Genomic DNA, 72089 nt, shown 5'->3' on the forward strand with positions numbered 1-72089 from the left:
TTGTGTGTGATATCATGTGCGGTACAAGTAGTCCTACAGCATGTTTCCTTGTGTCTGACATCATGTGCGATACAAGCAATCCTGCAGCGTGCTTTCTCGTGTGTGATATCATGTGCGATACAAGCATTCCTTCAGTGTGTTTACGCGTGTGTGATTAGATGTGCGATACAAGCAGTCCTGCAGCGTGTTTACTCGTGTGTGATATCATGTGCGATACAAGCAGTCCTGCAGCGTGTTCCTCACCTCCAGCAAGGTCGGTGCCCAAGCAAGGATTTGTCATGTAAAATTGATCCAGGTGATTCGAGGATACCAGCAACCAGCAGTGGGCGCCATTAAAACTATACTGCATTTTTCCAGCTGAAGTGTCAAAGTGAAAGTGAAAGCTTCTGAGCGCTGTAGTGAGCATGCAGCTGTGAGGAGGAAATGGCGGCCATTTTGCAAAGCAAGCAACAAAGATGTTTGTAGTCGTTGTCCTCATCCTCCTTCCTCGCTGTACCCTGACTTTTAACTTCTCTTATTGTTGTAGCAGCTGACATGGAGGGTTTAAAGAAACACACACATATACATACATATATACATACTGTACATACATATATATACATATACATACATATACACACATATATATACATATATAAACACACTCACACACCTTTTAGTGTGTATATTTTCAAATGAACCGCAATTTAAAAAAAATATTTTCTACATTGATATACACATACATATATATAAATATACATACATACATATATATTATATATATATATATATATATACACACAAACATAAAAATATACACATATATACATATACACACATATATACATATATAAACACACGTTTGTGTGTATATTTTCAAATGAACCGCAATTTAAAAAAATTATTTTTTACATATATATATATATATACACATACATATAAATATACATACATATATATATATATATACATACATACACACAAACATAAAAATATACACAAATATACATATACACACATATATACATCTATAAACACACGTTTGTGTGTATATTTTCAAATGAACCGCAATTTAAAAAATATATTTTTTACATATATACACATACATATATATAAATATACATACACAAATATACATACATACATATGTATATATACATATTCATATATATATACACACACATTTACATATATATACACACATTTACATATATATATACATACACATATATATACATACATATATATATATATAAACACATATACGTACACATATATATACATACAAACATGTAACCACGTACACATTTATATGCATACATATTCATATATTTACACATATATACATAAATACACACATGTACATACACATATATATACATACAAACATGTAACCATGTACACATTTATATACATACATATTCATATATTTACACATATATACATAAATACACACACATATCTATATATATATATATATATATATATATATACATATATATATATATATATTGCTTATGGTTGTCCATCGATTTGATGATGACCATCTTCTTTTATTTGTGAGTCTGCTGATGTTTGAACAGTCCGATCCTGGATCCACAGATGCGGTTACAGACCGGGCATGTGAAGGGGGAGCAGGGGTGGCTCTGCGAGCTTGCCTCTTCGCACGCTTTGCTGCACGGTGTTGTGTGCGCTGTTCCTCTATATAATCCACTCCCTGTGAGGAGTGGGAGCGCCAGAGGTCTCGGCAGGAAGCAAGTTCCTCCAGTGAAGAGGGGTTGATCTGGCATCTCTTCAGTGTGGTCTTCATTTGGTCTTTGAACCGCTTCTTCTGCCCACCAGCACTGCGTTGGCCTAGGTGCAACTGACCATAGAGGATTTTGCGTGGGAGTCTATGGCTGGGCATTCGGATGACATGCCCAAACCACCTGAGTTGATGTCGGGTCATGATGGACTCCACACTGCAGCTGCCTGCCCTCTCCAGCACTTCTGTGTGCGGCACTCTGTCCTTCCATGTGATGCCAAGGATCTTCTGCAGACATCTTACATGGAAAGTCTCCAGGCTTCTCAGATGGCGGCTGTAGATAGTCCATGCCTCACATCCGTACAGTAATGCAGTGACGCATACTGCTCTGTAGACCAGCACTTTGGTCTGGAGTTTGAGGTTGCTGTTCTGAAAAACCCTTCGCCTTAGACGACCAAAAAATGCTGATGCTTGCTTGAGGCAGTTCTGGATCTCGTCATCCATTGAGCAGGTGTCAGACATTATGCTCCCCAGGTATTTAAAGGTGGGCCCCGTGAGCAGCTGTTGCCCTGCTGCTGTGAGGGTTATTGTGGGGTTTTGTGGGAGGTCAGCACTAGACTGACAGAGTACCTCTGTCTTCTGGGTGTTGATCGTCAGTCCCATTCTGGAATATGCATTTACAACTGCCGAGAGGATGTTTTGCAGAGCCTGTGGTGTATGGGCAACCAGGGCACAGTCATCGGCGTATTGCAGCTCAATGATGGTCTCTGAGGTCAGCTTGGTAGTTGCCTGTAGCCTCCTGATGTTAAACAGGTTACCATCAAGCCTGAAGTCTATGGTAACTCCAGCCTGCTCCTCCATCCCCCTACGTAGCAGTGTTGTGACACAGACGAGGAAAATATTGAAGAGAACTGGAGCCAGCACACAGCCCTGCCTCACTCCAGTTTTCACACCAAAAGGATCTGAGCTGTGTCTTCCCACTACCACTCGGGCCATCATCCCAAAATGGAACTGTGCAAGGATGGTGAGAAACTTGGGTTGACACCCAAATCTCTTCAGGACTTGCCACAGTAGGTCCCTGTTTACTGTGTCAAATGCCTTTGAAAGGTCGACAAAGGCAATGAACAAGTCCTTGTGCTGCTCCCGGCATTTCTCTTGGAGCTGACGTGTCACAAAGATCATGTCAACTGTCCCCCTGTCCTTCCGAAAACCACACTGCGACTCTGGGGTGACCCGTTCTGATATTGCGGGGATGAGTCTGCGGAGCATGACCTTGGCAAGGACCTTTCCAGCAATGGCCAAGAGAGAGATACCCCTACTATTGGAGCAGATGGATTTGTCTCCTTTGTTCTTGTAGATGGTCACAATGTTGGCATCTTTCCACTGTTGCGGGACACACTCTCGTCTCTACACCTCTGAAATGTAGAGATCCAGTGTCCGGGTACAGAGGTAGCCTCCTTCCTTGAGAAGTTCAGCCGGGATGCTGTCAGGTCCAGGGGATTTATTGTTTTTCAGGGTTTTGACTGCATGCAGGATTTCTTTGAAGGTTGGGGGGAGGTCGAGATCTGGCTAGCTAGGATGTTTAGAGAGCTCTGCAAGGACAGTTGGGTCCACTGGGGTGGGCTGGTTGAGCACGGTGTTAAAATGCTCAGCTCACCGCTCCACTATCATAGCCTGATCCTTGATTAAAGATGTTCCATCAGCAGATCTAACAGGTGCCAGAGAGCAGTTTCTGGGGCTGTAGATGGTTTTCACTGCATCATAGAAACTGTGCATATCATTTCTATCAGAGTGAGACTGGATTTCATTGGCCTTTGAGATCCACCAATCATCTTTCAGTTTTCTGAGAGTTGTTTGGGCCTCAGAACGAAGGGCTTGCCATTGCTTTTTATGGAATTGGGATTGTGGGTTGTTCAGGGTGGCTCTGTGTGCCTTGTGCATTCTGTACAGGAGGGTGGAGATCTCTCCAGCATTCTGGTCAAACCAGTTCTGGTGTTTCTTAGTTTTGACACCAATGACTTGGGCTGCAGTGTCAAAGAGGATGGTGGATAGGGAGGTCCACTTCTCATCCATCCCAGACTCTGAGGTGATCAGTGGCTCAATGTCTGCCAGCTTCTCAGCTAGGGAGCGACGGACGTTGTCACGGGTGTCGCTGCTGGAGTGTCTGGCACAGTTGAGTGTTTTCTTCTTAGGTACACCGTGACGTGTTAGGGGCCGAACATGCATTCTGACCTTTGTCAGAATCATGCGGTGGTCGGTCCAGCAGTCTGCCCCTCGCATAGCTCTTGTAATGAGCACGTCCTTGAGGTCAGCCTCTACACGATCGCAAAGTCGATCAGGTGCCAGTGTTTGGACCTGGGATGCATCCAGGATGCCTTATATTTGTTCTTTTGTTGGAAGATGGTGTTTGTGATGGTAAGTTTGTGTTCCGCACAGAGACTAAGGAGTCTCATGCCATTGGGGTTGACTTTTCCAATGCCGTGGGCGCCTATCACACCATTCCAGTTTTGCGTGTTCTTTCCGACTCTTGCATTGAAATCACCAAGCAGCATGATTTTCTCACTCCTCGGGATGTGACTGAGGATGTCATCGAGTGCCTGGTAGAAGCAATCCTTCTCTTCATCATTGGATGGCAGAGTTGGTGCATAGGCACTTACCAAAGTGACATGTCTTCATTTTGCAAGGGGGATGCGAAGAGTCATGAGCCTTTCACTGACACCCACTGGTGATTCTGTGAGCTTGAGCAGAAGGCTGTTCTTGATTGCAAAACAAACTCTGTGAAGGTGTGGTCCGCCCATGGGGTATCCTTTCCAAAATAATGTGTAACCCTCTCCTACTTCATTGAGTGAGCCTTCCTCGAGGAATCGGGTCTCACTGAGTGCTGCCACATCCACATTGTAGCGCTTTAGCTCGCTGGCAACAAGTGCTGTTCTGCGCTGTGGTCTGTCCGGACTGGCATCCAGGAGGGTCCTTATGTTCCATGCTGCAATTCTAAATGGTATAATCTTTGTATTTCGACCGCGTAATGGAATGTCCCGACAGGTGCGGTTTCCTGCCCGGGTACTGTGTTGAGTGGGCAATCTTTAGGCCACCTTTTCTAGGCCTTTCCCCAATTGGGGTGAGCAGTGCTGTCCCTAAATAGGGGCTGCTCAGACGCACAGGAGTCTGCCGGAAACAGCTGCCACTCAATCCCAGCTGCTAACGACCGTTGTCCTGTGCCGCTGACGTGCAGAGTTCCAGCTAAGAGCTTCCAGCTCATTCAAACCTGCCTCCGTTACTGGACGCTCCATCGCCGTCAGACTTTTGATGTCGGAGACTCAGGTAAAGAAGATACCTGCGCAATGATGGTTTTTAGAGTGGCATGAGGGGTGCGCTTTTCCCAACGCCACTACCTTGATTGTAAGAAGATCGTTCCAGTGGCAAGGGAGACCCTAGACGACCGGCATCTTCTTATAGCTGCAGGAAGCTGCCGGAATCCAGGTTTTTGGGAAACCGCCTCAAAGCTTGCCGCCACCAGCTTGCTTTTCTGTCAGGGTTTGCTCCCTTAGCCTTCATCCACTTTTACAGCCATTGTGGTGCTTCTCACTTCTACCATCTTCTGCCTGCTCCACCGTTGAGGTCTTCGGGATCACTCTTAGTCTGGCCTCTACCCTTCGACCTGTTCGGCTTGGGTAACCCTGCCAGGAGTACAAGACTCCAGCCGACATAGCTCTAGGGGTCATGGAGACACGCAAAGTGCCCCACCACGATAAGGTGGTGATCCCGTCGGGACATATATATATATATATATATATACACACACATATGTATATATATATATATATATATATATATATATATATATATATATATATATATGAAGAGTTCATACGCAAAAACCGATAAACGCCATTTTGATAAAGTTTAGCCCAGCCTCGGTAATATATAGTCCGCCACTTCTATTGTGGTATACCAAAATCAATTTGTTTGCAAATGCGGACAAATGCAGCTTTTAACGTCATTTAGTTCAGCGATTTATTGCAAAGGCCGATAAGCGCCATGGATCATCTACCACAAAAGCCGATATATCCGTTTGCCCAACCAGCGCTGCAGTACGGGATCACGTGACAAAAAAATGGCGGCGCGCACGGACTCACTCAGTGTTGTTATCCACGCATGAATAATTTGGAAGCTTCTCCTCTGAACACTGTTAAGCCAGCGAAAAAAACTGACGTGTTGAAGTTATTATTTGATGTTGGAGCTAGCACGCGTGTCCGTGAGTTTTACACCGCCGCGTTAAACGATGTTGTCGAGCATGGAGCTAATGTCGATAGCGATGATGAGTGAGCTGTTATCTGCACAGGAGTGTTTTTGATAGGCAAACCAGGTTGAGCATTTGTGGTTGTTTTATTAATAAAACATTGTCTTCATTGCAACACTGTTTTTTCATTTTGTGCTGAAAAGCACAAGGTAAATATGTGAGGTCACAGTTCCAAAAAAGCATGTCCGGTTAGCAAGTACGAAAAAACAATGTTCGCAGGGACAGCTAGATTTATACGTACCAAGGGATCGAAACTGTTAAATAATGAAGTAAATAAATGTGAACAGTTGTTACGTTGAAATGTGGCTTTCGATAAATTTAACGTTCTTTTTTTCTCTCTATCTTTATCTTGAATATTATGCGAAATAACGACCGCAAAGAAAACGATTTTGGAGATATCTGTTTTTGCGACATATCATAATTTGGATATATCTGCTTTTGACGTAAAACCACATCAAACACTCTTACTTGAAAGCCATTCATTACATCAGCATTTCTTAAAAGTTTAGGCTTTCATGACTTGCTTATGTTGATATTAAATAAACCATTGTATGCTTGTGCATGTACCGGCAACACCAGCAGGCAGAAAATCGTTAATATACAGAATCGGTCAAAATGGATTTATCTGCTTTTGCATATGAACTCTTCATATATATATGACCACGGTCATACTCCCTCCCTCCCTCGGTCTAGGGCCGTGTGCTAGATCTCACCTCCAACTACACGGTGGGACCTGGTCAACGACCTGAAGGGAGCCGGGACCCACCCCTCTTTCAATGTATGCCTTTTAAGAGCTGTGATTGGATATACTCCCACCTTGTCCCACCCATCCGCAACACAAAATTAAACATGATTGGGTTTCATTTCTGCCAACTTTTTCATCTCGTTTTTTTTTTTAATACGCGGAGTAACATGTCACTTAATTGTGTTAACGTTTTACTCAACCTCCCTTTTGTTTTGATGATTTTGACCTGCTACCATGTCAAAAAAAAAAAACCTAAACCCGAATAAAGGGCGGGTAGAGATCAATCAGTGGAAGTGCAAAAGAAGGAAAAGTTGACACTCTCACCTGTAAGGTGATCTCACCTCCTGGCTGGAAACATGAAGACTTCCTCCTCGGCCTTCTGCACACCTGCACGCTAACACTGCTGTTGTCACGGCAACCAGGCAGAAAAAAACGTTTAGTCAAGTTATTGTTGACCTCCCTCCCGGCCATGTATGATCACGACAGGTTTGCATGGGCTACTGACTGGTCGCCATAACAACTTTACCATGGCAACCGTTGTGCATCATCCCTATTTTATTTTGGCCATGGTGAGCTCAAGTGTAAAACAAGGACAAGTATGCATCAGAACGTCATCTAATGGCGTTTTTGGATGACATTTTCCGCAGTAAATACGCATAAAAGGAAATTGTTGCTTCGTTATTTGTGGAAAATGATTTCTGTGTTCCTGTGTTAGGAAATCAAGCGCCATCAGATACTTTAGGGAGCGTCAACAAAAACACAGACCCAATCAAAGAGCGAGGTCAGGGGTCATCAGAAAAAGACTCATGCAGAAATAATTACTGCTAAAGACAATAATCCTAAATGCATCCTAATGTAGGGAGCACCAATCAGCAGGCGGCTCAATGATTAGCTCCGCCCCCTTCAGCAGGGTGCAAAAAATGATCCGCTATAAAAAAAAAAAGGTGCAGGAAATATATTGCAAGTCGTGATAAATTACATCATTTTGAGACGCTAAAGATATTGTTGAATGAATCACAGAAAGTTAGTGCTCAGATTTAAAAAAAATCTTAAAATACGTTTTTTTAATTAAAAAAAGATTACAAGAAAAGAAATTGGATTTTACCGGGAATTATTTTCGCCCAAAGTTCATTTTTTTTCAAAGAAGAAAATATAATACAAGAACAAAACTTTTTGTGGGGGAAAAAGTAAGCAAACAAAACAAAAGCAGATTTTTAAGTAATTTTTTTTAATTAAATCATAATATTATGAAACACAAGCTGCAGTATCAAAAAACAACAACAACTTAATGTGATGTAAGCAGACAAAATAATTATGTTCGTCAAAATATTTCACCTCTTGCTTGAAAAAGGTTACATTAATTCCTTTCCAACCGTGTGTTGCCATGGTGACCAGACGACAGTACCAAACATATTAATAGGATTAATTTAAGTCTTCCAAAAAGATGTAAGATACATACTGCTGGCCAGAGGGACTCTGCTGAAACAACAGCCTCACTTGTGTGACCAATGATGTCCTGAAAGTGAAACATTATTAATAATAATAATAGTGACATTAATAGCAATATTCATAGTGACTAACATTATAGTAGTAATAAAAATGTAAATAGTAACATTGACAGTAGTAGTAATAGAATAGTAATAGTAATGATATGTTTCATGATAGCAGTAATAATATAAATCATAATACTAGGGATAGTGATAATACTAATAGTGATCGAAGTAAAAATTATAGTAGTAAAAATAGTAATAATAATGTAATATCAGTGATAATAGTGATAGTGACAGTAGTAATAATAGTGACAGTAGTAATAAAGATAGAAATAATGATAGTAATAATAGTGATCGTAGTAATAATGATAGTAATAATAATGATAATAGTGATAATTGTACTAAGAGTAGTAATAATGATAGTAATAATAATAACAATGATAATACTGATCATTGTACTAAGAGTAGTAATAATGATAGTTATAATAATAAGAATGATAATAATGGTGATAATAATTGTAATAATAAGAGTAATAAAAATGATAGTAATAATAATAATGATAATAGTGATAGTAATAACAGTGATAATAATTATAATCATAAGAGTGATAGTAGTGGTGATAGTGATAGCGATGCAAACTTTTGTGATAATTATGATAATGGTGATAATTGTAAAAGCAATAGTCATATACTAGTGATAGTAGTAATGATGATAATAGTAATGATAATATTAACAGTGATAGTGAAAATTGTGATGATAGTTAAAACAATAGTAATAGTGAGAGTCACAATAATGAAACATAGTAATGATAATAATAACATTGATAGTGATAATTATGATAATAGTGATAGTAATAACAATAGTAGTAATAATGATAATAGTAATTATAATAACAGTGATAGTAATAATAATAATGATAATGTGATAGTTATAATAGCAATAGTAATATAATAGTGTTGTAGTAATAATAATAATGATAAAAACAGTGATAGTGATAATTATGATAATAGTTATATTAATTGCAATAGTCATTTACTAGTGTTAGTAGTGATGATGATAATAGTGATGATAATATTAACAGTGATAGTGATAATCATGATGATAATGGTGATAGTTATCACAATTGTAATAGTCATAATAATGAAAAATAGTAATGATAATAACAGTGATAGTGATAATCATGGTAATCACAGTGATAGTAATAACAATAGTAATAGTGAGAGTAACAATAATGAAACATAGTAATGATAATAATAACAGTGATAGTGATAATTATAATAATAGTGATAGTAATAACAATAGCAATAGTAATAGTAGTAATAATGATAATAGTAATGATAATAACAGTGATAGTAATAATAATGATAATGGTGATAGTTATAATAATAGCAATAGTAATTTAATAGTGCTGTAGTAATAATAGTAATGATAACAACAGTGATATTGATAATTATGATAATAATGGTGATAGTTATATTAATTGTAATAGTCATTTACTAGTGATAGTAGAAATGTTGATAATAGTAATGATAATAACAGTGATAGTGATAATCATGATGATAATGGTGATAGTTATCACAATAGTAATAGTAGTAATAATGAAAAAAAGTAATGATAATAACAGTGATAGTGATAATCGTGGTAATCACAGTGATAGTAATAACAATAGTAATAGTGATAGTAGTAATAATAATAGTAATGATAATAACATTGATAGTGATAATTATGATAATGGTGATAGTTATAATAATAGCAATAGTAATATAATAGTGTTGTAGTAATAATGATAATAGTAATGATAATAACAGTGATAGTGACAATTATGATAATAATGGTGATAGTTATAACAATACTCATATAATAGTGATAGTAGTAATGATATAACCGTGATAGTGATAATTATGATAGTAATGGTGATAGTTATAACAATAGCAATAGTAATAGTGATGTAGTAACCAAAAATAATAGTAATGGTAATAATAACAGTGATAGTGATAATAATGATAATAATGGTGATAGTTATAATAATAGCAATAGTCTTATAATAGTGATAGTAGTAATATTGATAACAGTAATAATAATAACAGTGGTAGTGATAATTATGATAATAATGGTGATAGTTACAATAATAGCAATAGTCATAATAGTGATAGTAATGATATTGATAACAGTAATGATAATAATAACAACAGTGACAGTGATAATTATGATAATGGTGATAGTTATAACAATAGCAATAGTGATGTAGTAATAATAATAATAATAGTAATGCTAATAATAACAGTAATAGGGATAATTATGATAATAGAGGTGATAGTTATAATAGCAATAGTAATATAATAGGGATAGTAGTAATAACGATAATAGTAAAACCAATTGAATGGTCGTGAATAAATGATGGAATGGATTAAGCAAAGAAATGAAAGAAAGCAGCAATATGATTCAGGTTAAGAGACTGTTCAAACTAAAGTGTTCACAAAGTACGCGGAACAATAATTATGACTAACATCTTGAACCCTTTTTTTATGGATTATTTATGTATTTAATATTAGTTTACTTAGTATGAAGTATTATTTATGTATTCACTGTTGTGTTACAGAAAACAAGGACATGGGATACAATTGCAATGGTATGAAAAAGGGGTAGGATTAAATAAGCTCAGCTTCTTTTCGGACGTGCTGTAATCAAACAAGTGGAAATATGTGATGTGCTACATTGTATCGTATGCATGTTCCAAATGAACTGAAGTATAATGCTCATAATGTGATACTACAGTAATAATAAGCATAGTGATAATCATGACAATAATGGTGACAGCACATAATAATAACAGTGATAGTCATAATAATGGTAGTGATATAGTAGTAATAATAACAGTGGTAATATTGATTGTAATAATGACAGTGGTATTAGTAGTAGTGATAGTAATAACAATTGTGATAGTAGTGATATCAATGGTGATATAGTAGTAAAAATGACAGTAACACAATAGTAGAAGTAATATAATAGTGATAGTAGTAATAATGAATATTGTAATAATAACAATAACACTGAAAGTGATAATTATAATGATAATGGTGATAGCTATATTAATAGTGATAGAAATACTGTATAATAGTGATAGTAGTCATAATGATAAAAACGGTTATAGTAATAACTACAATAACAGTGATAATTATAATGATGATAATGGTGATAGTTATAGTAATAACAGTGATAGTAATAATTATAATGATAATGGTGATAGTTATAGTAATAATAGTGTTAGAAATACTGTATAAGGGTGATGGTATTAATAATGATAATGACAGTGATAGTAATAATAACAATAACAGTGATAATTATAATGATGATAATGTGATAGTTATAGTAATAACAGTGATAGTGATAATTATAACGATAATGATGATAGTTATACAATAGTGATAGAAGTACTGTATAATAGTGATAGCAGTAATAATGATAACAGTGATAATAACAATAATAGTGATAATTATAATGATATTGGTGATATTTATAGTAATAACATTGATAGTGATCATTATAATGACAATGGTTATAGTTATATTAATAATAGTGATAGAAATACTGTATAATAGTGATAGTAGTAACAATGATAATAATGTTGATAATAACAATAACAGTGATAATTATAATGATGATAATGGGGTTAGTTATAATAATAACAGCGATAGTTATAATTAATGATAATGGTGATAGTTATAGTAATAATAGTGATAGAAAGACTGTATAATAGTTATAGTAATAATGATAATAAAGGTGATAGTAATAATAACAACAGTTATAATTATGATGATGATAATGGTGAGAGTTATAGTAATAACAGTGATAGTGATAATTATAATGATAATGGTGATAGTTATAGTAATAACAGTGATAGTGATGACTGTAATGATAATGGTGATAGTTATAGCAAAAATAGTGAGAGAAATACTGTATAATGGTGATAGTAATAATAATAATAATAACGGTGATAGTAATAATAACAGTGATAATTATAATGATGATAATGGGGATAGTTTTAGTAATAGTGATAATTATAATGATACTAATGGTGATAGTACAGTAATAGTAATAATAGTAATAATGACAACAGTGATAATAATTGTTGGGCTGTGTTCAAATAGTCGAAGATTTTACAATTTGATTGGGAAGGCCAATTAATACCTGCTGCGGACATCAGGTGTGTCGAGGATAATTGATTGTGTCTGAAATATTAGCAAAAGATTCTTGTGTGCTGACAAATAGTTTGTAGAGAAAAACAAAAAGATCGTAGTTTGAATTGTCACATCTTGGTGTGACATCACAGATCTTAAAAAGACCAGATGGTCCACTATGGCCACAATCCAACCCATCACATTGGACAGCCCACATGCATAACAGTGTTGATGATAGTAATAATAATAATAGTGATGTGTACAAGCATTCATCAAGTCACTGGGCAAAATAATTAAATAATTTATTCCAAATGATTGCCAGGGCTTGGCTTTACAACAACGACACGACTTCAGCGAGACAGTCAGGAGTGTTGGCCTTTTTCATGCAACTTACACGGTGTGAGTCCGTGTTGGCGCTCAGCTGCCGCAGCACTTCCTCCCTTCCTCCTGGCCATCGCTGCTGGGACCGCTGGGCGGCGTCAGGGTGACGGCGCTGATGGAGCCCCGGGTCACCTCTCTGCTCGCCACCTTGCGGTGGATCGCTGCCACACAAGAAGCGTCAGACCGCTGAGCCCGGGGAAAGATTTGAAAGGCACGTACCGGTGAGGACGTCCGTGAAGGCCGCTTCCACGTTGGTGGAATCCAACGCAGACGTCTCCATGTACATCAGACCCTTCTTCTCTGATCACGGGGAGCACAGTACAAATACAAGTAGTCAGAAATACACTACAAGAAGAACCATGCAGTTCAAAGACTAATGACAGGAGCGTTCTGCTGCTCTTAAGGACGTACTACAAAAAGACTAGTCAAAGATCTTATGTATGACAGGAGCGCTTTGCTGTTCTTAAGGACATATTACAAAAAGACTAGTCAAAGATCCTTTATATGACAGGAGAGCTCTGCTGTTCTTAAGGACATACTACAAAAAAAACTAGTCAAAGATCCTTTATATGACAGGAGCACTCTGCTGTTCTTAAGGACATACTACAAAAAGACTAGTCAAAGATCCTTTATATGACAGGAGCGCTCTGCTGTTCTTAAGGACATATTACAAAAAGACTAGTCAAAGATCTTATGTATGACAGGAGCACTATGCTGTTCTTAAGGACATATTACAAAAAGACTAGTCAAAGATCCTTTATATGACAGGGGCGCTCTGCTGTTCTTAAGGACATATTACAAAAAGACTAGTCAAAGATCTTATGTATGACAGGAGCACTCTGCTGTTCTTAAGGACATACTACAAAAAGACTAGTCAAAGATCCTTTATATGACAGGGGCGCTCTGCTGTTCTTAAGGACACACTACAAAAAGACTAGTCAAAGATCCTTTATATGACAGGAGCGCTCTGCTGTTCTTAAGGACATACTACAAAAAGACTAGTCAAAGATCCTTTAAATGACAGGAGCGCTCTGCTGTTCTTAAGGACCTACTACAAAAAGACTAGTCAAAGATCCCATACATGACAGGAGCGCTCAGCTGTTCTTAAGGACTTATTACAAAAAAACACTCATCGAAGATCCTAAAAATGACAGGAGAATTGTGCTGTTTTCAAGAGCCTACTACAAAAACACCAGTCAAAGATCCTATATATGACAGGAGAGCTCTACTGTTCTCAAGGACATGCAAGAAAAACACTAGTCAAAGATCCTGTATATGACAGGAGCACTCTAATGTTCTTAAGGACCCACTACAAAAAGACTAGTCAAAGATCCTATATAAGACAGGAGCGCTCTGCTGTTCTTAAGGACATACTACAAAAAGACTAGTCAAAGATCCTTTAAATGACAGGAGCGCTCTGCTGTTCTTAAGGACGTACTACAAAAAGACTAGTCAAAGATCTTATGTATGACAGGAGCGCTTTGCTGTTCTTAAGGACGTATTACAAAAAGACTAGTCAAAGATCCTTTATATGACAGGAGAGCTCTGCTGTTCTTAAGGACATACTACAAAAAAAACTAGTCAAAGATCCTTTATATGACAGGAGCACTCTGCTGTTCTTAAGGACATACTACAAAAAGACTAGTCAAAGATCCTTTATATGACAGGAGCGCTCTGCTGTTCTTAAGGACATATTACAAAAAGACTAGTCAAAGATCTTATGTATGACAGGAGCACTCTGCTGTTCTTAAGGACATATTACAAAAAGACTAGTCAAAGATCCTTTATATGACAGGGGCGCTCTGCTGTTCTTAAGGACATATTACAAAAAGACTAGTCAAAGATCTTATGTATGACAGGAGCACTCTGCTGTTCTTAAGGACATACTACAAAAAGACTAGTCAAAGATCCTTTATATGACAGGGGCGCTCTGCTGTTCTTAAGGACACACTACAAAAAGACTAGTCAAAGATCCTTTATATGACAGGAGCGCTCTGCGGTTCTTAAGGACATACTACAAAAAGACTAGTCAAAGATCCTTTAAATGACAGGAGCGCTCTGCTGTTCTTAAGGACCTACTACAAAAAGACTAGTCAAAGATCCAATACATGACAGGAGCGCTCAGCTGTTCTTAAGGACTTATTACAAAAAAACACTCATCGAAGATCCTAAAAATGACAGGAGAATTGTGCTGTTTTCAAGAGCCTACTACAAAAACACCAGTCAAAGATCCTATATATGACAGGAGAGCTCTACTGTTCTCAAGGACATGCAAGAAAAACACTAGTCAAAGATCCTATATATGACAGGAGCACTCTAATGTTCTTAAGGACCCACTACAAAAAGACTAGTCAAAGATCCTATATAAGACAGGAGCGCTCTGCTGTTCTTAAGGACATACTACAAAAAGACTAGTCAAAGATCCTTTAAACGACAGGAGCGCTCTGCTGTTCTTAAGGACATACTACAAAAAGACTAGTCAAAGATCCTTTAAATGACAGGAGCGCTCTGCTGTTCTTAAGGACATACTACAAAAAGACTAGTCAAAGATCCTTTATATGACAGGAGCGCTCTGCTGTTCTTAAGGACATACTACAAAAAGACTAGTCAAAGATCTTATGTATGACAGGAGCACTCCGCTGTTCTTAAGGTCATACTACAAAAAGACTAGTCAAAGATCCTTTAAATGACAGGAGCGCTCTGCTGTTCTTAAGGACATACTACAAAAAGACTAGTCAAAGATCCTTTAAATGACAGGAGCGCTCTGCTGTTCTTAAGGACATACTACAAAAAGACTAGTCAACGATCCTTTATATGACAGGAGCGCTCTGCTGTTCTTAAGGACACACTACAAAAAGACTAGTCAGAGATCCTTTATATGACAAGAGCGCTCTGCTGTTCTTAAGGACACACTACAAAAAGACTAGTCAAAGATTCTATATATGACAGGAGCGCTCTGTTGTTCTAAAGGACATACTACAAAAACACTAGTCAAAGATCCCATACATGACAGGAGCGCTCAGCTGTTCTTAAGGACCTATTACAAAAAACACTCATCGAAGATCCTAAAAATGACAGGAGAATTGTGCTGTTTTCAAGAGCCTACTACAAAAACATCAGTCAAAGATCCTATATATGACAGGAGAGCTCTACTGTTCTCAAGGACATGCTAGAAAAACACTAGTCAAAGATCCTATATATGACAGGAGCACTCAAATGTTCTTAAGGACCCACTACAGAAAGACTAGTCAAAGATCCTATATAAGACAGGAGCGCTCTGCTGTTCTTAAGGACCTACTACAAAAAAGACTTGTCAAAGATCCTATGTATGACAGGAGAATTGTGCTGTTTTCAAGAGCCTAGTACTAAAACACTACTCAAAGATCCTATAAATGACAGTAGAGCTCTACCGCTCTTAAGGACATACTAGAAAAAACAATCTTCAAAGATCCTATATATGACAAGAGAATTGTGCTGTTTTCAAGAGCCTACTGAAGAAAATACTAGTCAAAGATCCTACACATGATAGGAGCGCTCTGCTGTTTTTAAGGACCTACTACAAAAACACTAGTCAAAGATCCTATATACAACGACAGGAGCGCTCTGCTGTTCTTAAGGACCTACTACAAAAACACTGGTCAAAGATCCTATGTATGACAGGACAATTGTGCTGTTTCAAAAGCCTACTGAAGAAAACACTGGTCAAAGATCCTATTCAATCCTTTTTTATTTTTCCTTTGTCATGAAAAAGGGACGTTTTTGTCATGAAAAAGGGACGTTTTTGTGGTTGGTGCACTAATTGTATATGTATATTGTGTTTTTTTATGTTGATTTAATTAAAAAAATAAAAAAATAAATAAAATAACAATTATTTTTTTTTGTTTTAAATAAAAATGAATTAAAAAATTATTCTGCGGCCCGGTACCAATCGGGCCATGGCCCGGTGGTTGGGGACCACTGATCTATAGGACAGAAGACTTTGCTGTTTTTGCGAACAAAGTGTAAAAGTGCCAGTCTAAGATACAGTAGTATGCCGTTTTTGAGGACCAAGTATAGAAGTGCCAGTCAAAGATCATCTATAGCAGTGGTCCCCAACCTTTTTGTATCTGCGGACCGGTCAACGCTTGATAATTTGTCCCGCGGCCCGGGGGAGGGGGGGAATCCTTTTTTTTTTTCATGAAAAAGGGACATTTTTGTCATGAAAAGGGAGGTTTTTGTGGTTGGTGCACTAATTGTAAGTGTATATTGTGTTTTTTATGTTGATTTTTAAATAAAAATGGATAAAAAATTATTCTGTGGCCCGGTGGTTGGGGACCACTGATCTATAGTACATGAGAATTTACTGTTTTGCGAACCAAGTGTCAAAGTACCAGTCAAAGATCCTGGTGTCTCACCTGCAAAGGCCCTGGCCTCCTCAGCAGGCACGGTCCTCAGGTGCTCCAGGTCGCTCTTGTTGCCCACCAGCATGACCACCATGTGAGGGTCTGCGTGGTCGTACAGTTCTTTCAGCCAGCGCTCGGCGCTCTCATAGGTCAGGTGCTTGGTGATGTCGAACACCAGCAGGGCGCCCACGGCCCCTCTGTAATACCTGCCGACACGTTCCCATAGCGCGTCATCAAACCAATACAGGAAAAGACAAGAAATGATCGCAAACTAGAGGCCTGGCATGCACATTACAGCTGATGTGTGTGTGTGTGTGTGTGTGCACCCACGCTGAGGTGATGGCGCGGTAGCGCTCCAGTCCGGCCGTGTCCCACACTTGCATCTTGATGGTGCAGTTGTCCAGCTGGACGGTGCGGGTGCTGAACTCCACGCCGATGGTGGTGCGGCTGTCGTGGTTGAACTCGTTCTTGGTGAAGCGGGTCAGCAGGTTGCTCTTGCCGACACCGGACTCTCCGATTAGAACCACTAGGAGGGGGAAAAAAGCTGGTATAAACACATTGAAACTAAAACATTTACTACCTGGAGTTCCAAGCTTGAGCCGCACGGGGGCGCTGCCAGTTCTTACAGCAGGGGTCACCAACACGGTTCCCGCGGGCACCAGGTCGCCCGTAAGGACCAGATGAGTCGCCCGCTGGCCTGTTCTAAAAATAGCTCAAATAGCAGCACTTACCAGTGAGCTGCCTCTATTTTTTAAATTGTATTAATTTTCTAGCAAGCTGGTCTCGCTTTGCTTGACATTTTTAATTCTAAGAGAGACAAAACTCAAATAGACTTTGAAAATCCAAGAAAATATTTGGTCTTCACTTGTTTAAATAAATTCCTTTATTTTTTTAATTTGCTTCTTATAACTTTCAGAAAGAGAATTTTAGAGAAAAAAATACAACCTTAAAAATGATTTGATGATTTTAAACACATATACCTTTTTACCTTTTAAATATTTTTTTTTTATTGTAAAGAATAATAAATACAATTTAATTCTTCATTTTAGCTTCTGTTTTTCCGACGAAGAAAATTTGATAACTATCTCTTCAAACTTATGATTAAAATAAAAAAAAAATATTCTGGCAAAACTAGAAAATCTGTAGAATCAAATTGAAATCTTATTTCAAAGTCTTTTGAATTTCTTTAAAAAATTTTGTTCTGGAAAATCTAGAAGAAATAATGATTTGTCTTTGTTAGAAATATAGTTTGGTCCAATTTGTTATATATTCTAACAAAGTGCAGATTGGATTTCAACCTATTTAAAACATGTCATCAAAATTCTAAAATTAATCTTAAATCAGGAAAAATTACTAATGATGTTCCATAAATTCTTTTTTTAATTTTTTCAAAAAGATTCGAATTAACTAGTTTTACTCTTCATTTTTTTGGTAGAATTTTGAATTTTAATGAGTCAAAATTGAAGATAAACTATGTGTCAAAATTTTATTTTCATTTTGTTTGTGTTTTCTCCTCTTTTAAACCGCTCAGTTAAGTGTTTTTTTAATCATGTATTCTCTACAAAAGGAAAAAAATTACAGACAGAAATAGCCATTTGTGAATATGTATAGATTTATTTATTAAAACTAAATTGAGCAAATTGGTTATTTCTGGCAATTTATTTAAGTGTGTATCAAACTGGTAGCCCTTCACATTAATCAGTACCCAAGAAGTAGCTCTTGGTTTCAAAAAGGTTGGTGACCCCTGTCTTACAGTGTGTTAGCTGCACATTTTGGTTGACTCTTTTGGCTCTCACCATTGCGTTTGAGTGTAAATATGGTAGTTTGCGACCAAAATGAGCTTCAAATAAGTGCAATGACGATAAAGTTGCGTTTAAAAGTACACAAAAAAGGGATAAATATTGTTTTTATTTAAATAAATAGCTAAATTTTAGGAATAAAAATTGGAAAAAGGAGCAAAACTTCAAAGTTGTTTTATGCCATTTATAGCAATTTTTCTTTACGGTCCACAGCCTAATCATTAGCATTCTTATATTAGCATTCTAGCTTCTATGCTACTTTTGCAACTAAATACCTCGGCGTCAAATATTTTTATTATTATCTTTACATAGTACTGGTTTCAAAAGGGGAAAACTAGCACTTTGATTTGTCAATCTGTGGCCTTCAATAGGAGTTTTTTTTACTTGACAAATGATACCCATTAGCATTGTTAGAATAATTGTTTCTAAATTATCACAAAAAACTTTGTATTACATTGTGTTCTGGACAAAAAGACAAAAGGCTGAAACCTTCCCAGAAGAATGCTCGTAAAACTCCACTCGGACTTCCAAGTGGACAGATGGTACGATCTGCCCAATTTCCAGAAGAACCCCTTTTGAAGTATTTTTACGAACTTTCAACAATTTTATGGAACTCTCTTTGAACTGTTCGGGAACTGAAGGCAACACTGTTTACGACCTACTTCCCCAAGGAAGCAGCTGTGAGAAGAAGGGGTGTGTGTGTTTGGGGGGGGGGTCAAATAAAGAAGGAGCTGCTACCTTACCGTGGTAGAGGAGTTTGCGTGTCCCAATGATCCTAGGAGCTATGTTGTCTGGGGGCTTTCATGCCCCCTGGTAGGGTCTCCCAAGACAAACAGGTCCTAGGTGAGTGATCAGACAAAGAGCAGCTCAAAGACTTCTATGGAATTACAACAAAATGAACTCAGATTTCCCCTCGCCCGGACGCGGGTCACCGGGGCCCCGCCCTGGAGCCAGGCCCGGAGTTGGGGCACGATGGCGAGCGCCTGGTGGCCGGGCCTGTCCCCATGGTGCCCGGCCGGGCACAGCCCGAAGAGGCAACGTGGGTCATCCCTCCAATGGGCTCACCACTCATAGGAGGGGCCATAGAGGCCGGGTGCATTGTGAGCTGGGCGGCAGCCGAAGGCAGGGCACTTGGCGGTCCGATCCTCGGCTACAGAAGCTAGCTCTTGGGACGTGGAACATCACCTCACTGGGGGTGAAGGAGCCTGAGCTAGTCCGCGAGGTAGAAAAGTTCCGGCTGGATATAGTCGGACTCACCTCGACGCACAGCAAGGGCTCTGGAACCAGTTCTCTCGAGAGGGACTGGACCCTCTTCCACTCTGGCGTTGCCGGCAGTGAGAGGCGACGGGCTGGGGTGGCAATTCTCGTTGCCCCGCGGCTCAAAGCCTGCACGTTTGAGTTCAACTCAGTGGATGAGAGGGTAGCTTCCCTTCGCCTTCGGGTGGGGGGACGGGTCCTGACTGTTTGTGCTTACGCACCAAACAGCAGTTCAGAATACCCACCCTTTTTGGGTACAATCGAGGGAGTACTGGAAAGTGCTCCCCCGGGTGATTCCCTTGTCCTACTGGGGGACTTCAACGCTCATGTTGGCAACGACAGTGAAACCTGGAGAGGCGTGATTGGGAAGAATGGTCGCCCGGATCTAAACCCGAGTGGTGTTTTGTTATTGGACTTTTGTGCTCGTCACGGATTGTCCATAACAAACACCATGTTCAAACATAAGGGTGTCCATATGTGCACTTGGCACCAGGACACCCTAGGCCGCAGTTCCATGATCGACTTTGTAGTTGTGTCATCGGATTTGCGGCCTCATGTTCTGGACACTCGGGTGAAGAGAGGGGCGGAGCTTTCTACCGATCACCACCTGGTGGTGAGTTGGCTGCGACGGTGGGGGAGGATGCCGGACAGACCTGGCAGGCCCAAGCGCGTTGTGAGGGTCTGCTGGGAACGTCTGGCAGAGTCTCCTGTCAGAGAGAGTTTCAATTCACACCTCCGGGAGAACTTTGAACATGTCACGAGGGAGGTGCGGGACATTGAGTCCAAGTGGACCATGTTCCGAACCTCTATTGTCGAGGCGGCTGATTGGAGCTGTGGCCGCAAGGTTGTTGGTGCCTGTCGTGGCGGTAATCCCAGAACCCGTTGGTGGACACCAGCAGTGAGGGATGCCGTCAAGCTGAAGAAGGAGTCCTATCAGGTTCTTTTGGCTCATAGGACTCCGGAGGCAGTGGACGAGTACCGACGGGCCAAGCGGTGTGCAGCTTTAGCGGTCGCGGAGGCAAAAACTCGGACATGGGAAGAGTTCGGGGAAGCCATGGAAAACGACTTCCGGACGGCTTCGAAGCGGTTCTGGACCACCATACGCCGCCTCAGGAAGGGGAAGCAGTGCACTATCAACACCGTGTATGGTGCGGATGGTGTTCTGCTGACCTCGACTGCGGATGTTGTGGATCGGTGGAGGGAATACTTCGAAGACCTCCTCAATCCCACCAACACGTCTTCCTTTGAGGAAGCGGTGCCTGGGGAATCTGTGGTGGACTCTCCTATTTCTGGGGCTGAGGTCGCTGAAGTAGTTAAAAAGCTCCTCGGCGGCAAGGCCCCGGGGGTGGACGAGATCCGCTCGGAGTTCCTTAAGGCTCTGGATGATGTGGGGCTGTCTTGGTTGACAAGACTCTGCAGCATCGCGTGGACATCGGGGGCGGTACCTCTGGATTGGCAGACCGGGGTGGTGGTTCCTCTCTTTAAGAAGGGGGACCAGAGGGTGTGTTCCAACTATCGTGGGATCACACTCCTCAGCCTTCCCGGTAAGGTTTATTCAGGTGTACTGGAGAGGAGGCTTCGCCGGATAGTCGAACCTTGGATTCAGGAGGAACAGTGTGGTTTTCGTCCTGGTCGTGGAACTGTGGACCAGCTCTATACTCTCGGCAGGGTTCTTGAGGGTGCATGGGAGTTTGCCCAACCAGCCTACATGTGCTTTGTGGACTTGGAGAAGGCATTCGACCGTGTCCCTCGGGAAGTCCTGTGGGGAGTGCTCAGAGAGTATGGGGTACCGGACTGTCTTATTGTGGCAGTCCGCTCCCTGTATGATCAGTGTCAGAGCTTGGTCCGCATTGCTGGCAGTAAGTCGGACACGTTTCCAGTGAGGGTTGGACTCCGCCAAGGCTGTCCTTTGTCACCGATTCTGTTCATAACTTTTATGGACATAATTTCTAGGCGCAGCCAAGGCGTTGAGGGGATCCGGTTTGGTGGCCACGGGATTAGGTCTCTGTTTTTTGCAGATGATGTAGTCCTGATGGCTTCATCTGGCCGGGATCTTCAGCTCTCACTGGATCGGTTCGCAGCCGAGTGTGAAGCGACCGGAATGAGAATCAGCACCTCCAAGTCCGAGTCCATGGTTCTCGCCCGGAAAAGGGTGGAGTGCCATCTCCGGGTTGGGGAGGAAACCCTGCCCCAAGTGGAGGAGTTCAAGTACCTAGGAGTTTTGTTCACGAGTGGGGGAAGAGTGGATCGTGAGATCGACAGGCGGATCGGTGCGGCGTCTTCAGTAATGCGGACGTTGTATCGATCCGTTGTGGTGAAGAAGGAGCTGAGCCGGAAGGCAAAGCTCTCAATTTACCGGTCGATATACGTTCCCATCCTCACCTATGGTCATGAGCTTTGGGTCATGACCGAAAGGATAAGATCACGGGTACAAGCGGCCGAAATGAGTTTCCTCTGCCGGGTGGCGGGGCTCTCCCTTAGAGATAGGGTGAGAAGCTCTACCATCCGGGAGGAGCTCAACGTAAAGCCGCTGCTCCTCCACATCGAGAGGAGCCAGATGAGGTGGTTCGGGCATCTGGTCAGGATGCCACCCGAACGCCTCCCTAGGCAGGTGTTTAGGGCACGTCCAGCTGGTAGGAGGCCACGGGGAAGACCCAGGACACGTTGGGAAGACTATGTCTCCCGGCTGGCCTGGGAACGCCTCGGGATCCCCCGGGAAGAGCTAGACGAAGTGGCTGGAGAGAGGGAAGTCTGGGCTTCCCTGCTTAGGCTGCTGCCCCCGCGACCCGACCTCGGATAAGCGGAAGATGATGGATGGATGGATGGATGGAGTACGATCTTGGGGCAGAGCGTGGTGCAGGACTGTACAAAGTGTACAGTGGCCATGTCTCTCCTCAGATCTGAGTTCAAATATAATTCTGTCTCTGTTTGAGTCCCTGCCTTTTGTCTTGTTTAATAAATGTCCTGACAAGCATGTAGTTTTTTGTTTTTTTTGGTACAAATTTTATAAGTATACACCTCAGTTAGATATTTTAATTAGAAATATATACCTGATGAGATTGTGAGCAACATAACGTGACTTTGTTGGGAATCGAGTGTTTCCATGGGCACAAAATGCTGGTAGCGCACACCAAGTCTTATATATATATATTGGTAATTGACGCATGTTACAGATAGCGTTTTGGCATGCTAGCTTTATCACATGCCATCTTTATACCAACCTTAGTGTCATATTTTGGTATTTCACAAATGCTAACTTTTAGCATGCTAGATTTTTTTCTAACGTATAGGTATACACCTCAATCATATTTTGAAAAATGCAGTCCTGGGTTCAAATCCAGACTCGGGATCTTTCTGTGTGGAGTTTGCATGTTCTCCCCGTGAATGCGTGGGTTCCCTCCGGGTACTCCGGCTTCCTCCCACTTCCAAAGACATGCACCTGGGGATAGGTTGATTGGCAACACTAAATTGGCCCTAGTGTGTGAATGTTGTCTGTCTATCTGTGTTGGCCCTGCGATGAAGTGGCGACTTGTCCGGGGTGTACCCTGCCTTCCGCCCGATTGTAGCTGAGATAGGCGCCAGCGCCCCCGCGACCCCGAAAGGGAATAAGCGGTAGAAAATGGATGGATGGATGGGCATGGTTAGCATGGTAACATTTTAAACAAATTATTCAGGCTCAAACAGAGTAATACCTTTTGGTTCTTAATGGATGTTACAAATAGCATTTATGCATGCTAACATTAACATGCAAGCTTTTTTACAGGTACTTTTAAAATGATAAATGGGTTGTACTTGTATAGCGCTTTTCTACTGTCAAGGTACTCAAAGCGCTTTGACACTTACCCATTCACACACTGATGGAGGGAGCTGCCATGCAAGGCGCCAACCAGCACCCATCAGGAGCAAGGGTGAAGTGTCTTGCTCAGGACACAACGGACGTGACGAGGTTGGTACTAGGTGGGAATTGAACCAGGGACCATCGGGTTGCGCACGGCGACTCTCCCACTATTAGCTAGCATGATATTTTTTTAGATATTTTTTCTCATATTTTTGTTGTTACCTGACGCTATCAAGCCAGCATGCTAACTGTTAGCATTTCAGTTCGGCTTTGGCTCTCCTGTATTCACACAATTTTTTTGGAAGCAAAATTTTCTTTTCTTGTTCTTTGAAAATAATCTGTTGAGTACTGGTTTTGAAAGTGAAAACTAGCAAAATGGACCCCGCATCCTTTGATTTCTCAGTCTGTGGCTTTTAGTGGAATAAATTGGATACTTGACGAATGATAATATGCTAATTGTTTTTTGTGGTAATTGTATCGGTCTACACCTTAGTCATATTTTGGTAAATGAACCATGCTAGCATTTTAAATGAATTATTCAGGTACTCACCTCAGAGTAATATATTTTGGTTCTTGATGCATGTTACAAATAGCATTTTGGCATGCTAACATTAGCATGCTAGCTTCTTTTTTTTTTAGCAGTTATACATCTCAGTGTCATGGATTTTGGTATTTCTCATATTTATATTTTTTTGTTATTTGACACTATCAGGCCAGCGTTCTGTTAGCATTTCAGTTTGGATTTGCCTCTTCAGCATTCACACACCATTTTTACAAAAATAGTATTTTCTAGTTTTGCCAAATGGCCCCCTCAACCTTTGACTTGTCAGTCTGTGGCCCTCAGTGGGCATCCCCTGATGTACAAAAAATAAGCAATGCAGCATGTACAGCAAAGTAAAGGCAAGTTCAATCACAGCCAGTCAGCGAGCGGTACTCACCCTTGAAGACAAAATTGTACGTCTCGTCCCCCATGTTGCGTTCACGTGCCTCCTGGATCCAATGTGAAGCCGCTCTACGAAAACCCCACCCCTCTAAACGCTGGGAAAATACATCCAGACCCCGATGGACTCTCTCCGGCTTGGAGAATGCTGAGGTGGAAGAGAGAACCGGTTGGACAGCCTTCATCCACTTCCTTCTTTACTCTGCGCACAGGTAGAGGCGACGAGGGGGGGTGGAGGGACAAGGGGGGGGCCCATCCCTCGTCAGCTGACAGGTTAGGGAGGAGGGAGGGGGAGCAGGTGCAACAGGTAGAACCACTCCCAGGTATTGGCCGAGCCCTGTGAGGACAAAAAAGAAGCTTGCCTGACAGGTGAGTGTACCTGTCAGGCCAAAGAGACTTTGACCGATAAAGATCATGCATTAAACTGATGACTTAACTGCAGAGAATACCTGGGAATGCATTTTTCCATACACAAAAACAGCACCAAATTTTCAACACTTGTTTCGTGTTAAGTTTCCTTTTCTTCCCAGTGCACTACAAAGACTTTTTTTCTTTATTTCACAAATAATTTTTGGTGTAACTACGCCGTTGTCATAAAGCAGAGCAGAGACAGTTTTGACCACCTTTTATTTTCATTTTTTTTTAGTACAGTACTGTTAAAAGTTAGTTCCAACATGTTCAATTGAGAGATGGATTTCCGTTTTGTTTTGACAGCCGAGATCAACCAAGCTGCAGAAGCGGTTGCCGTGGTAACCGCGACTTCAATGCTGAGAATTTTCCAAAAGAAAACAAAAAGGTTATCAGGACGAGCTAGCGCTAGATTCGCAGAACTGTTCGTAAAGCCTTTTATTTTCATCGTTGAACTGATTTTCATTGTTTTAATTTAAACGCGACAACTCCAGAGAGAGAGAGAGAGAGGAAAAAAAAAGAACAAAAGAAATAAATCATCAGAAAATAATGAAAGGAACGCTTGTTTGCTTCATTGGTATTTGTGAGGAGGTCACTTGTGTCTTAATTACATAACTTTTATGGAACTGAATTCATGTAACTGAGTTTTTGTGATCTGAATTGACTTACACGGACAATTTCATTGAGAAAAAATAAGTGGGTAAATTGTGTGTTTCAAAACTCAGTTTGTTAAGTCAGTGTTTTAAAAGACTGTGCAAAATATGCAATGTTTGAAAATCAGCGCAGAAATATTTGTTGTTCAAAACTCATCTCTTTGGCGGCTTCTGAGAAAGGATCTATTGCTTCAGTCTTAATTTACCACAGGTGACTCTTGGGTATTGAAGCAACAAATATTTTAGCAAGAAATTTATTGACCTCGTAATTTTAGTACACTAAATTTTTAAACACTTTTTTTTTTGCACTGGATTTTTACACACTGATGTTTATTTTGCTTTTTTTTTTTCAACAGTGAATATTTTTGACTAGGTTTTTACGCAGACTTTTTGTTATACCCTGAATTTTCCTACATTGAATTTTGAGTTTTTGAACACTGAATTTTTCTGCACTGAATTTTCAAACCACTGATTCTTTGGACTGAATTTTTACACAGATTATTTTTTGCACGGAAATTTTTGAACTAAATTTTTAAACATTTTTTTGCACTGGATTTTTACACACTTGATGTTTATTTTGCATTGAATTTTTTTTCCCCAACAGTGAATATTTTTGAACTAGGTTTTTACACAGATTTTGTATTTACCCTGAATTTTCCTACACTGAATTTTTTTTTTATTTTTTAGAGTTTTTGCACACTGAATTTTTCTGCACTGAATTTTCAAACCACTGATTCTTTGGACTGAATTTTGACACCGATTTTTTTTGCACTGAAATTTTTGGACTGATTTTTTACACAGTTTTTTTTTTTTTTTACACTGAGTTTTTAAACGGTTGATTCTTTTTCACAGAATTTTTACAAAGATTTTTTTTTACTGTGAATTTTAATACATTGACATTTTTAGATCATTTTTATACACTGAATTTAAAAAAAAACATTTTTTCTGTATATTCTGTACATAAATAAATGCATGCATTTATTTATGTACAAAATTTTAAAACATTGAATTTTTTTGGACTGATTTTCTTTTGCACTGAATTTTCCAACACCTAATTTTTCTAGACTGAAATTTTGTATGCACTTAATTTTTTTTTAACACATTTCTTTAGTGACTAGCATTGATGTAAACAATTCAGTTCACAAAATAGAAACCCCCAAAAATTGCTTACATAAATTTGGTGTAACAAAAAGTTTTCCTAACAAAGACACAAATGAACCTCTACAATGGTGCCCTCTGCGTCTCAACGGTTTTGATTAAAGTCGAAAGTCCGGCGTGCGGATGCGTGGGTGGAACTCACAAACCCTCGTCTTCCCTCACACACACAAACACACACACGGAGGTCTCGCATTAAACCGTCTTGACTTTGTGGTACCAGGATGGGTGAGTGGTCGGGGAGGGGGGGACACAAGGCACAGCAGCGGTGCCTCAGACACACAAAGACACTGCACACCCACGAGCGGGCACTTTCACCTGGAATGACTAACACGTGTGGAGGGCGTCATTGCTAAAGCACTTAACTAGCATTTAGAGGCGCTGAAAGGGACTGTTTTGGGGAGGAGGGGGTGATGTCGGATTAATGTTAGCCATCGTCCTCCGCCAATCACGTCGTACTTTGCAAAGAAGAAGACGACAAAAGGAGAAAGGGTTTGAATGCGTCCGGACCGCCCGTCAAGATGAAGAGTGGTTGAGGGGATGACGCCAAAGAAAGGGGAGAGGGGGGGTTAAGCTAATGAACAAAAGCAGAAAGGAGGTGTGTCAGATCTTGCCCAAGTGTCTTTGTAAAGTTACTTTTGCGGCATCGTGTTTGTGTATATGAGTGTGTGCTGTTTCTGTGTGTGTGTGTGTACGTGAGTGTGTGTGTGTCTTTACGAGGGCTGAGAGCCCAACAGTCTCTCGATGGCGGCGTTGATGTCTCCTCCGGTGGCGATGAGGGCCTGCAGGTTGGCCTCGCGGTTGATGAAGCCCATGGCGTTCAGCTGGTCCAGCTGGGACTGGAAGCGCACCTCTGGGGTCTGGTTCTGCAGGAGGAGACACAACCGTCAGGGTTTTTTTTTAAAAGAGTGAAGGTGGGGGAAAAAGACATCTTTTGTTTGCTGAAGTCGTACCGCTACGCCGCTTCCTCCTCCCCCTGCCCCTGCAAACATTTGGAGCATCTGTTGCATCAGCTGCTGCTGAGCGGCGTTTGGCTGCGTTGCGGTGCTGCTGGGTGGGGACGCAGGGTTCTCAGGGGGCACGCTGCCCCCGGTGGGGACGCCGGGAATTCCCCCGGTGGGGACGCCGGGAATGCCGCCGGTGGGGACGCCGGGAATGCCGCCGGTGGGGATGCCGGGAAGGCCGCCGGACATCAAACTGGGCCAGAGGGAAACACAAGACGTCAGAAGGGGTGGGGAAAACGCTGCATTACTTTTTTGTAGTGGGGCCTGACCTCGGCATGAGGCCCGGTGCTTCTGTTTGCAGCGTCTGTAGACCCTGTTGGATCTGCATAAGCGCCTGCATGGCCCGAGGGTTGGACATGACCGAAAGCGCCTCTGGGTTCTGCATCTGCAAACAGACATACCACCTCACTAACTCTTTCAAATTAGCCCCGTCCTACAAGTCTTCTATTCCAAATGACGACGCTCTAATAACAAATACAACTACCGTATTTTCCGCACTATAAGGCGCACCTAAAAACCTAAAATTTTCTCAAAAGCTGACAGTGCGCCTTATAATCCGGTGCGCCTTATATATGGACCAATATTGAGCCACAACAGGTCTCACAACCACGGTAAGCAGCCGCCGATTTAATTTTCCCCGTAGGAGAAGAAGCGCGCGGTGCATGCTGGGATATACGACTGCGCCAGGTGTGCCGTTTCATTTCTATTTGTGTGTTTATGTAAAGACCCCAAAACGGCTCCTATTGAGAGACATGATTTCAGGAAAACAGTAATTGTCACTGAACTGCTAGACAAGAGCAGCGACACTGACTCCATTGACGACGTCTTGAAATAGTGCAAAGCAATAACAATATATCAATAACTCGACGTTGCTAAAACGTTAATGTTACACAAAACAACACACAAAATAAACATGTGAAGCTCACTTTATTAAGTTATTCCTCATCCACGAATCCCTCGAATTCTTCTTCTTCAGTGTCCGAATTAAACATGCCACAAGAGGTCTCGCAACTACGGTAAGCAGCCGCCTACCTTATTTTACCTCGTAGAAGAAGAAGCGCGCGGTGCCTGCTGGGATATATGACTGCGGGAGGCGTGCCGAGTTTTAAACTCAAGGCGATCAGTCACACAGTAGAACACGGGAATAGAGCAGCAGCGAAACTGACTCCTTTAATGACGACTTTGACGAGACGGAGCCGGGCATGTTGGATGCCGTATTCGCCCAACTGTATGATTCCAACACTGAAGAAGAAGAATTTGAGGGATTCGTGGATGAGGAATAACTTAATAAAGTGAGCTTTACATGTTTATTTTGTGTGTTGTGTGACATTATCGCTTTGCACTATTTCGAGTGTTACTGTATTGTGATTGCACTAACTTTGGATTTACTGTAACAGTATCAGACAGTTTTTTACGAGTTTATTGAATCGGGGCAAATAATAAAACAGCTGTTTATTAATTTTGGGAGTGAACAGAGTTGTCAGGACTCTGGCTTGTAATCTATTAATAAAGTTTGACTGACCTATCTGACTGTTTTGTTAACATTCCTTTTAGCGCAGCTCCATCTAAAGGATGCATAACGTAACCCCAGCCTCTACTGTAGCATCTATTCTATGTGCCTTATAATGCGTTGCGCCTTATATATGAACAAAATATTAAAATAGGCCATTCATTGAAGGTGCGCCTTATAATCCGCTGCGCCTTATAGTGCGGAAAATATGGTACCTAAAAAGCTAGCATAAAATGTTGGCATACTTGCAGGATAAATACAAGTCTCAAAATCCATGAAGTTTAGTTATAAATAAATGATAAATGGGTTGTACTTGTATAGCGCTTTTCTACCTTCAGGGTACTCAAAGCACTTTGACAATACTTCCACATTTACCCATTCACACAAACATTCACACACTGATGGAGGGAGCTGCCATGCAAGGCGCTAACCAGCATCCACCATCCTGATGGATGCTGGTTAGCGGTGGTTAGCCATGCAAGGCGCTAACCAGGGTCAATCAGGAGCAAGGGTGAAGTGTCTTGCTCAGGACACAACGGACGTGACGAGGTTGGTACGAGGTGGGGAATGAACAAGGGACCCTCGGGTTGCACACACACAGCCACTCTTGCACTGCGCCACGCCGTCCTCAAGTGATCAAAATTAACATGCTAATGTTAGAATGATAACATAAGAAAAGTTAGTATATTACTAAGATGGTGTCAAGTAACAAAAGCCATGTTATCGGTTTCAAAAAGTAAAATGAATGACTTTTTAAAACGCCGCTGTGTACACGTATGTGGTGTAGCGCCAAAAAACCTTATAGGAACTGCCTTTGCATGCTGGCCCAATCACATAATATCTACGGCTTTTCACACACACACACGAGTGAATGCAAGGCATACTTGGTCAACAGCCATACAGGTCACACTGAGGGTGGCCGTATAAACAACTTTAAGACTGTTACAAATATGCGCCACACTGTCAACCCACACCAAACGAGAATGACAAACATTTCGGGAGAACATCCGCACTGTAACATAACATAACAAATAACCAGAACCCCTTGCAGCACTAACTCTTCCGGGATGCAACAATATACACCCCCGGTACCTCCTACCCACCCACCTCAACCCCGCCCACTTCAACCTCCTCATGCTCTCTCAGGGAGAGCATATCCCAAATTCCAAGCTGCTGTTTTGAGGCATGTTAAAAATACATAATGCACTTTGCGACTTCAATAATAATAATATGGTAGTGCCATGTTGGCATATTTTTCCATAACTTGAGTTGACATATTTTGGAAAACCTTGTTACATTGTTTAATGCATCCAGTGGGGCATCACAACAAAACGAGGCATAATAATGTGTTCATTCATCGACTGTATGTATCGGTTGATATCGGAATCGGTAATTAAGACTTGGACAATATCGGAGTATCAGCAAAAAAGCCATTATCGGACATATGTACTTTTTAGGTTTTAACAAATATAATTAGCTGAAAAAGCTAGCATAAAATATTGGCATGAAATAGTTAACGTACTTCCAAGATGGCGCCAAGTATGGAAAGCCATGATATTTTAGGTTTATACAAAAAAAATTAACTAAAATAATATTATAAAAATGTTAACATGCTAGAAGATATGGTGCGTTCCAAATGGACTTTCAAGTTGCCAGTCGGAAGGTAACAAATTAAATTAAATAACAAGCTAGCATGAATTATTAGCATTTTATCATGGGAACAGCTAGCATACATACAATATAAATACAAGTCTCAAAATCCATGAAGTTTAGGTTTAAATGATCAAAATGACCATGCTAATGTTAGCATGAAAACATAAGAAAAGTTAGTGTATTTCTAAGATGGTGTCAAGCATGGAAAGCCATTGTTTTTTTGGTTTATGCGAATAAAATTAGCTATAGAACTAGCCGAAAACATTGAGTATGCCGATATATGAGAGGTTAGCGTACATCAGGTATCAAAATCAGAGATGTGAACACCCTTTCTGATAAAAAAAGGAAAATTAAGAAAAAAGGAACATTTCTACTGGCATGAAGTGCTGCAACGCAAACCCGAAGAAAATGTTGACAATCAAGACAAAATTGACTGCAATTGGGTGCATTTCAACAATATAATCTTCCTTTACATTTACTCTCATCTACCAACCTTTTTGACAATTACTTGTCCCAAATAATGTACCACAGAATTTTTTATTTTTTTTAGTATATAAGTTATTAACATTATTATCATGGAAAATGTCATGTAAAATCCAAACAACTCCAAAAATGTTGGCAACTCTATCCTGTAGACATGTCCCCTGGACTAATATACTTCCTGTGTTGTGACCTCGGTTTACAATCCAAAATTTACATTTGCGCTGGATACTAATACATACTCTAGAACAGGGGAGTCAAACTGGTTTTCATTGAGGGTTACATCGCAGTTACAGCTGCCTTCAGAGGGCTGCGTTTAACAATGAGGAATACATGAATATATATAATACATTAACAATATATATTTCTACATAAGCTGCAAAAAAAATATTTAAATTTGACTTTAAAAACTGGCAGCTCAGTCACCAGAATTTTACACTAAAAGCAGTGGGTTTTTTACAGCATACAAAAAATGTTAACAAATGGAACGGATAAAACAATAACGCAGTTTTAGTGGTAAAATTCAAGCAACATAGCTGCCAGTTTTGTTTTTTACTGTAAAATCTTGTTTTAATGTTGTAGTTTTTTAATGTCTCACTGTATATTGAAAAAAACAGTACCTAAGTTGTCGGAGTTTAACAGTAAAATTTATTGTCAATTTTACAGTCTACAATTTGATTGATAATTTGTTTTAAAATCACAAGTAAAGCAGATATTTAAGTACAGTATTTATCTCTATTTTATAAAAAGTACCGTATTTATCTCTACTTTAACAAAAACTATTTTTGGAATACATCATAATATAATTTTGAATTTCAAAAGATATGCAATTGCATGCAGTACATGTTTTTTTAATGTAAAAAGGGAAAGAACAAATATATATATTTAGTAAGAAAAGGTTAAGCGTTTTATAAATGCATATTTTTTTAATGTGGCGGGCCAGAAAAAATGTTCTTCCTAATATATGGTGGGTGCGGCTTATATACTGGTGCGGCTTATGGTGTGGAAAAGTCGGTAGTGAGCAAGCCCTGTCTGTGAGTTCAATACCTGCTGCAGAAAGACGGGCAGCTGAGCTCGGAACTGTTCCTGCAGCTGTGGGTTTCCAGCAAACAAGGGGTTATTCATCATCACCTGGAAGAGGAGCGAGAGAAAGGGTTGAGAGGACAAGTGTGCTGAGTGAGAGTAACGTTATTGCGAAAGGTTGAAACCTGGGAGGCCAGCTCGGGGTTCTGGGACAGCGACTGCATCATGCTGCGCATGTACGGAGCAGACAGCATGTTCTGCATCAGCTGAGGGTTTTCAGAGATCTGGTGCAGGAGGCTCTGCATGCCCGGACTGTTGAACATTCCTACACAAACGACACGGAGATCCTTCACGTCGTCTGGCGTCGAGTCAGGAGTCGAAACCTTTCAATTTGTCGTCTTACCGTTGCCCAGGCTGCCGGAGTTGACGCCCAGTGGGTTGGATACCGAGGGGTTAGTGCCCCCGGGAGTGCCCGTGCTTCCCGGACTGCCGCCCCCGCTCTCTGAGGGGTTCGAAGAATTGGGCGGCCCCCAGGGATTGGGCAGGGGTTCCCGGTTCTCTGTCCGTGATGGCTGGACGCCGGACTCGGAGCCGCCGCCCAGAGCTGAGAAGGGGTTGTTACCGAACTGGAGGAAAAAGGTCAGGTAGTGAGAAGACAAGAGGTGGAGACATTAGGGCTGGAGGATATATTGATATACTCGATATATCGCGGGTTTGTCTCTGTGCGATATAGAAAATGACTATAGCGTGATATTGGAGCATACGTTCTCACGCAGTCTCTTTTAGCTTTCCCACTCTTTCTTGTCTCTCGAACCTTTTAACACACGTCACATACTGTCACGTGTGCAACGTCACACGTTCCCGCGTAGCAGACAGGTAGCAACATGGTAACGCTAGCTGTGATGGTAGCGGAGCGGTGCGAGTGGTAATATGAGAGAAAGAAGGTGCAAATCTGGTAACAAATGAAGGAAGAATTCATTCCCAAGAAAAATAGCACGGGGTCCATCGTCTAGCGGTGGCTTGGCTTCAAGTGGGAAGATGTTGAACAATTATGCGGCAAAAGCGTTGCTACAAAAAGTAGCTTCACTGCTAATGTAGTAGGGCTGGGCGATATTGCCTTTTTTTAATATCGCGATATTTTTAGGCCATATCGTGATATACGATATATATTACGATATTTTGCCTTGGCCTTGAATGAACACTTGATGCATATAATCACAGCAGTATGATGATTCTATGTGTCTACATTAAAACATTCTTCTTCATACTGCATTCATACATGCTACTTTTAAACTTTCATGCAGAGAGGGAAATCACATCTAAGTCAATTGACCAAAAATGTATTTATTAAAGTTATTAAGCAATGGCACAAACATTCAAGTCATTTCCAAAACACAAAGTGAAAGATTGTTAAGAGACATTTTAAGTGTCAAATAAAAATGAGCTGCATAACAGGAAATCAAAGTGTTCGTCCTTCACTATGTGGTATGTTAATACGGTTATGAAATTCTCTTCATTCTCTAGCGAGTGACTTTTCAAATGATGCTACATATTAGCAGTAATGCTACTTTTTATAGCAACGCTTTTGCCCCACACTTGACAAAATACGGTTGTCTGTTCGACATATTCCCACTTGAAGCCTAACCACCGCCAGACGATGGAAACCCTGCGGTTTTTATTGGCAATTAAGTCTTCCTTCATTTGTTACCAGATACGCACCTTCTTTGTCTCGTACGGCTACGTTAGCCACACCGCTACCTTTCTGCTGGGCGAGGGCGTGTATGTGACGTATGACGTGACAGTTTGTGACGTATGTAAGAATGTGCGCCTGCTTGTCTGTGAGAAGGAGACAGGACAGAGTGAGAAGAGCCTGAATGCCCGCAGCTGCGTGAGAACGTATACTCGAATATTACGATAGTCATTTTCTATATCGCACAGAGACAAACCCGCGCTATATCGTATATATCGATATATCGCCCAACCCTATAATGTAGCATCATTTGAAAAGTCACCCGCTAGAGAATGAAGACTACTTGAAACTCTGCATGTCAACATCTCTGTTTGGTGCCACGCTAACAAAATGCCGAAGCAACTATTTCCAGATCAACACAGTATGAAACAAATAGTCAACAACAGAAGGAGATAACTTCCGCAGGAACCTACCACATAGCGAAGAACATATACTATTTCATATGCAGCTCATTTTTATTTGACAGTTATTGAAATATCTTGTGTGACATCATGCACTAAAGTGCACTTTATTTGTTTTAAACTATTGCAGTGGCGTTCTGTACAAAAAAAATGCACTTTAATTTAGTGTTGTTTTGATATGTCTCTTAGTGACATCATACACAAAAGCGCACTCAGCTTGTTTTAAAATGTCTCTGACAATCTTTCACTTTCTGTTTTGGAAATGACATGAATGTTTTTGCCACTGCTTGATAACTGTTTAATAAAAACACTTTTGGTAAATTGACTTAGTTGTGATTTCCCTCTCTGCATGAAAGTTTAAAATGAGCATATATTAAAAAACAAGAATGTTTTAATGTAGACACAGAATCATAATCATACTGCTGTGATTATATGCATCAAGTGTTCATTCAAGGCTAAGGCAAAATATCGAGATGTATATCGTGTATCAGAACATGGCCTAAAAATAGAGGTATTATTAAAAGAAAGTGTGCTTACCTGCTCTCTGGCCGCACTGAGCATGGGCTCCTGGATGTCTGTGTACATCCTGCGTAAGGCGTTGTAGCCCCCGGGGATGCTCTCCAAGTTGCTGAGTGCGCGGTCCTGGTTGCGCATCATTTCCTGCATCATGGCGGGGTTGCGAGCCAGTTCCATAGTCTGGAGGTAACGACAAGCGGACAGGAGCCGCGTGAGACAGGAACCAAATGGACTTAGACGAAACTCAAATTTAGCGTTTTTTTTTAAAGTATATTCGACATATTTTTGGCCTAGATTAAGTGTTTTAGTGTCGTCAGAGTCATGACAAAGCGGTTCCATGTAAAATGTCCTGGACAAAAAAAAAGACCCTGTTGATGAACTTCAGAAAATTTTACTTTGTTTCAATGTTTTATGCCCTTTTTCTCAAAAATTCAATATTCCCCCTCAAAGTGGAATATCTAATGTGAAGTAAGAGGCGTCTTGAATAGGTCAATGAATGAGTGATTTTGATTCATTATTATTTTTGAGCAATGAAAAGTTTTTAAAGAAAATTACATTAAATGTCTTTGGGACCCAAAAGGGCCTCTACTCATAAAAGAGTAAAGAATAAGTCATATTTATATATGTTTTCTTTTCTTTCAATTCTTGAATCAATACAGAAACTTCAGATCTATCCATCGATTAGAATTTAAGGTGTTTTTTTAATTGGTTTTATTCCCCCTTGTTAAGGAAAACATTGGTTTAGATTTGGCAAACCTAAATTATTGTTCTTTTCCAAAACCTATTTTAAAATTGAATATTTCATGTGAAGAAATTGGAGCCATGAATAAGTCTATAACTTGCTGAATTTGGTACATTTTTTTTTGAGCAATGACAGGTCTAAAAAACAAAACAAAACAAAACAAAAAAAAAACATTAGGTATTGGAGATCATCCATCCATCCATTTTTTTTGAGGCGCTTTATTTTCAGTGTTAAAATATATAAATAAACTTCCGATCCATTTGTAGATTAAAAAAAAGATATTTTTTGAATATTTTATGCTGTTTGTCAAAGAAAACTTTGGTTTTGATATGGTGCAAACATTTGAAAAACATATCTCAAAGTGGAATATTTGCTGTATAGCAATTGAAGCCTTGAATATGTAAATAATAACAACATTGATTTTGATTATTATTTTTAAGCAATAACAGTCACAATTAGAAAAAAACACCCTCTATGACTGCTTTGTGGTATTAGTGTCAACATTTTTCTTGTTACGGTACACCGTTTGCGCTTTTATTCCACTTCAGATATTATTTAGTAATAGTATGTTTAGAATGTGCCACACAGGCCGTGAGAAAATTAGCTACGGAAAACGAATAGCTCCCAGGCTGCACTATGGACACCCGTGATTTAAAAAGTTGTAAACAGGTTTTTGATCCTCTGATTCCAAAAAATATTCCATTTAATAAAAATAATAATAATCCTACTTGGCGAAAATGTGTTTACCACAGTAAGCGATTAGCCACGATAAACAAGACTTTTATGGACCTGTCTCATGAGCTCCGGGTTGTTGAGCATGTGTGTGATCTCCGGGTTGCGCTCCATCAGCTGCTGCATCTGAGGGTTGGCCACAATCATCTGCCTCATGAGGTCCGGGTTGGACATCATGTTCTGCACCAGCGGGTTCTCCATGATCTGCGAGAGCATCTCCGGGTTGGACATGAGCTGTCGCTGCATCTGCTGCTGCAGCTCCATGAAGTTGGCTGAGCCCATGCCCAGGCCGGCCAGGTTGGACAGATCGCCGAAACCGCCTAGGCGGGAGAAGGTGAGGCTCACGCACACGCTTCTACGTAATACCATAAAAGATAGCAACAGAAGACTCACTTAGAAGGTTGGGCGTCTGTGTGGGCGGCGGGGCGGAGCCAGGGGTCAACCCGGCGGTGGAAGGTGGGGTGGTGCCAGGAGCAGAGGTGTTGGTACTTCCTGCCTGGCTGGAGGATGAACTGGAGGTGGAGGGGCTGCCACCATCTGACGCCCTGCACGGAGGAAGAAGGTCAACATTGGGAACATTGTTGAACAAACAGGATCCAATGAGACCAGCTCCATTATACATGAAATATATAGTGGAACCTCGATTTACAAACTTTTTTTTGTCCCGTCTGCAGGCAAAAAACAGGGTGCAGCCTTTTTCGGGAGGCAAGGCACTCCGCTCCACTTGCTGCCCAGTCATACTTGCAAACCCTGAAACCTCCGGGTTGGAATGGTGGTAGCGGGGTGTATAATGGAGCCCGGAAGAGTCAGGATACATGGGATTCTGGGTATTTGTTCTGTCATGTTTATGTTGCGTTACAGTGTGGATGTTCTCCTGAAATGTGTTTGTCATTCTTGTTTGGTGTGGGGTAACAGTGTGGCGCATATTAGTAACTGTTAAAGTTGTTTATATCACAACCCTCAGTGTGACCTGTATGGCTGTTGAGCAAGTATGCCTTGCAGTTGCGTATGCGTTCAGATAGAGGTCGCATCAAAAACGTGACCGGACGGCCGGCACGCACATAGCATGGTGAAAATCCTGGCGCGATGAGATGTAGAAAGGGAGTTAGAGGCATTGTCATCACGGCACACCCTCAAAGTTGATGTCTGGGTGAAAATCGAAAAATGTTTACCCGGGAGATTTCTGATAGAGACATTAAAATTGGAAATCTACCGGACTTCTCCGGGCGGTCGGCAAGTATGCGGCTGAGCCACATCAGAGTGATTGATATAAAGAATTGTACAAAACCCAAAAACAGGTTACAGGCACCAAATTCCAAATGAGCTAATATTTAGAAGTATCTTGTCTTTGCAGTCTATTCATTTGAATATAAGTTGAAAAGGATTTACCAATCATTGTATTCTGTTTTTATTTATGATTTACACAATGTGCCAACTACACTGGTTTTAGGTTGTGTATCACACTTTATAATATGCTAATATATATATATATACCTTCAAATAAAATAGACTTTTGTCGAGGCTGGAACCCGTTATTCATATTTACATTGTTTTTTATGGAGAAATGTAATCACAATACGATAGATTCAGAGTATGATTTGCCTGAGGGAGGAGATAGGAAAAATTAACAATCAAAAATGTATTTTTTTAATTGATTGAGAAACGTTACAAGTAAGAATAGCGATTCATTTGGAAAGCGATTTTTCTGACACCACTATGATACAAACTTTTCACTTGATGAATCCTGTTCAAAAACCCATTACGTTTGTGATCAAGGTTCCACTGTATTCCAAAAAAAATGAGGAAAAAGATGATGTGAAGATCTCAGGTACTGTTACAAGCACTGTTACAATCACAAGTCTCGTTTAAGCTTCCGAACATCCTCACTTTTGTGATGTCTTTATGACCAGGTGCACCGTCAGGCCATCCTTGATGCCGTGCTGGCTGAGGCTGTCTCCATCCTTCAAGATCTTGCCAGCAAAGATCAGAACCAGCTGGTCCTGATTGGCCTTGAACCGCCTGGAGATTTCTTCTTTAAACTAGGAGAGAGGAAGCATTAAAAAAAAAAATACAAGTAGATGATTGCCAGAGCATAAATACAGACAACAGCAGTAGATATAAAACCTCAGTAGCAATCCACTAAGGTTTCATCATCATGTACGCAAGAACATTAGCTCATTTTTGTGTGTCGTTTTTAAGATTTTAGGTAAGATTCTTAGAGACAACCTGTTAATGCAGAGATTATGTCCAAACATTCTGTTTACATTCCAGGCGATAAAATGTTATCAATATATACAGCAAGAGGCACATACTTGATATCAATAAAAAATGTGCTCAATAAAACGTCCAATATATATATATTTTTTTTTGTCGGAAGAAAGTGGAAGTTGTGAAGTGAAGCAAGGTACATTTCTTACTTTTACACCTACATTTGAAGAAGTTGTTGTTAATGGTTCAATGTGATTTAACAAATTGTTTACATTGTTTGTTTTCCATGCTTGTGTTGACATTTCCTTTCTGCCTTAACGACTGATGGGACTATAAGAGGAAAGTAAAAAAACAAAATAAAATATAAATGCCTACATTTAACAATGATTTCCTCCTGCTACTCTCCTTGATTAGTCTTAAATGTTATAATGATCACTTACATCGTGATATGGTGTATACTTGAGATTAGTTTCAAGGCAATTGGAATCCAAAGTTCTTCAGATTGTTTTTTTATTAACAGTCATTCAAGTTGAGTTCATATGTCTGACGTTGATGGCCATTAAGGGAGACTGAAATCCCAGCAGTACTTTGATATGATGCCGCATCAAGTGAGCACATGTTTATTTTAAAGCGTCTGCAATGGTGCTGGTAATAAAAAAAACAATGCATTAAAGCAGTGGTGTGCCGTCAGGGCCAGGAAGGCCTTCTCTGCTTGCCTAAACATAACCGGAAGTCATTATCATAACTAAAGATCAAATTATTTTTTTCATTTACTTTCACTAAATATCTAAAAGTATTCATATTCTCTTCATGTCATATTATGCTCCTTCCAGCGCTGTTTGTAGGTTATAGAGTTTTTATCCAGTAAGACTTCAGCTAGCTTACGTTGCCATGCTGTACCAAATCTGTCCGTTAGCCTTCAGAATCAACAATGCTGGCGTCTGTGCACTGTAAGTGAACGGACACATCCAGTTGACTGACAGTTGTGACAGCCAATCAGATCCCAAGCTGTTGTTAATAAGGCCTTCTAGATTGCCCAAAGCAGATATATATTGTGATTTTATGAGCTTGGTAACATAAGAACTCCATTACCCAGCATGCCAAAGCACTGAAGAGCACGTGCAGTAGCCCTGTTTAGCCATGCCGGGATGTTTTTGATGAGCACATTGTGGAGTAAATTTTTAAGAACTCAGCCAACACGCCTCGTATGCATCTTTTATGATTAGACAAGACATATATTTGCAAGGCCATTTTCATGAAGGATATTTAAAGAGAAACTACATCTTGTGAGACCATGTCGGCCAACCCCGGAAGCTTGAATGGGTTCTACAGATTGTGAGTTCAGATGTTTTTGGCAATTTAAATTTTGACAGTACCACAAGAAATATGTTTTAATTGCTGATGCGGGTTTATTGATTTTTATATGCACCAGAAAATCAGGGCTCAAATTTAACCACGGTGACCGCTCTCTCATGTAATGCCCAAAAAATGTACCAACATTTGCAGCAACACCTAGCGTTGACCAGCCTTGACTTTTTACTTGTTATTGGACAAGGGAAATATTGCTCAACGGCATAACGATAATTAGCGGTTAAACTACAGACGGTTAGTCTCCTTTATAAAAGACCGAAAACTCTACCTCTATTGATGCATTTTGGGCAACACAAAGACCGACACACACGCACTGTCGTCGTTTGACTCCAGTGGCATCCCCTCGGAATATACTTAATCAACATCTGTACATGTCACACTAAGAGTGGCTGTATAAACAACGCCAACACTGTCATAAACCTATAGTGAGACCACACTAAACAAAAATGACAAACAATTCGGGAGAATATTTGCACCGCAACACAACATAAACACAACAGAACACATTCCCAGAATTTCCTTGCAGCACTAACTCTTCCGGGACGCTACAGTTATTTACCCTCGCTTCCCGCCGTGTGTTTAGGAGCACACTGCTGTTAGATGGAGACAAGTGTGGACAATATTTTAGTCCCCACACTAAAAGTATACAGCGAAGGAGAAAAACTATATGATGTTGCTTTCATTTTGACAATACAGTGTCCATCAGCTGCTGTGACAGAGTTAATGAGGTGAGGACACATGCTCTCACACCTGTTTTTGTTGTTGTTTGCCAAACTATTGTACTGAACCTCAAAGGGGCGTTAGAGGAGAACACATCTTGTTTATTAGACTTTATTTTCATTATCCAAACTGCTTTTATGTTTTATTTTGGTATCAAATAGTAAACACCATGTTGTTTTTCATGTCACAAAGTAGGGCTGGGCGATATATCGATACACGCGATATATCGCGGGTTTGTCTCTGTGCGATATAGAAAATGACTATATCGTAATATTCGAGTATACATTCTCACGCAGTTGTTTTTAGCTGAGGGCATTACACTACAGGCTCTTCCCACTCCTTGTGTCTCCTTCTCACAGAGTAAGCGCAGGTTCTTACATACGTCACATACTGTCATGTCATACGTCACATACGTATACGCCCTCGCCCAGCAGAGAGGTAGCAGCGTGGCTAACGTTAGCCGTGATGCTAGCGAAGTGTTGCGAAGGTGCGAATCTGGTAACAAATGAAGAAATTATTAATTCCCAAGAAAAGCAGCACGGGGTCCATCGTCTGGTGGTGGTTTGGCTTCAAGTGGGAATATGTCGAATAGACAACTTTAATTTGTCAAGTGTAGGGCACAAGCATTGCTACCAAAAGTAGCATTTCTGCTATTATGTAGCATCATTTGAAGTCACCTGCTAATAACTTTAATGAATACAGTTTTGGTAAATTGACTTGGTTGTGATTTCCTGCTCTGCATGAGCGTTTCAAATGATCATATATTAATGCAGTATGAACAAAAATGTTTTAATGTAGACACATAAAATCATCATCCTGCTGTGATTTTATGTATTAAGTGTTCATTCAAGGCTAAGGAAAAATACCGAGATATATATTGTATATCGCGATATGGCCTAAAAATATTGCGATATTAAAAAAAGGCCATATCGCCCAGCCCCATCACAAAGGTATTACTTTAAAAAACATTTGACACATCATTTTGTGTCAAAATGTGGGGACGACGTAGCGCCCTAGGAAAGTGGCAGCAACCTGAGGGTTCCTGGTTCGATCCGCAGCTTCTACCAACCTAGTCACGTCCGTTGTGTCCTTGAGCAAGAAACTTGACCCTTGCTACTGATCGTCTTGCATGGCAGCTCCCGCCATCAGTGTGTGAATGTGGAAAAAGTGTTGAAGAGCTTTGAGTACCTTGAAGGTAGAAAAGCGCTATACAAGTATAATCCAATTTCCATTAGTTAATGTTTTATTGTGTGTAGTTGATTCCTAGAATCTTATATAATATATTTCTGCTCAAACTCTTAATGGATCTGTCCCGATAGCATTTACATGTACATAACTTAAAAAATAAATAAAAATAATTCCTTCCCTCTATCAAAAGGTAAAAACAGAGATAACGGCATCATTAAATGACAAAATGATGGCATTTTTTATATTAATAACTAATAAAAGAAAAACTGTATATGTATGCTTGCATGCTTTGGAGCGCCTGCCTGGAAAGAAAATAATGTTTGCCTTGGTGCCCTAAAATATGAGCCTTCCTTTAAGGCAACACTTGCCTTGATCTTAAAAAGTAAAAATTCGAGGTCTGGAAAATAACCCGTTATGTACTGTACACTGTTGGTGGTGATTCATCCATCCCATCAATTTTCTACCGCTTGTACCTTTCGGGGTCGCGGGGGGTGCTGGAGCCTATCACTGAAGGCCTAAGTGGGAATCACACGGCCAGCAACTGCGTTAAAAGGAAATATGAGTGCAAGACGTCTCCTAACTTCCCTTGGTGCCCTAAAAATATGAGCCCAGGTAATCATTGAAGTCGGATATCACTGAAGGCCTAGGTGGGAAACGCACGGTCCGCCACTGCGTTAAAAGGAGGTAGGAGTGCAAGACGTCTCCTTCTAACTTTACTCGGTCCCCTAAATCAGTGGTTCTCAACCTTTTTTCAGTGATGTTCCCCGTGTTAACATTTTTTTAATTCATGTACCCCCTAACCAGAGCAAAGCATTTTTGGTTGCAAAAAAAGAGATAAAGAAGTAAAATACAGCACTACAGTATGTCATCAGTCTGTGATTTATTAAATTGTATAACAGTGCAAAATATTGCTCATTTGTAGTGGTCTCTCTTTAACTATTTGGAAAAAAAGATATGAAAAACACTAAAAACTTGTTGAAAAATAAACAAGTGATTCAATTATAAATACAGATTTCTACACATAGAAGTAATCATTAAAAAGGCCTACTGAAATGAGATTTTCTTATTTAAACGGGGATAGCAGGTCCATTCTGTGTGTCATAGTTGATCATTTCGCGATATTGCCATTTTTTTGCAGAAAGGTTTTAGTAGAGAACATCCACGAGAAAGTTTGCAACTTTTGGTCGCTAATAAAAAAGCTTTGCCTTTACTGAAAGTAGCAGACGATGTGCGCGTCACGTCACGGGTTGTAGGGCTCCTCATATCCTCACATTGTTTATAATCATAGCCTCCAGCAACAAGAGCTATTCGGACCGAGAAAGCGACGATTTCCCCATTAATTTGAGCAAGGATGAAAGATTTGTGGATGAGGAAATATAAAGTAAGGCACTAAAAAAAAAAAAAGAAGGAAAAAAAAAAAAGAAAAGGCGACGGCTCCAGGCGGCGGCAGTGTGAGCGTTTCAGATGTAATTAGACACATTTACTAGGATACTTCTGGAAGATCCTTTATCTGCTTATTGTTTTAATAGTGTTTTAGTGAGATTGTAAAGTCATACCTGAAAGTCTGATGGCTGCGGTGAAAGCCAATGTCTCTCAGAGAAGCCAATGGAGGAGCCAAGATCACAACTGCCTTTTTGAGCTGCAGGATGAGGTCGTATAATCCACTGGTCCCCGGTAAGAGCCGATTTAATATCACAATTTTTCCATCCAAAAACTTGCTGGTTGACCGCTTTGTGTTAAAGCTTCACAACAAACAAACACCGGCTGTGTTTCGGTTCTAAAGAAAGCTGCAATCCCCTGCTTTCCACCAACAGCATTACTCTTTATAGTCTCCATTATTAATTGAACAAATTGCAAAAGATTCAGCAACACAGATGTCCAAATTATTGTGTAATTATGTGATGAAAAGATACGACTTTTAGCCGTGTGTGGTCCTGGGCTGATATGTCCGCTAACACTCGAGACGTCACAAACACGCGTCATTATTCCGCGACGTTTTCAACAAGAAACTCCGCGGGAAATTTAAAATTGTAATTTAGTAAACTAAACCGGCTGTATTGGCATGTGTTGCGATGTTAAGATTTCATCATTGATTAATAAACTATCAGACTGCGTGGTCGGTAGTAGTGGCTTTCAGTAGACCTTTAACTTAAAGTGCCCTCTTTAGGGATTGTAATAGAGATCCATCTGGATTCATGAACTTAATTCCAAACATTTCTTCACAAAAAAAGATATCTTTAACATCAATATTTATGTAACAGGTCCACAAAAAATGTAGCATGTCCTGAACACCTCAACAGGAAGACGTCCTTATAAAATATAAGCATAATATATATATATACTTTTATTTTATTTATTTATTTTTTAACAATTGTTTTTAACATGGCTGTGCAGCACTTTGGAAACGTTATTGTTGTTTAAATGTGCTATATAAATAAAGTGGATTGGATTGATATAAAATGCCCAAAGCCACTTTACTACTGTTGTTACTATGAGACTGATGTATAATACATGTGTATACAACTTTTTCTCGGTGTAATAATCCATCCATCCATCTTCTACCGCTTAACCAGGCTTGGGTCGCGGGGGCAGCAGCCCAATCGGTCCCGTCCAACGCTGCTTGCTGCTTTAATTATAATTGAATCACATGTTTATTTTTCAACAAGTTTTTAGTTACTTTTATATCTTTTTTTCCAAGTAGTTCAAGAAAGACCATTACAGATGAGCAATATCTTGCACTGTTATACAATTTAATAAATCAGAAACTGATGACATAGTACTGTTTTTTCCTTTATCTCTTTTTTTCAACCCAAAATGCTTTGCCCTGATTAAAGGGTACTTGAATTACAAAAATGTTCACGGGGGTACATGACTGAAAAAAGGTTGAGAACCACTGCCCGGGTAATCATTGAAGTCGGAGTTATACCAAAAAGTTGTATTTTGGTTTTATCTGACCACATGACATTCTACCAATCCTCTGCTGTATCATCCATGTATCCATTTTGGTATAAACTCAACTTGTCGTGTTTGGAGGAAGAAGAATACTGAGTTGCATCCCAAGAACACCACACCTACTGTAAAGCATGGGGGTGGAAACATCATGCTTTGGGGCTGTTTTTCTGCTAAGGGGACAGGATGATTGATCCGTGTTAAGTAGGGTTGGGTATCGAGTATCGATTGGAACCGGGACTAACTTTCCGATTCTCCCGGTATCGTTCAAAAGTTTAAATTCCGATTCCTAGTTTCGATACCCAGTCCGCTGACCGGAAAAAGAAAAAGTCCGTCGACCCGGAAGAAGAAGCCGTTTAACACCAACGAAGAAGCGCCCACCGCCGGAAGTGTTAGTATAGCCGAGCCCATGTAGCCGAGCGAGTCAGTCAAGCATGTATTGCGGGCGTCGGCGGTCGAAAGTGTGGCTTTATTTTACAAAAAAAAAAAAATGAAATATCGGGGAAATGCAACACGTGCGACAGGACTGTTTCGTGCTTAGGAGGGTGCACGTCGAACATGATGAAGCACCTCCTAGTTCATGGAGTACAAACAAATGCGTGTCCCGTCTTCGACGTGCTGCGCCGACGTCGTCCTCTGCCTCTTCCTCTGGCTCCGACGCCCAGCCTGGCATGTCAGTGTCTGCACTGCAGTCCGAATCCGGTAAATAAAACAATATATATGCAATAAATAATGTGTTTTGCGCCGAAGTTGAGGCAGCTAACAAATTACCCCGCGTATTTTTTCATAGACAATTTACAACCTACTAGCCAGGCCCCGCGATGTGCTCAGCGTACTCCGTTCACCGTAGCGGCAATTGGGAAGATGTCGGTGCCACAGACGGAAGAGTTTTTTTTGACCCTGCCTTTTTATTTTAGGGATGCACCGAAATGAAAATTTGTGGCCGAAGCCGAATAAAATTTAAACGCTTGGCCAAAGGCCGAATAATGAATGCAGTTTTTCACAATTTTTTTATATTGCATAAATAGCCTAGAATAAATATTTAGACATGTTTTTCAAATAAAGTAATTTTTTATTGAATATTGACATTTTTTTAATATTCCAGTAGCCTTTGCTTTTCAAAAAAAGCACAAAGTTTTTCAATTATATTAGGCCTTCAAACAAAACATGCATTCCAAAAAAAAATTAAGTGCATTAAAGTGGATAAACCCACAACAAATGAATTATTGTCCTTTTGGCAAAAGTTTGCTTAGCCACAGTAGATATGCTAATAATGTAAACAGAAGGCTCAAGTAAATCTCAATTAAGTGTGTGCTTGTAACCTCTTACACTTATACAGGTAGCCTACACAACAGGCTAATAATGTAAACAGAGGCCCCACTAAATCTCAATAAGTGTGTGCTTGTAACCTCATACACATATACGGGTACACAACATATCCCAACGTCACTGCACAGTGGTTGATTGCGTCACCGCGTTAAAAAATTGCGTCACACGCCACTATTCGGCCTTGTTTTTAACACATTCCACCGAAGGCCGAATGTGGCTTTTTTTGCCATATTCGGCCGAATATATTCGGTTACCGATTAATCGGTGCATCCCTATTTTATTTTATTATTTTTTTAAAGGAAGAATCGGAATCGAAACAAAGAACCGGAATCGTTCGAATTCAAACGATACCCAACCCTAGTGTTAAGGAAAGAATGAATGTATTGTGAGATTTTGAGCCAAAACCTCCTTCCATCAGTGAGAGCTGAATACTTATTTTCCACCAAAAATTACAAATAAATTCTTTAAAACTCCTACAATGTGAATTCCTGGAATTATTTCTATCCCATTCTGTCTCTCACAGTTGAAGTGTACCTATGATGAAAATTACAGACCTCTGTCATCATTTTAAGTGGGAGAACTTGCACAATCGCTGGCTGACTAAATACTTGTTTGCCCCATTGTAGATGATTTGCCTGAGAAGCTGGACAGGACACAAAAAAAATACAAAATAAAATAAATAAAAGAAGTCGGACATCATGAAGGCCTAGGTGGGAAACGCACGTCCCGCCACTGCGTTAAAGGGAAGTAGGAGTGCAGGACATCTCCAAGTCAACGGGGCATGGCGAGGATTCCCCTTCGATGCAGAATGACTCAGAGAGAATGTTCCAGAAGACGAATAAAAGCCGCCGCTACCACGGGCTCTTTTAGACGCTACCACGGAGAGGAAAAGGCGACATTTGTCCACACTTCCCCCCCGCCGGAGACACTTTGTCGTACGTCGCCCAGCGTCAGCTGACTCCTCATTGACGACACACCGAGCTAACGTTCAGCTAGCCTGCTAGCCGAGTGGCTAACCGGCTAGCCGCTACACACACACGCGACTTTACCGGCCGAGTCGCGAATATCGAACGCTAAAAACTCCAAATTGTTCGTCGACGCCGGCGGTTGAATTGGCGGCACGGCGAGGGCCACAAACCCCACAGAGTCAGACTTTTGCCGCGTCAGAAGCTAACTGAAGTTGTGGGTCCCCCCCCACCCCCCACGCCGCCCGCCAAAAAGAACACCAACCTGCGTGACGGACGCATCTTCCGCGATGGCGATTTCTTCTTTGTCTTTGGGGGTCTTGACGGTCACCTTAATGATGGTTCCCTCCGCGGCGTCGGGTATCTCGTTGTTATTACCAGCATCTGCGGCGCCTTGGTCAGCCATCTTTACTCCACCGATGGAACAGCTCGCGACTAGCTTCGGCTTCCGGGTTAGCGGCAGGTCAAAGTGGCGCCGGGCGGAAGTGAGGGATTTCAAAGTAAAACGCAACGTTGGGGGAAAATAGAATAGAATAGAATGGACTATAGTGGTTCTCAAATGGGGGTACTTGAAGGTAGTGGTCCCCAACCTTTTTGTATCCGCGGACTGGTCAACGCTTAACGCTTACCATGAATTGATTAACGTGGACCCCGACTTAAACAAGTTGAAAAACTTATTCGGGTGTTACCATTTAGTGGTCAATTGTACGGAATATGTACTGAACTGTGCAATCTACTAATAAAAGTATCAATCAATCAATCAAAATAATTTGTCCCGCGGCCCGGTGGTGGGTGGGGGCGGTTGGGATCCTTTTTTTTGTTTTTGTTTTCCTTTGTCATGAAAAAGGGAAGTTTTTGTCATGAAAAAGGGAGGTTTTTGTGGTTGGTGCACTAATTGTAAGTGTATATTGTGTTTTTTATGTTGATTTAATAAAAAAATATATATATATATATATTTATTTTTTATTTTAAAAAAAATAAAAATTTATAAAAAATTATTCTGCGGCCCGGTACCAATCGGGCCACGGCCCGGTGGTTGGGGACCACTGCTTGAAGGTACGTCAAGGGGTACGTGAGATTTTTTGGGGGGGAAATATTCTATAAATAGCCACAATTCAAAAATCCTTTATAAATATACTTATTGAATAATACAACAATACAAAATGTGAATGTAGGTTCATAAACTGTGAAAAAGAAATACAACAATGCGATATTCAGTGTAGACAGTTAGATTTTTTGTGGACATGTTCCATAAATATTGATGTTAAAGATTTCTTTTATTGTGAAGAAATGTTTAGAATTAAGTTCATGAATCCAGACGGATCTCTATTACAATCCCCAAAGAGGAAACTTCAAGTTGATGAATACTTCTATGTGTAGAAATCTTTATTTATAATTGAAACACTTGTTTATTTTTCAACAAGTATTTATTTTTATATCTTTTCCCCCCCAAATAGTTCAAGAAAGACCACTACAAATTAGCAATATTGTGCACTGTTATACAATTTAATAAACCAGAAACTGATGACATAGTGCTGTATTTTACTTCTTTATCTCTTTTTTTTCAACCAAAAATGCTTTGCTCTGATTGGGGGGTACTTGAATTTAAAAAAAATGTTCACAGGGGGTACATCACTGAAAAAAGGTTGAGAACCACTGGACTACATTGTAATTATATTTGCACACAACGGGATTAAAGACTCCAACTTAAGGTGCAGTAGTGGGAACAAATATGGGGTAAAATAAATAACACAAGAGGTAATAAAGGAAACAACTAACAATTGAAATAAACAGAATGCTATCCAATAAAAATAATTAGCAATCCTGCACAATATACAAAACACTATAGAAATACAAAATACTGTACAATATACCGAAGTACTCAATGTGCACTTAAGATGTGACTTTAAGGTTTTACTACTTACGTATAAAATACTACACGGTCTAGCTCCATCCAATCTTGCCGATTGTATTGTACCATATGTCCCGGCAAGAAATCTGCGTTCAAAGGACTCCGGCTTATTGGTGATTCCCAGAGCCCAAAAAAAGTCTGCGGGCTATAGAGCGTTTTCTATTGGGGCTCCAGTACTCTGGAATGCCCTCCCGGTAACAGTTCGAGATGCTACCTCAGTAGAAGCATTTAAGTCTCACCTTAATTTAAGTACCCCCTAATCAGGGCAAAGCATTTTTGGTTGAAAAAAAGAGATAAAGAGTAAAATACAGCACTATGTCATCAGTTTCTGATTTATTAAATTGTATAACAGTGCAAAATATTGCTCATTTGTAGTGGTCTTTCTTGAACTATTTGGAAAAAATATATATAAAAACAACTAAAAACTTGTCGAAAAATAAACAAGTGATTCAATTATTTAAAAAAAAAAAAATAATAATAATCATCAACTTAAAGTGCCCTCTTTGGGAATTGTAATAGAGCTCCATCTGGATTCATCAACATTTCTTCACAAAAAAATAAATCTTTAACATCAATATTTATGAAACATGTCCACAAAAAAAATCGAGCTGTCGACACTGAATATTTGCATCGTTGCATTTCTTTTCACAGTTTATGAACTTACATTCATATTTTGTTGAAGTATTATTCAATAAATATATTTATAGAGGATTTTTTAATCGTTGCTATTTTTAGAATATTTTAGAAAAATCTCACGTACCCCTTGGCATACCTTCAAGTACCCCCATTTGTGTACCCCCATTTGAGAACCACTGCTCTATTCAACATGTTCGAAAAGGAGTAGGAAGAAGCAGAGCTTTTTTTATTTATTTATTTATTTTGTAATTAAATCAACATAAAAAACACAAGATACACTTACAATTAGTGCCCCCCCCGGCACCCCCCAAAAAACAACTTCCTCCCCCATTCACACTCATTCACACATAAGGGTTGTTTCTTTCTGTTATTAATATTCTGCTTCCTACAATATAGAGCAGGGGTAGGGAACCTATGGCTCTGGAGCCAGTTGTGGCTCTTTTGATGACTGCATCTGGCTCTCTGATAAATCTTAGCTGACACTGCTTAACGCGATAGGTAACGAATAATTCCACAATGTTAAAAAAAACACGTTGAAAAAATTATTATAGCTTTAAATAAACCCCCTTTTTAGATCAGTTGATCTGCCGTTTATTTTATTTTCTCCTCTGCCCGCCCTTTCCCTTGTGGAGGGGAGGGCACAGGTCCGGTGGCCATGGATGAAGTGCTGGCTGTCCAGAGTCGGGACCCAGGGTGGAGCGCTCGCCTGTGCATCGGTTGGGGACATCTCTGCGCTGGTCTCCTGCTGGCCCCACTATGCACAGGACTCTCACTATTATGTTAGATCCACAATAGACTGGACTCTCGCTTTTATGTTACATCCACTATGGACTGGACTGTCACTATTATGTTAGATCCACTATGGACTGGACTCTCACTATTACGTTAGATCCACTATGGACTGGACTCTCACTATTATGTTAGATCCACTATGGGCTGGTTTAGCTCGGTTGGTAGAGCGGCCGTGCCAGCAACTTGAGAGTTGCAGGTTCGATTCCCGCTTCCGCCATCCTAGTCATTGCCGTTGTGTCCTTGGGCAAGACACTTTACCCACCTGCTCCCAGTGCCACCCACACTGGTTTAAATGTAACTTAGATATTGGGTTTCACTATGTAAAGCGCTTTGAGTCACTAGAGAAAAAGCGCTATATAAATATAATTCACTTCACTTCACTTCACAACTGAACTCTCACTATTATGTTAGATCAACTATGGACTGAACTCTCACTATTATTTTAGATCCACTATGGACTGGACTCTCACTATTATGTTAGATCCACTATGGACTGGACTCTCACTATTATGTTAGATCCACTATGAACTGAACTCTCACTATTATGTTAGATCAACTATGGACTGAACTCTCACTATTATTTTAGATCCATTATGGACTGGACTCTCACTATTATGTTGGATCCACTATGGACTGGACTCTCACTATTACGTTAGATCCACTATGGACTGGACTCTCACTATTATGTTAGATCCACTATGGACTGGACTCTCACTATTACGTTAGATCCACTATGGACTGGACTCTGTCTATTATGTTAGATCCACTATGGACTGGACTCTCACTATTATGTTGGATCCACTATGGACTGGACTGTCACTATTATGTTAGATCCACTATGGACTGGACTCTCACTATTACGTTAGATCCACTATGGACTGGACTCTCACTATTACGTTAGATGCACTATGGACTGGACTCTCACTATTATGTTAGATCCACTATGGACTGGACTCCCACTATTATGTTAGATCCACTATGGACTGGACTCTCACTATTATGTTAGATCCACTATGGACTGGACTCTAACTATAATGTTGGATTCCACTATGGACTGGACTCACACTATTATGTTAGATCCACTATGGACTGGTCTCTCACTATTATGTTAGATCCATCATGGACTGGACTCTCTCTATTATGTTAGATCCACAATGGACTGGACTCTCACTATTATGTTAGATCCACTATGGACTGCACTCTCACTATTATGTTTGATCCACTATGGACTGGACTCTCACTATTATGTTAGATCCACAATAAACTGGACTCTTGCTATTATGTTAGATCCACTATGGACTGGACTCTCACTATTATGTTGGCTCCACTATGGACTGGAATCCCACTATTATTTTAGATCCACTATGGTCTGGACTCTCACTATTGCGTTAGATCCACTATGGACTGGACTCTCACTATTATGTTAGATCCACTATGGACTGGACTCTCACTATTATGTTGGATCCACTATGGACTGGACTCTCACTATTATGTTGGATCCACTATGGACTGGACTCTCACAATATTATGTTGGATCCACTATGAACTGGACTCTCACTATTATGTTAGATCGACCATGGACTGGACTCTCACTATTATGTTAGATCCACTATGGGCTGGACTCTCACATTATGTTAGATCCACTATGGACCGGACTCTCACTATTATGTTAGATCCACTATGGACTGGACTCTCACTATTATGTTAGATCCACTACGGACTAGACGCTCACTATTATGTTGGATCCACTATGGACTGGACTCTCACTATTTTGTTAAATCCACTATGGACTGGACTCTCACAATATTATGTTAGATCCACTATGGACTGGACTCTCACTATTATTTTAGATCCACTATGGACTGGACTCTCACTATTCTGTTGGATCCACTATGGACTGGGCTCTCACTATCATGTTAGAACCACAATAGACTGGACTCTCCCTATTATGTTAGATCCACTATGGACTGGACTCTCACTATTATTTTAGATCCACTATGGACTGGACTCTCACTATTCTGTTGGATCCACTATGGACTGGGCTCTCACTATCATGTTAGAACCACAATAGACTGGACTCTCCCTATTATGTTAGATCCACTATGGACTGGACTCTCACTATTATTTCAGATCCACTATGGACTGGACTCTCACTATTATGTTGGATCCACTATGGACTGGACTCTCACTATTATGTTAGATCCACTATGGATTGGACTCTCACTATTATGTTAGATCCACTATGGACTGGACTCTCACTATTATGTTAGATTCACTATGGACTGGACTCTCACTATTATGTTGGATCCACTATGGACTGGACTCTCACTATTATGTTAGATCCACTATGGACTGAACTCTCACATTATGTTGGATCCACTATGGACTGGATTCTCACTATTTTGTTAGATTCACTATGGACTGGACTCTCACTATTATGTTGGATCCACTATGGACTGGACTCTCACTATTATGTTAGATCCACTATGGACTGGACTCTCACTATAATGTTAGATCCACTATGGACTGGACTCTCACTATTATTTTAGATCCACTATGGACTGGACTCTCACTATTCTGTTTGATCCACTATGGACTGGACTCTCACTATTATGTTAGATTCACTATGGACTGGACTCTCACTATTATGTTGGATCCACTATGGACTGGACTCTCACTATTATGTTAGATCCACTATGGACTGGACTCTCACTATCATGTTAGAACCACAATAGACCGGACTCTCGCTATTATGTTAGATCCACTATGGACTGGACTCTCACTATTATGTTAGATCCACTATGGACTGGACTCTATTATGTTGGATCCACTATGGACTGGACTCTCACTATTATGTTAGATCCACTATGGACTGGACTCTCACTATAATGTTGGATCCACTATGGACTGGACTCACACTATTATGTTAGATCCACTATGGACCGGACTCTCACTATTATGTTGGATCCACTATGGACTGGACTCTCACTATTATGTTAGATCGACCATGGACTGGACTCTCATTATTATGTTAGATTCACTATGGACTGGACTCTCACTATTATGTTAGATTCACTACAGACTGGACTCCCACATTATGTTAGATCCACTATGGACCGGACTCTCACTATTATGTTAGATGCACTATGGACTGGACTCTCACTATTATGTTAGATCCACTACGGACTGGACTCTCACTATTATGTTGGATCCACTATGGACTGGACTCTCACTATTATGTTAAATCCACTATGGACTGGACTCTCCCAATATTATGTTAGATCCACTAAGGACTGGACTCTCACTATTATTTTAGATCCACTATGGACTGGACTCTCACTATTCTGTTGGATCCACTATGGACTGGACTCTCACTATCATGTTAGAACCACAATAGACTGGACTCTGCCTTTTATGTTAGATCCACTATGGACTGGACTCTCACTATTATTTTAGATCCACTATGGACTGGACTCTCACTATTATGTTAGATCCACTATGGACTGGACTCTCACTATTATGTTAGATCCACTATGGTTTGGACTCTCACTATTATGTTGGATCCACTATGGACTGGACTCTCACTATTATGTTAGATTCACTATGGACTGGACTCTCACTATTATGTTGGATCCACTATGGACTGGACTCTCACTATTATGTTAGATCCACTATGGACTGAACTCTCACATTATGTTAGATCCACTATGGACTGGATTCTCACTATTTTGTTAGATCCACTATGAACTGGACTCTCACTATTATGTTAGATTCACTATGGACTGGACTCTCACTATTATGTTGGATCCACTATGGACTGGACTCTCACTATTATGTTAGATCCACAATAGACTGGACTCTCGCTTTTATGTTACATCCACTATGGACTGGACTGTCACTATTATGTTAGATCCACTATGGACTGGACTCTCACTATTACGTTAGATCCACTATGGACTGGACTCTCACTATTATGTTAGATCCACTATGGGCTGGACTCTCACGATTATGTTAGATCCACTATGGACTGGACTCTCACTATTATGTTAGATCCATTATGAACTGAACTCTCACTATTATGTTAGATCAACTATGGACTGAACTCTCACTATTATTTTAGATCCACTATGGACTGGACTCTCATTATTATGTTAGATCCACTATGGACTGGACTCTCACTATTATGTTAGATCCACTGTGAACTGAACTCTCACTATTACGTTAGATCCACTATGGACTGGACTCTCACTATTATGTTATATCCACTATGGACTGGACTCTCACTATTACGTTAGATCCACTATGGACTGGACTCTCACTATTATGTTGGATCCACTATGGACTGGACTCTCACTATTATGTTAGATCCACTATGGACTGGACTGCCACTATTATGTTAGATCCACTATGGACTGGACTCTCACTATTACGTTAGATCCACTATGGACTGGACTCTCACTATTACGTTAGATGCACTATGGACTGGACTCTCACTATTATGTTAGATCCACTATGGACTGGACTCTCACTATTATGTTAGATCCACTATGGACTGGACTCTCACTATAATGTTGGATCCACTATGGACTGGACTCACACTATTATGTTAGATCCACTCTGGACCGGACTCTCACTATTATGTTAGATCCACTATGGACTGGTCTCTCACTATTATGTTAGATCCACTATGTACTGGACTCACACTATTATGTTAGATCCACTATGGACTGGTCTCTCACTATTATGTTAGATCCACTATGTACTGGACTCTCACTATTATGTTAAATCCACAATAAACTGGACTCTCACTATTATGTTGGCTCCACTATGGACTGGAATCCCACTATTATTTTAGATCCACTATGGTCTGGACTCTCACTATTGCGTTAGATCCACTATGGACTGGACTCTCACTATTATGTTAGATCCACTCTGGACTGGACTCTCACTATTATGTTGGATCCACTATGGACTGGACTCTCACTATTATGTTGGATCCACTATGGACTGGACTCTCACAATATTATGTTAGATCCACTATGAACTGGACTCTCACTATTATGTTAGATTCACTATGGACTGGACTCTCACTATTATGTTAGATCCACTATGGGCTGGACTCTCACATTATGTTAGATCCACTATGGACTGGACTCTCACTATTTTGTTAAATCCACTATGGGCTGGAAACTCACAATATTATGTTAGATCCACTATGGACTGGACTCTCACTATTATTTTAGATCCACTATGGACTGGACTCTCACTATTCTGTTGGATCCACTATGGACTGGACTCTCACTATCATGTTAGAACCACAATAGACTGGACTCTCCCTATTATGTTAGATCCACTATGGACTGGACTCTCACTATTATTTTAGATCCACTATGGACTGGACTCTCACTATTATGTTAGATCCACCATGGACTGGACTCTCACTATTATGTTAGATCCACTATGGATTGGACTCTCACTATTATGTTAGATCCACTATGGACTGGACTCTCACTATTATGTTAGATTCACTATGGACTGGACTCTCACTATTATGTTGGATCCACTATGGACTGGACTCTCACTATTATGTTAGATCAACTATGGACTGAACTCTCACATTATGTTAGATCCACTATGGACTGGATTCTCACTATTTTGTTAGATCCACTATGAACTGGACTCTCACTATTATGTTAGATTCACTATGGACTGGACTCTCACTATTATGTTGGATCCACTATGGACTGGACTCTCACTATTATGTTAGATCCACTATGGACTGGACTCTCACTATAATGTTAGATCCACTATGGACTGGACTCTCACTATTATTTTAGATCCACTATGGACTGGACTCTCACTATTCTGTTAGATCCACTATGGACTGGACTCTCACTATCATGTTAGAACCACAATAGACTGGACTCTCGCTATTATGTTAGATCCACTATGGACTGGACTCTCACTATTATGTTAGATCCACTATGGACTGGACTCTCACTATTATGTTAGATCCACTATGGACTGAACTCTCACTATTATGTTAGATCCACTATGGACTGGACTCTATTATGTTGGATCCACTATGGACTGGACTCTCACTATTATGTTAGATCCACTATGGACTGGACTCTCACTATAATGTTGGATCCACTATCGACTGGACTCACACTATTATGTTAGATCCACTATGGACCGGACTCTCACTATTATGTTGGATCCACTATGGACTGGACTCTCACTATTATGTTAGATCGACCATGGACTGGACTCTCACTATTATGTTAGATTCACTATGGACTGGACTCTCACTATTATGTTAGATTCACTACAGACTGGACTCTCACATTATGTTAGATCCACTATGGACCGGACTCTCACTATTATGTTAGATCCACTATGGACTGGACTCTCACTATTATGTTAGATCCACTACGGACAGGACTCTCACTATTATGTTAGATCCACTATGGACTGGACTCTCACTAATATGTAAATCCACTATGGACTGGACTCTCCCAATATTATGTTAGATCCACTATGGACTGGACTCTCACTATTATTTTAGATCCACTATGGACTGGACTCTCACTATTCTGTTGGATCCACTATGGACTGGACTCTCACTATCATGTTAGAACCACAATAGACTGGACTCTCCCTATTATGTTAGATCCACTATGGACTGGACTCTCACTATTATGTTAGATCCACTACGGACAGGACTCTCACTATTATGTTGGATCCACTATGGACTGGACTCTCACTATTATGTTAAATCCACTCTGGACTGGACTCTCCCAAAATTATGTTAGATCCACTATGGACTGGACTCTCACTATTATTTTAGATCCACTATGGACTGGACTCTCACTATTCTGTTGGATCCACTATGGACTGGACTCTCACTATCATGTTAGAACCACAATAGACTGGACTCTCCCTATTATGTTAGATCCACTATGGACTGGACTCTCACTATTATTTTAGATCCACTATGGACTGGACTCTCACTATTATGTTAGATCCACTATGGACTGGACTCTCACTATTCTGTTAGATCCACTATGGATTGGACTCTCACTATTATGTTAGATCCACTATGGACTGGACTCTCACTATTAAGTTAGATTCACTATGGACTGGACTCTCACTATTATGTTGGATCCACTATGGACTGGACTCTCACTATTATGTTAGATCCACTATGGACTGAACTCTCACATTATGTTAGATCCACTATGGACTGGATTCTCACTATTATGTTAGATTCACTATGGACTGGACTCTCACTATTATGTTGGATCCACTGTGGACTGGACTCTCACTATTATGTTAGATCCACTATGGACTGGACTCTTACTATAATGTTAGATCCACTATGGACTGGACTCTCACTATTATTTTAGATCCACTATGGACTGGACTCTCACAATTCTGTTAGATCCACTATGGACTGGACTCTCACTATCATGTTAGAACCACAATAGACTGGACTCTCGCTATTATGTTAGATCCACTATGGACTGGACTCTCACTATTATGTTAGATCCACTATGGACTGGACTCTCACTATTATGTTAGATCCACTATGGACTGAACTCTCACTATTATGTTGGATCCACTATGGACTGGACTCTATTATGTTGGATCCACTATGGACTGGACTCTCACTATTATGTTAGATCCACTATGGACTGGACTCTCACTATAATGTTGGATCCACTATGGACTGGACTCACACTATTATGTTAGATCCACTATGGACCGGACTCTCACTATTATGTTGGATCCACTATGGACTGGACTCTCACTATTATGTTAGATCGACCATGGACTGGACTCTCACTATTATGTTAGATTCAATATGGACTGGACTCTCACTATTATGTTAGATTCACTACAGACTGGACTCTCACATTATGTTGGATCCACTATGGACCGGACTCTCACTATTATGTTAGATCCACTACGGACAGGACTCTCACTATTATGTTGGATCCACTATGGACTGGACTCTCACTATTATGTTAAATCCACTATGGACTGGACTCTCCCAATATTATGTTAGATCCACTATGGACTGGACTCTCACTATTATTTTAGATCCACTATGGACTGGACTCTCACTATTCTGTTGGATCCACTATGGACTGGACTCTCACTATCATGTTAGAACCACAATAGACTGGACTCTCCCTATTATGTTAGATCCACTATGGACTGGACTCTCACTATTATTTTAGATCCACTATGGACTGGACTCTCACTATTATGTTAGATCCACTATGGACTGGACTCTCACTATTATGTTAGATCCACTATGGATTGGACTCTCGCTATTATGTTAGATCCACTATGGACTGGACTCTCACTATTATGTTAGATTCACTATGGACTGGACTCTCACTATTATGTTGGATCCACTATGGACTGAACTCTCACATTATGTTAGATCCACTATGGACTGGATTCTCACTATTTTGTTAGATCCACTACTAACTGGACTCTCACTATTATGTTAGATTCACTATGGACTGGACTCTCACTATTCTGTTAGATCCACTATGGACTGGACTCTATTATGTTGGATCCACTATGGACTGGACTCTCACTATTATGTTGGATCCACTATGGACTGGACTTTCACTATTATTTTAGATCAACTATGGACTGGACTCTCACTATTATGTTAGATCCACTATGGACTGGACTCTCACTATTATGTTAGATCCACTATGGACTGGACTCTCACTATTATTTTAAATCCACTATGGACTGGACTCTCACTATTCTGTTAGATCCACTATGGACTGGACTCTATTATGTTGGATCCACTATGGACTGGACTCTCACTATTATGTTGGATCCACTATGGACTGGACTTTCACTATTATTTTAGATCCACTATGGACTGGACTCTCACTATTATGTTAGATCCACTATGGACTGGACTCTCACTATTATGTTAGATCCACTATGGACTGGACTGTCACTATTATGTTAGATCCACTATGGACTGGACTCTCACTATTACGTTAGATCCACTATGGACTGGACTCTCACTATTACATTAGATGCACTATGGACTGGACTCTCACTATTATGTTAGATCCACTATGGACTGGACTCTCACTATTATGTTAGATCCACTATGGACTGGACTCTCACTATAATGTTGGATCCACTATGGACTGGACTCACACTATTATGTTAGATCCACTATGGACCGGACTCTCACTATTATGTTAGATCCACTATGGACTGGACTCTCACTATAATGTTGGATCCACTATGGACTGGACTCACACTATTATGTTAGATCCACTATGGACCGGACTCTCACTATTATGTTGGATCCACTATGGACTGGACTCTCGCTATTATGTTAGATCCACTATGGACTGGACTCTCACTATTATGTTAGATCCACTATGGACTGGACTCTCACTATTATGTTAGATCCACTATGGACTGGACTCTCACTATTATGTTAGATCCACAATAAACTGGACTCTCGCTATTATGTTGGATCCACTATGGACTGGACTCTCGCTATTATGTTAGATCCACTATGGACTGGACTCTCACTATTATGTTAGATCCACTATGGACTGGAATCTCACTATTATGTTAGATCCACTATGGACTGGACTCTCACTATTATGTTAGATCCACTATGGACTGGACTCGCACTATTATGTTAGATCCACCATGGACTGGACTCTCACTATGTTAGATTCAATATGGACTGGACTCTCACTATTATGTTAGATCCACTATGGACTGGACTCTCACTATTATGTTAGATCCACTATGGACTGGACTCTCACTATTATGTTAGATCCACTATGGACTGGACTCGCACTATTATGTTAGATCCACCATGGACTGGACTCTCACTATGTTAGATCCAATATGGACTGGACTCTCACTATTATGTTAGATCCACTATGGACTGGACTCCCACTATTATGTTAGATCCACAATAAACTGGACTCTTGCTATTATGTTAGATCCACTATGGATTGGAATCTCACTATTATTTTAGATCCACTATGGACTGGACTCTCACTATTATGTTAGATCCACTATGGACTGGACTCTCACTATCATGTTAGAACCACAATAGACTGGACTCTCGCTATTATGTTAGATCCACTATGGACTGGACTCTCACTATTATTTTAGATCCGCTATGGACTGGACTCTCACTATTATGTTAGATCCACTATGGACTGGACTCTCACTATTACGTTAGGTCCACTTTGGACTGGACTCTCACTATTACGTTAGATGCACTATGGACTGGACTCTCACTATTATGTTAGATTCACTATGGACTGGACTCTCACTATTATGTTAGATCCACTATGGACTGGATTCTCACTATTACGTTAGATCCACTATGGACTGGACTCTCACTATTACGTTAGATCCACTATGGACTGGACTCCCACTATTTTGTTAGATCCACTATGGACTGGACTCTCACTATTTTGTTAGATCCACTATGGACTGGACTCTCACTATTATGTTGGATCCACTATGGACTGGACTCTCACTATTATGTTGGATCCACTATGGACTGGACTCTCACTGTTATGTTAGATCCACTATGGACTGGACTCTCACTATTACGTTAGATCCACTATGGACTGGACTCTCACTATTTTGTTAGATCCACTATGGACCGGACTCTCACTATTATGTTAGATCCACTATGGACTGGACTCTCACTATTATGTTGGATCCACTATGGACTGGACTCTCACTATTATGTTGGATCCACTATGGACTGGACTCTCACTATTATGTTGGATCCACTATGGACTGGACACACACTATTATGTTAGATCCACTATGAACTGAACTCTCACTATTATGTTAGATCAACTATGGACTGAACTCTCACTATTATTTTAGATCCATTATGGACTGGACTCTCACTATTATGTTGGATCCACTATGGACTGGACTCTCACTATTACGTTAGATCCACTATGGACTGGACTCTCACTATTATGTTAGATCCACTATGGACTGGACTCTCACTATTACGTTAGATCCACTATGGACTGGACTCTGTCTATTATGTTAGATCCACTATGGACTGGACTCTCACTATTATGTTGGATCCACTATGGACTGGACTGTCACTATTATGTTAGATCCACTATGGACTGGACTCTCACTATTACGTTAGATCCACTATGGACTGGACTCTCACTATTACGTTAGATGCACTATGGACTGGACTCTCACTATTATGTTAGATCCACTATGGACTGGACTCCCACTATTATGTTAGATCCACTATGGACTGGACTCTCACTATTATGTTAGATCCACTATGGACTGGACTCTAACTATAATGTTGGATTCCACTATGGACTGGACTCACACTATTATGTTAGATCCACTATGGACTGGTCTCTCACTATTATGTTAGATCCATCATGGACTGGACTCTCTCTATTATGTTAGATCCACAATGGACTGGACTCTCACTATTATGTTAGATCCACTATGGACTGCACTCTCACTATTATGTTTGATCCACTATGGACTGGACTCTCACTATTATGTTAGATCCACAATAAACTGGACTCTTGCTATTATGTTAGATCCACTATGGACTGGACTCTCACTATTATGTTGGCTCCACTATGGACTGGAATCCCACTATTATTTTAGATCCACTATGGTCTGGACTCTCACTATTGCGTTAGATCCACTATGGACTGGACTCTCACTATTATGTTAGATCCACTATGGACTGGACTCTCACTATTATGTTGGATCCACTATGGACTGGACTCTCACTATTATGTTGGATCCACTTTGGACTGGACTCTCACAATATTATGTTGGATCCACTATGAACTGGACTCTCACTATTATGTTAGATCGACCATGGACTGGACTCTCACTATTATGTTAGATCCACTATGGGCTGGACTCTCACATTATGTTAGATCCACTATGGACCGGACTCTCACTATTATGTTAGATCCACTATGGACTGGACTCTCACTATTATGTTAGATCCACTACGGACTAGACGCTCACTATTATGTTGGATCCACTATGGACTGGACTCTCACTATTTTGTTAAATCCACTATGGACTGGACTCTCACAGTATTATGTTAGATCCACTATGGACTGGACTCTCACTATTATTTTAGATCCACTATGGACTGGACTCTCACTATTCTGTTGGATCCACTATGGACTGGGCTCTCACTATCATGTTAGAACCACAATAGACTGGACTCTCCCTATTATGTTAGATCCACTATGGACTGGACTCTCACTATTATTTTAGATCCACTATGGACTGGACTCTCACTATTCTGTTGGATCCACTATGGACTGGGCTCTCACTATCATGTTAGAACCACAATAGACTGGACTCTCCCTATTATGTTAGATCCACTATGGACTGGACTCTCACTATTATTTCAGATCCACTATGGACTGGACTCTCACTATTATGTTGGATCCACTATGGACTGGACTCTCACTATTATGTTAGATCCACTATGGATTGGACTCTCACTATTATGTTAGATCCACTATGGACTGGACTCTCACTATTATGTTAGATTCACTATGGACTGGACTCTCACTATTATGTTGGATCCACTATGGACTGGACTCTCACTATTATGTTAGATCCACTATGGACTGAACTCTCACATTATGTTGGATCCACTATGGACTGGATTCTCACTATTTTGTTAGATTCACTATGGACTGGACTCTCACTATAATGTTAGATCCACTATGGACTGGACTCTCACTATTATTTTAGATCCACTATGGACTGGACTCTCACTATTCTGTTTGATCCACTATGGACTGGACTCTCACTATTATGTTAGATTCACTATGGACTGGACTCTCACTATTATGTTGGATCCACTATGGACTGGACTCTCACTATTATGTTAGATCCACTATGGACTGGACTCTCACTATCATGTTAGAACCACAATAGACCGGACTCTCGCTATTATGTTAGATCCACTATGGACTGGACTCTCACTATTATGTTAGATCCACTATGGACTGGACTCTATTATGTTGGATCCACTATGGACTGGACTCTCACTATTATGTTAGATCCACTATGGACTGGACTCTCACTATAATGTTGGATCCACTATGGACTGGACTCACACTATTATGTTAGATCCACTATGGACCGGACTCTCACTATTATGTTGGATCCACTATGGACTGGACTCTCACTATTATGTTAGATCGACCATGGACTGGACTCTCATTATTATGTTAGATTCACTATGGACTGGACTCTCACTATTATGTTAGATTCACTACAGACTGGACTCCCACATTATGTTAGATCCACTATGGACCGGACTCTCACTATTATGTTAGATGCACTATGGACTGGACTCTCACTATTATGTTAGATCCACTACGGACTGGACTCTCACTATTATGTTGGATCCACTATGGACTGGACTCTCACTATTATGTTAAATCCACTATGGACTGGACTCTCCCAATATTATGTTAGATCCACTAAGGACTGGACTCTCACTATTATTTTAGATCCACTATGGACTGGACTCTCACTATTCTGTTGGATCCACTATGGACTGGACTCTCACTATCATGTTAGAACCACAATAGACTGGACTCTGCCTTTTATGTTAGATCCACTATGGACTGGACTCTCACTATTATTTTAGATCCACTATGGACTGGACTCTCACTATTATGTTAGATCCACTATGGACTGGACTCTCACTATTATGTTAGATCCACTATGGTTTGGACTCTCACTATTATGTTGGATCCACTATGGACTGGACTCTCACTATTATGTTAGATTCACTATGGACTGGACTCTCACTATTATGTTGGATCCACTATGGACTGGACTCTCACTATTATGTTAGATCCACTATGGACTGAACTCTCACATTATGTTAGATCCACTATGGACTGGATTCTCACTATTTTGTTAGATCCACTATGAACTGGACTCTCACTATTATGTTAGATTCACTATGGACTGGACTCTCACTATTATGTTGGATCCACTATGGACTGGACTCTCACTATTATGTTAGATCCACAATAGACTGGACTCTCGCTTTTATGTTACATCCACTATGGACTGGACTGTCACTATTATGTTAGATCCACTATGGACTGGACTCTCACTATTACGTTAGATCCACTATGGACTGGACTCTCACTATTATGTTAGATCCACTATGGGCTGGACTCTCACGATTATGTTAGATCCACTATGGACTGGACTCTCACTATTATGTTAGATCCATTATGAACTGAACTCTCACTATTATGTTAGATCAACTATGGACTGAACTCTCACTATTATTTTAGATCCACTATGGACTGGACTCTCATTATTATGTTAGATCCACTATGGACTGGACTCTCACTATTATGTTAGATCCACTGTGAACTGAACTCTCACTATTACGTTAGATCCACTATGGACTGGACTCTCACTATTATGTTATATCCACTATGGACTGGACTCTCACTATTACGTTAGATCCACTATGGACTGGACTCTCACTATTATGTTGGATCCACTATGGACTGGACTCTCACTATTATGTTAGATCCACTATGGACTGGACTGCCACTATTATGTTAGATCCACTATGGACTGGACTCTCACTATTACGTTAGATCCACTATGGACTGGACTCTCACTATTACGTTAGATGCACTATGGACTGGACTCTCACTATTATGTTAGATCCACTATGGACTGGACTCTCACTATTATGTTAGATCCACTATGGACTGGACTCTCACTATAATGTTGGATCCACTATGGACTGGACTCACACTATTATGTTAGATCCACTCTGGACCGGACTCTCACTATTATGTTAGATCCACTATGGACTGGTCTCTCACTATTATGTTAGATCCACTATGTACTGGACTCACACTATTATGTTAGATCCACTATGGACTGGTCTCTCACTATTATGTTAGATCCACTATGTACTGGACTCTCACTATTATGTTAAATCCACAATAAACTGGACTCTCACTATTATGTTGGCTCCACTATGGACTGGAATCCCACTATTATTTTAGATCCACTATGGTCTGGACTCTCACTATTGCGTTAGATCCACTATGGACTGGACTCTCACTATTATGTTAGATCCACTCTGGACTGGACTCTCACTATTATGTTGGATCCACTATGGACTGGACTCTCACTATTATGTTGGATCCACTATGGACTGGACTCTCACAATATTATGTTAGATCCACTATGAACTGGACTCTCACTATTATGTTAGATTCACTATGGACTGGACTCTCACTATTATGTTAGATCCACTATGGGCTGGACTCTCACATTATGTTAGATCCACTATGGACTGGACTCTCACTATTTTGTTAAATCCACTATGGGCTGGAAACTCACAATATTATGTTAGATCCACTATGGACTGGACTCTCACTATTCTGTTGGATCCACTATGGACTGGACTCTCACTATCATGTTAGAACCACAATAGACTGGACTCTCCCTATTATGTTAGATCCACTATGGACTGGACTCTCACTATTATTTTAGATCCACTATGGACTGGACTCTCACTATTATGTTAGATCCACTATGGACTGGTCTCTCACTATTATGTTAGATCCACTATGTACTGGACTCACACTATTATGTTAGATCCACTATGGACTGGTCTCTCACTATTATGTTAGATCCACTATGTACTGGACTCTCACTATTATGTTAAATCCACAATAAACTGGACTCTCACTATTATGTTGGCTCCACTATGGACTGGAATCCCACTATTATTTTAGATCCACTATGGTCTGGACTCTCACTATTGCGTTAGATCCACTATGGACTGGACTCTCACTATTATGTTAGATCCACTCTGGACTGGACTCTCACTATTATGTTGGATCCACTATGGACTGGACTCTCACTATTATGTTGGATCCACTATGGACTGGACTCTCACAATATTATGTTAGATCCACTATGAACTGGACTCTCACTATTATGTTAGATTCACTATGGACTGGACTCTCACTATTATGTTAGATCCACTATGGGCTGGACTCTCACATTATGTTAGATCCACTATGGACTGGACTCTCACTATTTTGTTAAATCCACTATGGGCTGGAAACTCACAATATTATGTTAGATCCACTATGGACTGGACTCTCACTATTCTGTTGGATCCACTATGGACTGGACTCTCACTATCATGTTAGAACCACAATAGACTGGACTCTCCCTATTATGTTAGATCCACTATGGACTGGACTCTCACTATTATTTTAGATCCACTATGGACTGGACTCTCACTATTATGTTAGATCCACCATGGACTGGACTCTCACTATTATGTTAGATCCACTATGGATTGGACTCTCACTATTATGTTAGATCCACTATGGACTGGACTCTCACTATTATGTTAGATTCACTATGGACTGGACTCTCACTATTATGTTGGATCCACTATGGACTGGACTCTCACTATTATGTTAGATCAACTATGGACTGAACTCTCACATTATGTTAGATCCACTATGGACTGGATTCTCACTATTTTGTTAGATCCACTATGAACTGGACTCTCACTATTATGTTAGATTCACTATGGACTGGACTCTCACTATTATGTTGGATCCACTATGGACTGGACTCTCACTATTATGTTAGATCCACTATGGACTGGACTCTCACTATAATGTTAGATCCACTATGGACTGGACTCTCACTATTATTTTAGATCCACTATGGACTGGACTCTCACTATTCTGTTAGATCCACTATGGACTGGACTCTCACTATCATGTTAGAACCACAATAGACTGGACTCTCGCTATTATGTTAGATCCACTATGGACTGGACTCTCACTATTATGTTAGATCCACTATGGACTGGACTCTCACTATTATGTTAGATCCACTATGGACTGAACTCTCACTATTATGTTAGATCCACTATGGACTGGACTCTATTATGTTGGATCCACTATGGACTGGACTCTCACTATTATGTTAGATCCACTATGGACTGGACTCTCACTATAATGTTGGATCCACTATCGACTGGACTCACACTATTATGTTAGATCCACTATGGACCGGACTCTCACTATTATGTTGGATCCACTATGGACTGGACTCTCACTATTATGTTAGATCGACCATGGACTGGACTCTCACTATTATGTTAGATTCACTATGGACTGGACTCTCACTATTATGTTAGATTCACTACAGACTGGACTCTCACATTATGTTAGATCCACTATGGACCGGACTCTCACTATTATGTTAGATCCACTATGGACTGGACTCTCACTATTATGTTAGATCCACTACGGACAGGACTCTCACTATTATGTTAGATCCACTATGGACTGGACTCTCACTATTATGTAAATCCACTATGGACTGGACTCTCCCAATATTATGTTAGATCCACTATGGACTGGACTCTCACTATTATTTTAGATCCACTATGGACTGGACTCTCACTATTCTGTTGGATCCACTATGGACTGGACTCTCACTATCATGTTAGAACCACAATAGACTGGACTCTCCCTATTATGTTAGATCCACTATGGACTGGACTCTCACTATTATGTTAGATCCACTACGGACAGGACTCTCACTATTATGTTGGATCCACTATGGACTGGACTCTCACTATTATGTTAAATCCACTCTGGACTGGACTCTCCCAAAATTATGTTAGATCCACTATGGACTGGACTCTCACTATTATTTTAGATCCACTATGGACTGGACTCTCACTATTCTGTTGGATCCACTATGGACTGGACTCTCACTATCATGTTAGAACCACAATAGACTGGACTCTCCCTATTATGTTAGATCCACTATGGACTGGACTCTCACTATTATTTTAGATCCACTATGGACTGGACTCTCACTATTATGTTAGATCCACTATGGACTGGACTCTCACTATTCTGTTAGATCCACTATGGATTGGACTCTCACTATTATGTTAGATCCACTATGGACTGGACTCTCACTATTAAGTTAGATTCACTATGGACTGGACTCTCACTATTATGTTGGATCCACTATGGACTGGACTCTCACTATTATGTTAGATCCACTATGGACTGAACTCTCACATTATGTTAGATCCACTATGGACTGGATTCTCACTATTATGTTAGATTCACTATGGACTGGACTCTCACTATTATGTTGGATCCACTGTGGACTGGACTCTCACTATTATGTTAGATCCACTATGGACTGGACTCTTACTATAATGTTAGATCCACTATGGACTGGACTCTCACTATTATTTTAGATCCACTATGGACTGGACTCTCACAATTCTGTTAGATCCACTATGGACTGGACTCTCACTATCATGTTAGAACCACAATAGACTGGACTCTCGCTATTATGTTAGATCCACTATGGACTGGACTCTCACTATTATGTTAGATCCACTATGGACTGGACTCTCACTATTATGTTAGATCCACTATGGACTGAACTCTCACTATTATGTTGGATCCACTATGGACTGGACTCTATTATGTTGGATCCACTATGGACTGGACTCTCACTATTATGTTAGATCCACTATGGACTGGACTCTCACTATAATGTTGGATCCACTATGGACTGGACTCACACTATTATGTTAGATCCACTATGGACCGGACTCTCACTATTATGTTGGATCCACTATGGACTGGACTCTCACTATTATGTTAGATCGACCATGGACTGGACTCTCACTATTATGTTAGATTCAATATGGACTGGACTCTCACTATTATGTTAGATTCACTACAGACTGGACTCTCACATTATGTTAGATCCACTATGGACCGGACTCTCACTATTATGTTAGATCCACTACGGACAGGACTCTCACTATTATGTTGGATCCACTATGGACTGGACTCTCACTATTATGTTAAATCCACTATGGACTGGACTCTCCCAATATTATGTTAGATCCACTATGGACTGGACTCTCACTATTATTTTAGATCCACTATGGACTGGACTCTCACTATTCTGTTGGATCCACTATGGACTGGACTCTCACTATCATGTTAGAACCACAATAGACTGGACTCTCCCTATTATGTTAGATCCACTATGGACTGGACTCTCACTATTATTTTAGATCCACTATGGACTGGACTCTCACTATTATGTTAGATCCACTATGGACTGGACTCTCACTATTATGTTAGATCCACTATGGATTGGACTCTCGCTATTATGTTAGATCCACTATGGACTGGACTCTCACTATTATGTTAGATTCACTATGGACTGGACTCTCACTATTATGTTGGATCCACTATGGACTGAACTCTCACATTATGTTAGATCCACTATGGACTGGATTCTCACTATTTTGTTAGATCCACTACTAACTGGACTCTCACTATTATGTTAGATTCACTATGGACTGGACTCTCACTATTCTGTTAGATCCACTATGGACTGGACTCTATTATGTTGGATCCACTATGGACTGGACTCTCACTATTATGTTGGATCCACTATGGACTGGACTTTCACTATTATTTTAGATCCACTATGGACTGGACTCTCACTATTATGTTAGATCCACTATGGACTGGACTCTCACTATTATGTTAGATCCACTATGGACTGGACTCTCACTATTATTTTAAATCCACTATGGACTGGACTCTCACTATTCTGTTAGATCCACTATGGACTGGACTCTATTATGTTGGATCCACTATGGACTGGACTCTCACTATTATGTTGGATCCACTATGGACTGGACTTTCACTATTATTTTAGATCCACTATGGACTGGACTCTCACTATTATGTTAGATCCACTATGGACTGGACTCTCACTATTATGTTAGATCCACTATGGACTGGACTGTCACTATTATGTTAGATCCACTATGGACTGGACTCTCACTATTACGTTAGATCCACTATGGACTGGACTCTCACTATTACATTAGATGCACTATGGACTGGACTCTCACTATTATGTTAGATCCACTATGGACTGGACTCTCACTATTATGTTAGATCCACTATGGACTGGACTCTCACTATAATGTTGGATCCACTATGGACTGGACTCACACTATTATGTTAGATCCACTATGGACCGGACTCTCACTATTATGTTAGATCCACTATGGACTGGACTCTCACTATAATGTTGGATCCACTATGGACTGGACTCACACTATTATGTTAGATCCACTATGGACTGGACTCTCACTATCATGTTAGAACCACAATAGACTGGACTCTCGCTATTATGTTAGATCCACTATGGACTGGACTCTCACTATTATGTTAGATCCACTATGGACTGGACTCTCACTATTATGTTAGATCCACTATGGACTGAACTCTCACTATTATGTTAGATCCACTATGGACTGGACTCTATTATGTTGGATCCACTATGGACTGGACTCTCACTATTATGTTAGATCCACTATGGACTGGACTCTCACTATAATGTTGGATCCACTATCGACTGGACTCACACTATTATGTTAGATCCACTATGGACCGGACTCTCACTATTATGTTGGATCCACTATGGACTGGACTCTCACTATTATGTTAGATCGACCATGGACTGGACTCTCACTATTATGTTAGATTCACTATGGACTGGACTCTCACTATTATGTTAGATTCACTACAGACTGGACTCTCACATTATGTTAGATCCACTATGGACCGGACTCTCACTATTATGTTAGATCCACTATGGACTGGACTCTCACTATTATGTTAGATCCACTACGGACAGGACTCTCACTATTATGTTAGATCCACTATGGACTGGACTCTCACTATTATGTAAATCCACTATGGACTGGACTCTCCCAATATTATGTTAGAT

General features: G+C 40.3%; 2 protein-coding genes across 3 annotated transcripts; both read right to left on the minus strand.

The window, feature by feature from the left end:
• Positions 1-7979: 7979 nt before the first annotated feature.
• On the minus strand, positions 7980-25243 carry LOC133550940 (ras-related protein Rab-25-like). Of its 2 annotated transcripts, XM_061897107.1 has the most exons (6): positions 25033-25243; positions 17531-17726; positions 17213-17406; positions 13038-13118; positions 12832-12979; positions 7980-8284 (listed from the first exon to the last, which is right to left on the minus strand). In XM_061897107.1, the coding sequence occupies exons 1-5, from the start codon at positions 25217-25219 to the stop codon at positions 12855-12857; spliced, it is 783 nt and encodes a 260-aa protein (XP_061753091.1). In that variant the 5' UTR covers positions 25220-25243; the 3' UTR covers positions 7980-8284; positions 12832-12854. The 2 variants fall into 2 exon arrangements, with proteins under 2 accessions (XP_061753091.1, XP_061753090.1); XM_061897106.1 differs by lacking the exon at positions 7980-8284 and having other exon boundaries at positions 12723-12979.
• Positions 25244-25644: 401 nt separating this feature from the next.
• On the minus strand, positions 25645-48250 carry ubqln4 (ubiquilin 4). The gene is made up of 11 exons (XM_061897105.1): positions 48057-48250; positions 38949-39100; positions 37455-37606; positions 37119-37381; positions 35609-35767; positions 33324-33546; positions 33106-33245; positions 32945-33028; positions 28524-28639; positions 28204-28447; positions 25645-28116 (listed from the first exon to the last, which is right to left on the minus strand). The coding sequence occupies exons 1-11, from the start codon at positions 48195-48197 to the stop codon at positions 27964-27966; spliced, it is 1827 nt and encodes a 608-aa protein (XP_061753089.1). The 5' UTR covers positions 48198-48250; the 3' UTR covers positions 25645-27963.
• Between the last annotated feature and the right edge of the window lie 23839 nt (positions 48251-72089).

Source organism: Nerophis ophidion, linkage group LG04 (genome assembly GCF_033978795.1).
Source record: "Nerophis ophidion isolate RoL-2023_Sa linkage group LG04, RoL_Noph_v1.0, whole genome shotgun sequence".
NCBI lineage: Eukaryota > Metazoa > Chordata > Actinopteri > Syngnathiformes > Syngnathidae > Nerophis > Nerophis ophidion.

Bases quoted from the DNA above. Each gene is read 5' to 3' on its own strand.
- LOC133550940 (XM_061897107.1), bottom strand. From the start codon at position 25,219: ATGAAGGCTGTCCAACCGGTTCTCTCTTCCACCTCAGCATTCTCCAAG. The intron at 17,727-25,032 runs GTGAGTACCGCT...TCCCCCTCCTAG, and splicing joins GTACAATTTTGTCTTCAAGG to TGGTTCTAATCGGAGAGTCC. The intron at 12,980-13,037 runs GTACGTGCCTTT...CTTGTGTGGCAG, and splicing joins CTTCACGGACGTCCTCACCG to CGATCCACCGCAAGGTGGCG.
- ubqln4 (XM_061897105.1), bottom strand. From the start codon at position 48,197: ATGGCTGACCAAGGCGCCGCAGATGCTGGTAATAACAACGAGATACCC. The intron at 33,029-33,105 runs GTTTCAACCTTT...CTCCTCTTCCAG, and splicing joins ACCCCGAGCTGGCCTCCCAG to GTGATGATGAATAACCCCTT. The intron at 28,640-32,944 runs GTATTGAACTCA...GTCTGTTTGCAG, and splicing joins TGCCCGTCTTTCTGCAGCAG to ATGCAGAACCCAGAGGCGCT.